The 71,549-nt window shown below is 46.6% G+C and overlaps 1 protein-coding gene across 7 annotated transcripts; it reads left to right on the forward strand.

The window, feature by feature from the left end:
• Positions 1 to 8,536: 8,536 nt before the first annotated feature.
• On the forward strand, positions 8,537 to 42,619 carry STARD8 (StAR related lipid transfer domain containing 8). 7 transcript variants are annotated; one of them, XM_084869481.1, is made up of 14 exons: positions 8,537 to 8,742; positions 28,761 to 28,832; positions 31,368 to 31,449; positions 32,418 to 32,481; positions 34,212 to 35,599; positions 36,241 to 36,414; positions 37,379 to 37,538; positions 38,022 to 38,220; positions 38,505 to 38,715; positions 39,011 to 39,125; positions 39,380 to 39,604; positions 40,546 to 40,763; positions 40,864 to 41,040; positions 41,192 to 42,619. In XM_084869481.1, the coding sequence occupies exons 4-14, from the start codon at positions 32,425 to 32,427 to the stop codon at positions 41,307 to 41,309; spliced, it is 3,042 nt and encodes a 1,013-aa protein (XP_084725607.1). In that variant the 5' UTR covers positions 8,537 to 8,742; positions 28,761 to 28,832; positions 31,368 to 31,449; positions 32,418 to 32,424; the 3' UTR covers positions 41,310 to 42,619. The 7 variants fall into 7 exon arrangements, with proteins under 7 accessions (XP_084725607.1, XP_084725601.1, XP_084725604.1 ...); XM_084869480.1 differs by having other exon boundaries at positions 8,551 to 8,742; positions 38,112 to 38,220; XM_084869476.1 differs by lacking the exon at positions 8,537 to 8,742 and adding an exon at positions 8,772 to 8,957.
• Positions 42,620 to 71,549: the final 28,930 nt, after the last annotated feature.

Below are 71,549 nucleotides of genomic sequence, written 5' to 3' on the forward strand. Positions count from 1 at the left end.
GGCCACACAGAAGGGTCTTCCATTGGCTGTTCATCCTGACTGAGCTGGTCCAGAATGGAGATTGCTGATAAGCCTGAGAATGCAGAGGGAGAGGAATGGGCTTCCCTGGTTTATGATTACGTGGAAGAAAGACAAAAAGAGCAGCATGGCCTAGTGGAAGGTGGAGTAGACAGGAGATCTGTCTCAATTCTGAAATGGAGTCACTGTGTGACCTTGGGCAAGTCCTCTGCCCCTGTGAAGAGTATGTTCATTCAATAAGTTTTTGTGTGAACACCTACTGTGTGCCACTGCCTTGGGGGAAAAGGATGACTGGCATGGAGATCAAGATGTTAATCTTTTATTCCCTTCCAGCACTGACATTAAGTCTAGGAAAAGTGGGTGCAAATCTCTTGCAAATAAGCATGCCTTGATTCACAAACTCCTCTTCCTTTTCCAAGCCAGTCCTTCCCACATGGGGTTGCTTAGCTCTAATCTCATGGCACAAGATATGGAGCTGGTAGAGGGAGGGACTGTGACCTCTACCTGTGTATTCTCTTATCATGATTACCACTGTGTCATAGGATTACTATCTTGTTATAGATGAGGAAATTGAGGCTGAGAAAGGAAAAATGCCCTAGGTCATGCTGTAGTTCATGCAAAGCCACTATTAGAACTTTGTTCCCCTTACTGGCCATCGCCAGAAGTGGAGTGGAAATGACCAGATTTGAGACCTGGCAATTTTCTGTCTTCCTTCATTGTAAACAAAGACAGAACAGGTAATGCAAGTTTGCTTGCGGGGGATGGAGGTTAGGAGTAAGGGAATTTAAGTTATGTAATTTAGGGTCTAGGTCCAGACTTTTTTGTGTGTGTGGTAGATCTCCAGTGTGGATATCTTTGAGAAAAAAACCAAATCTTTATTTACAGACACTGTATTCTGGCATCATGCTCAGCCCCTTTGTATCCTCACAACAGTCCTGCCATGTAGAGATAATTGTTCCCCTTAGATAATTGCTAAGTCATCTGCATTCTTCAGCCTCAGTTTTGCATCTGTAACATGAGAGAGTCTATAAGGCATGCTTCTCATAAAGTTCAGGATATTCTTGGCACTAGAAGGGTTTCAACGTGTCCTTGTTGGAACTCATGTTCCCCTTGCTCTGGTCAGACAGAAACCCTAGTTGGTGATGAGATGTGACTGAGTGCCTAGATAGTGGGAGTCATGTCCCTGTCCTATTTCCTGAGTTCTGCTGCTTCAGCCCTCTCCCTCTTACTGTTGCATAAGATCTTCGGCCATGTTATATGTTTGGTGAGCTTTGAGCCAGAGAGGCAGTGGAAGGGCTGACCAGGGACTAAGAAGACCCTCACGCTCTCACAATGGGGTAGAAGAGTAGGAAGGAGTGGGGTTGGTCTTGAGCCGCCTCTCAATTAGGGGGCCAGGGTAGAAGGGGTCTGTGGGTGACTCCAACCTTGGAGATGAGGCCCCATGGAGGTAGGGAGCCAGATTATAGAAGCCAAATGATTTGAGGCCAGTGTGGGTTAGAGAAGGGGGGGTTACCGCTCAAGGTGGGGGCGTGGAACTTTCTGGTTGCTATGAGGGGCAGGGCAACAGGGCCTTCACTCCCTCAGCCCCGCCCCCCTGTGGCCCTTCCAGGGCTGTTGGCTCAGTCTGGATGCAACCAGGGAGGCGCCAGCGACCCAGCTAGCTGCCTGCAGGCAGAGCCGCCACCAACCTATGGCCGAGGCGCAGGGCTGGGGTCAGCCACAAGGCTTCTTCAGAAGTCCAGGGTCGTGGGCTCTGAGGTCTCCAAGGACTCGATGGGGTGATGGGGTGTGAACGGCACCAGGGGTGACCGGCCCCGCTGGAAACAAGGTGAATGGGGAGGGGAGGACATTGACAGGTCAGGGCTCCGCTGTAATTGGCCTAGAGCTTTGGTGTTGCGGTTCTCTGCTCTGCTAAGTTCCCAGCCCCCCTTAGTCTTTGGTCCCAGTCTTGTTTTCATCTGTTAGTCCTATGTCCCTCCGTTTGTCTCAACCCCACCCCTACCTATCAGTCCCCCCCAACTTTTTTTCAGACCTTCCACCACAACATGCCTGCTTTCTTCTAATTCTTAGCCAGCTCTTGTTCTGTCCTTTTATTCCTACTGTCCTCGCTTTGTTCCTACCTATCTCTCTCTGCCTTCATCCTCCATTCAAAAAGAACATTATTTAATAAACAGTGTGTCCCCATTCCCTTATTTCTTTAGCACTTTCGTTGTCTCTACCTCTGTTGTTGCACTCCCACTCTCCTGTTTGTCTTCCTGTACCACTACATGTCTGTATTTTCACCTCTTCATTCCATTGTTTGTCTGTCTGCCCTATCTTTTTGTCTCCACATTCTTGGGTCTCACTACCTATTGCATAGCTCCCTACACACCCTTCCATTACTCCAATGGTCCCTTACTTCCTAGCCCTGTCCCCTAGTTGCATGATCCAGCCCAGCTACCCTGACAGCACATTTTTGGTCACCTCAAATGGACTAAAACTCTATCCCAAGGCCTGTTTTCACTCAAACAGGTCTCTCAGAGTGCCTAGCACTTTGTCTTTTAAATAAATATGTATTTCTTTGAGGACTTAAAAAAATTTCTAGGCTTTCTGTTCCTTTTCCCCAGTAAATTCTCCCTTGCCCCTGCCCAAATGGCAGGGAGGAAATAGCAAATTGGGTTGGGTTTCTTGACATAGATTTGTCATGGAACATGAACACTCTAAAGGACATTGCTTCTGTGGAGATGCTCAGATCAGACCCTCTGATTATACATATGTGAACATTAAGGCTCAGAGAGGGTGACACTCCAAGCAAGGTCACACAGCATCTCCACAGAAGCAGGGCAGAAGCCAGAATTGCAGTGTCCTGCCCCTGATACAGGAGCCACTTTCCTAGTGTTTTATAGGAGTAGAAAGGGGGAGGGGGAGGGGTCTGTTGATCCAGAGACATAAGGTGCCCAACCTGGAAGCATTGCTGCCCTACCTCTCTCTCTGTCCTCTGGGACCTGACTTAGCTGCCCACCTATCTGTGTTGGTCATTCTCCATTTGGGGCTGCTGTTGCCTCTTCTACTGGTATAGCAGCTCCAGGAAGACAGGGACACCCCAGTTATTGGGCCTTTCTGTCCTGGTCTATAGTCCAGACCCCTCCCTGCCATTGGTGCCTGGGTGCCCATGTTGATAACAGGTTGATACATATGTATAGGGAAGCCCTAGCCCTGGCCCTGGCTGAGAGTTAGATCAGAACTTATTTTAGTGAGTAAATGAGAGAAGGAAGTAGGGAGGGTTGGAGGGAGGGAGGAACATAAGGAGAGTGTGGGTGGAGAATTGTACTTGGAGAAGGGCCCACTGAGATTGAAAAAGAATTCCAAGACCAAGAAGAACCTAGACATTTTGATGAGTGGCCCTCAAGCCTCATCACACATCCCAGGTCCTCTCTGATGTCATCCTGGGGCCTCTGTGGTTGTTTTCAGGGAAAGGAGAAAAGGTGGGTGGGTGTCCAGGGGCCAGCTGTGTCTGCTTGAATTGAGATTGCTAAGTCCTAGAGACCCAAAATCACAAGGTTGGGTTGGGCCAGGCTTTGGGCAGAGCCTGTAAAACTATATGCTCCCTCCATGCCCCCGTAGCCTTCCAGCTTCATGAGCAACATATTTGGTTGAACGTGAGGTTAGGCTGATTGATTTGGGAGCCTGTGTCTTTCCTCTTCTTCCATCTCTTCCTCACCCTCCCAGATTTTGTCTTGGGAGCTCCTTCCCTGGAGGGACATGTGTAAAGGGTTCCAGGCAAGGGGGAAGGATCCTGAATTCTGCTCAGGGACTCTGGGTGTCCATTGCTACAGGGTGAACTGGGGACAGTGCTGGAGGCAGAGGTCAGACCCCCAGTTTTCTAGGCCTGGGTGGCTTCAAGCTCCCTTATTTTTCCTGCCTTTCACCTGAGGCCCCCCCTCCTTTTTTTCTCTCATTTTCCTTTGATTAAGAATCAGAGCCTAGCCAGGAGGGAGCAAGCTTGAAGGCCTAAACTAAATCAGGCAGAGAGGATCTGTTGGGGAAGGGTAGAGAGAGGGTTCCTCTGACCTCAGCTACTTGTATGTGTGCATGGGGAGGGTGTGAGGGTGTTTGTGTTAGAAGTAGGTTTGCCTTTGCTCATTTTCCCTCATTACCCTGTGACCTTCCTCTGAGGTAAGGTGTGGAGGGGGTGGATATCCTGCTTTGGGTGTCTGTGCCACAATTCTCAAGAGCTCTGTCCAGGGTGACCTCACTTATTTGTTTAGGCCAAGGTAGGCAGACCTCCCTGTGGGAAGTGGGGAGGGGTTGTTCCATCTGCCTCCAGCAGAGAACCTCTTGCCCCTTTGAGATGGGCCAGTAAAGCCAGGTCAGGGGCCCAACCTGGGTGTGAAATGGGACCCATCACACTGTCATGGCTTGGTGGGTCTGTTACATGGATGCTGGGAGCCCTCCCATCATCAAGCTGACACTTTGGTGTTTGTTGGGGGAAAGAGGATAGGCTTTTGGGTGTCTGGGGGAAGAGTCAGGGACAGGTACTGTGTGGGCCTTGGTTTTCTGCCTCTAATTTGCCTAGTTCAGGTGCCTGGAGGCCTGATGAGCTATCTCAACACTTTCCTCTCAATGGCTATAGGAGGCAGGTGGAAGGGAATGAGTGTCAAAGCTTAAGGAAGGGGACCCCACAGAACGTATGTGATCCCTGAAACTCTCCTGGCCTGTGCCTAACTCAGCCAATGCTCCAGCTCCCTGCACAGCCAGCCTAGGGCTCCCAGCCCAGCACAGAGCTCCTCCTTCCCTTCCAGGGTCTTTGATGTGTGGGGTGAGCACCATCATGATGGTCCCTGGGCTGAGAAAGAGTCTTGTGCTCCTCTCAGGACCTAGTTTTCTATTCCTCACCTCCACTTAGCAATGCTCACTCAGTGGGCAACACCTGTGTCCCCTTCACCTTTGCAAGCTCCTCTCACTACTTCCTCTCTATCTCCCCACATCTGGCTCTACTCTGGCCACCCCTCTTAATGCAAACCCCCTGCCACAGACATGGCTCCTCAGAATTTCTTTTATGAGCTGTAATTAGCTATCCCACGTTGTAGGTGTCTGATCAATAGCCCCCTTTCATGAGCCTGAGTGTGGGATTCAAACAACCAGGAGGCAAGTTTTACCCTCTCAAGCCTGACTGGTGGGCTTTCAATGAGGCATGCAGGGATGTGTGTGGAAGTGTGAGGTCATGTGCTGGATGGGCCTGTCAGAGTGCAATTCATTTTCCCCTCAGACGTCTTCTCCCCCTTTTTCCTTCCCAGCTGAGTTTCCTGGAATTATTTGCTGCTGCTCCTTTAGCTCCATGGAAAAGAGTAGTGGAAGGGTCTGTTTGGTTCCTTCCCATATTACCCTCAGCCATTTCAGAGTGGGCTAAGAGTCTGCCTGCAACAGTATGTGGAACCCCTATTCCTAGGCAGTGAGGGGTCTAGGGACTGTTCTAATTGCTCAGGCACTTATTAGGACCCAGGTGTCTTGGAGTGAGATTCAGAGTAATAGTATATGGAGTTGCTCTCTGCCACCACCTAGAAGAAAAGGGCTGATTAGCCCGGGAAAAAGCTTGGTTCTGCAACACATTTGGTGCCATCCTGCCAACTGTCACCAATAATATTACATTGTATATATGTATCATATCTTTATCCAATCTTCTCTTGATATGCATAGGTTGCTTTACAGTATACCCTCATATTAATTGTCTCAACTCTGTCTGCTAGGGATTGTTCTCTATCCTCATTTAACAGGTGAAGAGATTGATGGTAGGAGCATATAATGACTTGCCTTGGGTGACACAGCCAGAAAATGGTAGATTTGAGACTAGCACCCAGCTCTCTTACTTCCTGATCCAAGGCTGTCACCATGTCTAACATTTAGAAGCATTTTCTATGTGCCAGGCACCATTTGAAGTTTGATTTAGCCCCATGAATCTGCTTAACAGCTGTGTGAGATCAGGGTTGTGATTACTATCCATACTTTACGGATGAGGAAACTGAGACACTGGAAGATGGAAAGTAATTTTTCCAAGGTCACACAGCTAGTTAGCAGCAGAATTGGGCTTTGTCTGGCTTCAGAGTCTATTATGCTGCCTTTTGCATGACACAGCTGGGCTGTGGTTGTAGTAGAATGAGGGAAGCCCCATGTCTTGGGCATAGAGAAACATGCATGCATGCACACACCCAAGGTTTTTTCACCTGCTCTCAGCCAGCCCTCATGCACTCTACGTTTTCCTGCCTGGTGCTGAGCAGGCATCCAAGACAGCAGCAGAACTATAGGACACACACTCAAGAGCAGGGTCTTGATTTTAAATGAGCTTCTGGCAAGAAAAAATAGAGTTGGAGCTTGTGGAAAAAACTAAAGACTACAGTTTTCTCCAGAGCCACTCAAGATGCAGTCAGCAAAGAAGCTTGTGAAAAGGAACCATTTTCTCCTACATTCCAGGCACGTCACAGAATACCTGTGTTATATACAAGACTCTGGCTTAGGTTGGGAGGTGGTGGTGGCTTGGGGAGCAAGAAATGGTGATGGGATTGAAAGAGATGAGCTATCTTTGTCTTTCCAAAGGGGTTGAATTCACTGTGCCTTTCTGAAGCTTGTGGGGTAAAGGAAAGAGATCAAATAAGACCCAAAGAAATAGCCCAGTCATTTACTCGGGACACTTCAAAATGTCACAATGTGTGTAACAAATATTAGGATTGTAACTTTCTCTGACAATTGTGTGCACTCAAGTCATTCAACAGGTATTTTTATTAAGTACCTACTCTACACCAGACACTGGGAAGCTCTTGTTCTAGTTATTCACAGCAATTGCTCTTTTTGTACATTCTGTACCTTCTGTAGTTTTCTGGTTTGATTGCCTTAAAAAAAGAAAAAAAAAGAAAAGAAAAAAAAAGAACTGGTGTTTCAGAACCCGTCATATCTGATTTAGTCAAATGTATCTACTGAAAGATAAGTTTGGTTTGCTCATTATTCATATGATTGTAATTTCTTCATAGTTATCCCTTCCATATCTTTAGGCATTCATTCGCCTATGAGCAAGCATTACTGAGAAACTGCTGTACGCACTGTGCTTGGTGCCTTGGGGTGGAAGAAATTGGTTCTGACATCGTTTCCTGCCCTTAGGGAAGCTATAAGATCATTGCAGGATGCACACTCTTATATCCTTCTAGCACTTCCCAGAAGCAAGGCTCCAACTCAAAGCCTTAGGGATGCTGACAGATATAACTGCATGGACTCAGAAAGGAAGTCAGCTCCCTTCTCACCCATCATACGGGTTCCTGACTCTGGGTAGGATTTTGTATCCATGAGTGAGTTCTGGTATACAGGCCTCATACACATACAAGATCCACAGGGATGTGACTCACCTTGAACAAAGTGCCACTTGCAGTCTTGCCATTGAGAGGAAAGGAGGGGTACACACTGGAGGTAGCCTTGCTTCATCATTTTTCTTCTGATTCTCATTAGGGCTAGCAGGAGAGGAAGGTAGGAGAATTCAAGTTTGGCTCTGCCATTGCTTCTGGTGACTTTAAGAAAGTTGCTGTCCTAACAATCACTAATTCTTGCTCTCATCTGTGTTGGGTACTCTAGCAAACAAATTACATGAATGCAGCCCCTGCTTTCTTGGTGCCTCTGTTTCATTTCTCCCCTGTTAGATATGGAGAAAATAACCACTATGCAGGTATTGTCCCTGCCATGGATTTACTGGGTAAACTTGAGTGAGTCAATTCTTCTCAGTTTCTGTACTTATAAATGTGGAGGATGGTGGTTGGATGTATAGGCTCTTGGGTACTCCCTTCCCTGGCTAATAGGAGTCCCCAATTCAATAATAAAATCAAGGTTGTGAACTTGTGAGGAAAGGTAAGAGAGAAATCAAATCTTAACACTGTTCCTTAGTGAATTTAAACAGGCTTTCTTGGCACTTGCTGTCACTACTCTTGGGAGCCCTCTCCTGCCATGATTAATGCAGATGCCCCCAGTTTGTACTTGGCTTAGAGAGCTGGGTGTATCGGGAACATTGCAGAATGCTGGAGCCTGGCAAGGAGGGAATGGCAACTTCCTGCTAAAACACCTAACGTCCCAGTTTTCTCTTGGTTGCCTCTACTAATCTGATATCTCATGAAAGTTGTGTTTTCTGAACTACTGGTAAATTATCTTCAGCAAGCTGCTGCCCTGCACGTGGAATAAGTACTTAAATCCACCACAAGGTACCAGACACTTACAGACCTCAATAAATATTAGGCTGTGTCCATGGCCCACTGGCTCCTGCTTCTTCACTTTCAGTCCCTGGCTCTCCGCTAGCGCCCTGACCCCCACCTCCCGCCGCTGGGCCCCCATTGGTGTGACCTGAGGAAGAGGCAGGGGTGAGGGGATTGGAGGAACTGGAAGGCAGAGCCCGCCCACCACAATTTGTACGACTTTCTGAGGAGTCTGGTAGGCCGGACTGCACCCTCATTGGTCGAGGGACCTATACTTGGGCGGGGCGTCCCTACTGCCTTACTCGCTCAAGCTCCCTCCCCACCTGCGAGGAGAGTGGCTTCGGGTTGACAACAGCTAAGCAGCCAAGGCAGCTGCTTCTCTGGCTGGCACCTTTACCCACGCCCGACCCCAGGTTCTGCGCGTGCCCAGGACGGAGCAGTCCCGCCTGCGCTGGATTCCTGCTCGCTGGCACTGGCGACTGTGTCTGGGTCTCGGACCTGAGGCGGTGGACGCGGCCTCCTGGTAGGAGTTGGGGCGCGCGCGACCCACGCAGGGGAAGTGAGCCAAGTCACTTTCACCCCCTGAAATTTGGGCTCGGAGTCGCTGAAATTGGGGGGACCTCCTGAGCCTGCTGGCTGCACTTCTCCCAGGGAATCCCCACGAGTGGGGTGGTGGAAAACGGCTGCCCACCCGTTATTCCAGGGCTGGCCTGTAGCCATCGCTCTGAGATTTCTGAGGTGATTGGAGCTGGGAGGTTGGGGGTGGGGTGGGGGGGATTCTGTCTCTGAACCCGGTCATGCTGCCTCTCCTACCCTCTCCTCTTTCCTCTGTTTTTGAGGGCATTTCCAGGAAGCCCTTGGTAGGGTGATATCAGCTTTCCCTAGGCTCGTGCCTTCCCTTCTGAGAAACGACCTGGACTTTCCTGGTATTAGGGTAGCTGAAGGGATCAAGCGAAAACCATTGGATAAATTGCATCTTTCAGAGCTCATTTTCCGTATGAAGTTCAAAGTGGTTTTGGATTAGAGAAATCCTGAGCCTTTTAGTAGAAGTTTTGGGGATTTCCAAATTAGACAGCCTGGTGTTCTCTTAATTTCTCTCATCTCAAGACTCTTTAAAGTTGAGCACTGAATTATGACTCAGAAAACCGGGGTTCAACCACTAATTCATGTGACCTTGGGAGAGTCATGCAACTTGTATGTGCCACAGTGTTTTCAACTGCAATTCAAGTGGTGCACTGGTTAGATTTTTGGGATCTAAAGGGCCAGTCTCTTCTGCCCTGACATTTTGTAACTTGGTGCACGGGTCCAGGCTCCTAACAGGTAGGTAAAAAGTTGTCTCTGAGATGCTTGTGGTGAGAGGAGTATGCAGATGGAAAGCTTTATGGTAATTATGTAGCTAAGCCAGCTAGAAAGTTAGCTGTGGTGGGGAGAGTGAACAGCCTGACTGAAGGTGAAGAAGGGTAGAGCCAACACAGACCCTCACCCCCACCCCTGCCCCAGAGGTTGGGCTAGAGGGCCCTAGTTTGTCTCCTTCCCATTAGAAACACCCAGGTCTTCAGACCAGAGAAGAGGGTGATGAATCACTCCCAGGGCTATTTTCAAACCCTGACTCCTATTGTTGGCCCTGTTCCCATCCCCACTCTAGAGGTTGCTGTCCCCATCCACTATCTGTCTTATTGCTTTCTGAATTTCCCCTTCACTTTCATCTTCTTGGGATGGAGAAAGACAATTCTAATCTGGGTATTGAAAAGGCAGGCAGCTCAAGGGCACAGAAGGTGGTGGCCGCAGGTGGTTTCTGAGTGGCTGATGGAACAAGTGGGAAGGGTGGGCTGGGATTGATGATGTTGGGAGCAGGGTCCTCTTTCACCTTAAGGGTAAGTCTTTTATATTGCTGGACATTTTGAGATGTTTTTGTTTTGAAGATTTGGCCTTTGTTCAACTGTGTTCTGGCGTTAGGATTTGATATTTTTGCTCCCTGGGCCTCTGTAATTAGGGTCAGAAATCACCATGTGGACAGAGTTTGTTTGGTCTCCCCTATTTGCTTTCTTTCTTACCACTCCTTAAGTGGCTCTTGAATAATTATGCTAACCCTCTCTGTGTGTCTGTGGCTCCCCTCCATAATATATAGAGAAAAGGCTGTTGGGAGATGACATCTGGAGGTGTTTAGAGCAAGAAGAGGGGCTGAAGATGTAAAAGGGGTTATGTACCCTGTGTGCGGGTTGAGGATGAGGCTTCCCTGTTAAAGCACAAACCTTCTGAGTTTGAGCAGAGAAGCAAAGAAAGTGGCACACAGATACCAAACTTTTACCCTCTCTCTTTCTTCCTAAAGTTTTAAAATTTAATTCTTAGGGCTACTGAAAAACAGATGACCCCTGGAGCCTAGGTATAAGGATAGTAGCAGTGACAGGAAAGCAAAAGGGTCCCAAGAGAGGAGTGGTTAGAGTCCCTGATCAGGATGCTATTGCAGCTGCTGGAGCTCTCTGTTGCAGCCATAATAAATTCAGATTCAATGATGGTAAGCTTAACAAAGGCAGGTCTGTGCTTCTACCTTCTGGGGGAAGGTGGAATTAGGAGTCTCTGGCCAAAAGAAGGAGTTGCCTCTGACTTGAATAGAATAGGGAGAACTTTTCCCTTGGGTTCTCAGTTTGGGTAGAATGAGTGTCATAACCTGAGTCTTTGGGAGGCTATTATCAAGTAAAATAGAGATTGGTAATCTCAGAGATGCAATGGTTGTAGGAGGGGAAGTGTAAACTCCTCCACCTTGCAACCTTAAATAGAATAGTTGAACATAGGGTTGGGCACACAGTTGTTGTGTCAAGTGTTTATGAAGGTTCTATTCATCTGTGACTTGGGTTCTTGGTGTGTGTGTGTGTGTGTGTGTGTGTGTGTGTGATGGGTGGGGGTGGTCCTGGTAAACTTGAGTCAGTAGGTTGGAAGCCATAGTCTGAAGTGCTATGTTTGTATTCTGAATATCTTCTTGCCCAGCCCTCCACCTTGGGAACTTGCATGTTGACTGTTGCTGTACCTATTACTTCAACTGACAGGCATGATAGAACTGGATGCTAAGTTCCTTGAGGGTCCAGGTGGTATGCGGCAAAGAACAGGTGATCCAGTCTCTGCCTCTCTGCTTGACCTCTCAGAGTCTTGGTTTTCTCTCCACTTTTTTCCACTTCACTAGATTAACTGAGGTTACCCATAACTACCAAGTGTTGCACAAATGATTAAGTCCAGGCTTATTGCTCAGTCTTTTGAAGAACATAGAATGTAACCCCACCTTCAGAGAATCTTACCATCTAGTTTGGAAGTTAGTAGCATAAATAATACATGATATGTCAGGTCTTTACTTTGGAGAGGGATTTTTAAATTTATTATAAACTAGAGTCCTGGTGCATGGAATTCATACATGGGTGGGGTCCCTAGACCTGGCCAGCGATTAGGGCTGATCATGTTCCCTGCCTCCTCCTTCCTTCACTTCCTGTGTCTGCTGCCACTCACCCCCAGTTCCCCACCCCAGCCCAGGGCCCAGTCCTGATCGGGTGATTGGGACCTGCCAGCTGGGGAAGGGGGGTACCAGGAGGTTGGCTGGCAGGCCCCATTAGCAATTGGGGCGGGTGGGCTGTGGGCAACTCCTGGTGGAGCATCTGCCCCTTGAAGGTTCCATATATATATATATAAATTTCAAACAAACATAAAAGCAGAGATGGTTGTTAGTGTACTAAGACCCCATGTACTCATCACCCAACTTCAATAGCCATTAGCCTGTGGCAAATCCTGCCCTAATTACACCTCCATCTTTCTTGTTATTTTAAAATGAATCCTGGACGCCTTCTCAATTTATCCATAAAAAGTTCAATATGTATCTCTAAAAGAAAAGGACTCAGAAAATACAGTTATGGTACCGCTATCACAACAAAAAGTCTCTTAATCCACCATGTATCCTGGCAGTTTTCATATTTCCAGTTGTTTAGGAAGACATTTTGCCCTGGGAGGCCTGACCAGGGAGCGAGTGCATTTGATTAAGGGAAAGGTGTCTGACAGAGGCAGTGATATTTGAGCTGAACCTTGGAAGAGAGGCTCAGGAAAAGATCGAGCTGGAGGGATTATGGAATGCTAGTCCTCATTTTACAGTGTATCCTTCCTGTCTCTGCGGCTCTAGCTCCGAGGCTTGTGGAGGCTTTTTGTGGAACCTCTGTACCTGGTTCTCTATTGGCAAATGAGAGTTTTCACTCTCTCCCTTGCCTTCCCAGTTCCAGGCCATCAAGAAGCTCAAGGTCAGCAGGCCTGGGAGAATTCCTGGGAAACTGCTCTCCTCCCAGCACCTCCCCTGTGCATGGCCCATGAGGCCAGTTTGGAGCAAAACAGGATGCATTCAGGATGAGCGCCTTTCCCAACTTGTCATCTAATCACCATGGCCCAGCTTGGAGCTTCCTCTCTCATTCATGATAAAACCCCTCACTGTCTCATTTTTCCCTCCCACCCAGCAAGGGTGTGCTGACTTCCTCCATATCCGGGCCAGCCCTCCTCCACCCTCATATGGGGCCTCTCATCCAGGCCTCTCTTTCCACTGCCCCAGAGCATGCTGTGAGAGGGACTGAAAGATCCCACAAGTGCTCTCCTTGTTTGCAGCCTCCTGCTCTTGGGCTGTCCTTGGGAAAGGAGTGGCTCCTTTCCAACAGTCCTGGGGTCCTGCCACAGCTTGGTTAATGATTGAGCCACATAATAACCACCTTGGAAAATCACCTCTTGGGGATGGCCATTAACCAATTCCTTGTCCACCCTTCGCCTTAAAGGGACACTATCCTGAACCCTCACTTTCCCCCAAGGGATCTTTAACAACAAACATTCAGCCAGTGGGAACTTCTGGGGCTAATTAAACTTCTGCCCCACTGTCTACACTTGGGCAAACAGAAGTAGTAATTCACATTGCATCAAGGACACACATTCAGCTTAGGTGATAAGGGAATTGAGTTGATAGGGATTCAGATGGGTGGTGGGGTAAGGTTTTTTTTTTTTGGGGGGGGGGTTGGGCATCAGAGTTATTAGAAACACAACCAGGTGTTTCTAGGAGCAGTTGACACCCTGATCTCAGTTTAAAAGTCTAAAAGGCAAGAAGGATCTACCTTACTTGGGGTGAGGTGGGGCCATATGTGTGTCTGTTTTCATCACAGCTGTGGGTCCTTACACACCAGGCTGGAAGTAATGCTGCCAGCCACACTGCTGTGGTCAGGCTAGAACAGGAGGTCTTCCTCAGAGAGCCTGTATCTTGACAAGCAGCAGGAGTTGGGAAGGATCAAGCTATGTCCCAGGTTCATTTTAGAAAGCTCTAGACCAGGGGTAGGGAACCATTTTTCTGCCAAGGGCCATTTTGATATTTATAACATCATTTGAGGGTCATACAAAATTATCAACTTAAAAATTAGCCTGCTACCTATATTTGGTCAAATATTTAATTAACTTACCCCTAATGCCTTGGCTGGGCCAGACCAAATGATTTCGTGGGCTGGCCCATGAGCAGGACATTCCCTATCCCTGCTCTAGACTACAAGCCATTTACTGCAGTTTCAGTGAGAAAAGGAATCAACGTTTTGTGAACCCTGCAGGCCTCACCATAGAGTCAGGAAACCTGGCTTCTAGGTGTGCATCTCCATAGCTACCTCTCCATCATTGACTTTAGAGAAGACTTTTGCTTTCCCTGGGCCTTAGTGTCTACTAGTACATCTTTAAAATGGGAAGGACAGGTGGCATAGACTTAGTGGTCTCTCAGGCTCCCTTTCAGCTATAAAAGCATGTGTTTCTGGTCAATACCCTTTTCTTATCCACAGGCAAAGGTGAGTTGGTTTCAAATTCTGCCAGGTATAGCCACTAAATATCCTCATCTGGTTGCTAGTTTGGGCTTGCTGAGTCTCATGCTGCCACAGCTTGAGTTTTCCTTGAGCATGGACTTTCTTGCAGTTTGAGCTCTAGCCCCTCCCCATGTTTGTGTCTGTCCCAGCTGGCCACCCTCTGACCCATTCAGTTATAAGTTAATGAGTGACCTGCTTGCTCTGGGTAGTACCAGCCCAAGGTGCTGCTGGGATCCCAGGATTTTGTGGGAACCGGCTGAGGGGTTAGTGAGCTCCAGTCACCTTTACGCTTTCTTCTATGGTGCTCCAGAGGTAAGACACAGAAGTTCCTTTAGAGCGCCTTTAGAGGGCACTCTCCTGAAGCTGGGGTCTCCCTACCAAGTACTTGTGCAGTTCCTGTTCACCTAGGAACTAGGTCTTCAGTACCTAGTAATGAAATGTTTCAAGGCAGTTGCTTTCATCCATGGAATGTCCAAAAGATTTCTTTTATGCTGAACTGAACTCTGTCTTCCTGTGACTTCTACCCCTGGGCCCTGGCTCTGCTCTCTGAGTCCACCTAGACCCTGTCTGCTCTCTTTGACTTTCAGAGTTCCGAGGAAAGAATCCTAGTCAACCTGTGTCTTCTCCAGGCCAAACACCCTCAGCTCTTACACGTGCTCCTCCAGGGACCTGGGACCAGTCCCCCTCCCAGCCTCATTACTGTCCTCTGCACATGCTACTGTTTGTGGACCTTGGGGTGGGAAATGGGGCCTTAGAAGTGCCTCACTCTCCTCTTTATTTCTAGCCTGCATTTTCCCAGAAGAGTTCTGTATGATCTTTTCCTGAACTATAGAATCTTGGGTCTAGGCATCTCCTACAGCTCTCTCTGATTTGTTCATCATTCAGGTCCAGCCAATTCCAATGACTGGGAATCCCTTCAAGGGGACAGTCACCTTCTCATGCCCCCATAGCAGAGGGAAGTCCTGGTGTGAAGAGGTGCCCACCTTGATGAGTTGACTGCAGTGTACTTATTATGTGAGGGCTGTCAGTGTATACTGCTTTCCTGCCACTTGCTTTCGTCTCTTGAGCTGGTGGGGGTGGGAAAAAGAGATATTTTAAGGAGCACTGAAGACAGAAATGAGTATGAGCCATGCCCACAGGGGAACCTAAAAGGGTGAATCAGGCAGGTAGAAACACCAACTCAGCTATTTCTCTTCTAGCAGATAGCATAAATGACAATGATGGATTCTCCCATGTCTTTAATGTTTCCAAGGCACTTTCACTTACATGATCCTATTCTATTCTCAGAGAAGCCCAGTAAGATAGACAGTGTGATCTCCCTAGGGTGACCCTGGATGATCTCTACCTGAAATCCAGGAAGGGGGAAGGGCATAGTCTTCAGGAAGGGAGGACTTGGAACCCAGGTCTCTTGACACTTAGTCTTCCCTGTTTTCTCAAACCACAACCCACAGCAAAGGCAGCTGGGGCTGACTCTGCAGCTTCCCCACCACAGCGGAACCTCTGTCCAGGCTGCAACTCTGTTACCATGGTTGAGAGAGCCACCTCCAGGGGAGGTCGCTGAGGATTTCCTGTTCTTTATCTGGGCTGCGTGGTGTGAAGTGTGATATAGGCACTCGCAGCCAGTTTTTTCTTTTTGATCAAGGCTGGGGAAGGAATAGGAAGCTTGGAAAGCCCTTGTCCCAGACATCTGGCTTGAGTGGCCCCCACCTGAGTAGGACCTTATAAATGGGAAAAACAAAGAGGAGCATGTGGGAAAGGATTCAGAGTGGAGCCAAAGCAAATACATTGAGTTGTACACATGACCTCTGGGTCACGAGAGTGTTGTGGTAAAGAGTGGGTACAACGGTATATGCAACACTGTGTGACATTGGGCAAATTACTTAATGCTTGTGAGCTTCCATTTTGTGAGCTATAACATGGGGATATGTACCTACCTCATGGAGTTGTTCAGTATCAAAGCCAATAGTATAAACAGAATTATTATTGTTGTTTAGTACTACTTTCTGCCACATCAGTTTGCTGTGTTTCTCTTAAATTGGGATTTCCAGTGCTCAAACCTGCCACCTCCTGGGCATTGGCTCTTAACTTTTCTGTCACTTCAGATTCCACCTAGAAAAGCTCTCCCTGGTCATGTTCACCTAAAGGGCTCCCTTCCTCTTGTCTCTTTCACTGGCATTGTGACACTGTATCAGGCTGTAGTCCCAATAAGAACACCAATAACAATAGTGAACTCTTCTAGATTCTTGACACATTGGAAGTTACTTAGCTCCCATGACAAATCTATAAGGTAGATGCTGCTCTTATCATCCCCATTTTACACATGAGGAAACTGAGACAAAGAGAAATGAAATGAAGAACTTGTCCAAGGTTACACAAGTAGGGAGTGATGGAGCTGGGATCAGGACCCAGGCAGACTGACCCCACTACCCACACCCTAGCGACTATGCCATACCTCTTTTCTCCTTTTCCCAAATGCCTGGCCAGGAGGCAAGAGCCGAGATGGAGTCTCTCTTCTGCCCCTGACTACTTAACCAGCGATCACTCACTCCTACCCACCAGCGATCAGTCACTCCTAGGCAGACAGACCCCAGATCTTTGCCTGCCACTCTCCCCAGGTGGATGGAAGGACAAGAAAGAAAACTCGAAGGGCTGCATTTGATGCAGAACTATATTAAGGTGAGAGAGGGTGTGCAGGAGGGAGATGGGGGATGGTTCTGACAGCAGTAACAGGGTCACTAGATTAGTACCCTCCAGCACTGGAGGGTAGAGAGCATGGTGCTGGGTGGCACCAGGGAAGAAGAGGCATTTTAATTAGCTTCCTTGATAACCAGGTTGAATTATTTAGAAGGTATGGGTGGTGGTAAGAGATAAGCAAGAGTTTAGCTGGATTATTTTTTAATACCATCATCTAGTATGGCCCATGCTAGAATTGGCTTTGTGGGTTGGGGATGGCTTTTGTGCAAAATCTGCAGCCCTCCCCACAATGTTTCCACCTCAGGGCCCTTGGGTGCTGTATGCTTCAGGCTGTACCACTTGCCAGCTCCATTGCTTTTGTGCTCATTCTTTGTTATCTTATATCCAAATAAGTTTCAGCTGGAAAGGACATCCCATCTTAACCTCTGGCTCCCTGAGAAGGATGGGCCTGATAGCAGCTCTGGCCAAGTACTCCAGGAGAGTTTGGCTTTTTTCCACCCCAGGTTCCAGATCTTGGTGCCAACATAGGGCCTGGAAACAAGTAGGTGCTCAGGTAATATTAATTGAGTAAATGCACAGCCAAAGGGGAATAGATTTGAGGGGAGATCCTAGGGAAGCTGACATGATAACAGATTAAAAGAAGGGCACTGAGCATTCAGGTGGGTTCCTGGACCCATCTGTAGTCCAATAAAAGCCTTTCATAGTTTCAATTTCCCCACTTGTGCAGTAGGCCTGCTTTGGACAGGGCTGTTGTAGGGACCAAATAAGTTGTGGGATGATCAACTGCTTTCTCCTCTGATGGGAATTTATTTCAGGCTAAGGAGTCATACTGTAAAAATCCTGGTACATATTTTTTGTGTCTATGGCTTAGGCCATTTTTCCTGTTTAATGAGGATTCTAACTTGGTGGCTCTGACTCTGGAGCCAGACTGCCTATATTTGCATCTTGCTTCACCACTTCTTAGCTGCCGATCTTGGACAAGTAATTGTTATCTTTGGACCTCAGTTTTCTCATCTGTCAAATAGATTATCAGAGCGCTTATCTCACAGGGTGGTCATGAAGATTCAATTATATAAACCATATAAAAAGTAGCTAAAGAAATGCCTTGGAGATAATGCTGTTATTATTCTCTCATTTTATACTTGCAAAAAACTCGTGTTGTTGGTACTATGATGATGTCACAATTTTACAGATGAGGACACTGAGGCATGAGAAGTTAAGTCTTGCCCAATACAATTTGGCATATAATAAGCATTCAATTAATATTAGTGTCTATTATTAATTATATATAATTACATTCAGTGTCATAAATATTGTTATCAATAATAAGTGCAGGTATAGCTAAGAAGTAGCAAAGGCAGGACAAAAAGTCATATCTTCAGATTGCTAGCCTATTATTCTTCCCACTATACCCCAAAACCTCTATATTCTTAGGTCTTAGGTAGCCTTAAAAAATAAATTAATTTAAAAAAAAAAAAATATATATATATATATATATATATAATTGATTTCAGAGAGAAAGGGAGATGGAGAGAGAGATAGAAACATCAACAATGAGAGAGAATCATTGATCGGCTGCCTCCCGCACACCGCATACTGGGAACCGAGCCGACAACCTGGGCATGTACTCTTGATGGGGATTGAACTTGGGACCTTTAGTCTGCAGACTGAAGCTCCATCCACCAAGCCAAACTGGCTAGGGCTCTTAGGTAGCCTTTTGGCCACCACTTGGAGTTCTGTTTCCCTTCACCCCACTATGGTCTGAGCTTGAATGTTGTCACCCCTGCCCCCAAGGCCCTAGGCCCTTGCCCTCTCCTTGTGTTCAGCATCATAGCACTCCTTTTATTTGACCACCACAGGGTTCAGGGGAAGGGTTGTGTCCATTGCTTTCAGAGGGAGAATAGGCCTGGGATGAGGAGGCTAAGCCCATTTCCTTTGTGTCAGAAACAGTTTTCTTTGGATCTCAGGGTGGGGACAGGCTCCTTCAAGGCATTTCCTGTCCGGGAGTTTATATTTGGTTTCAGAAAAAGGAAAGGGAAGTAGGCAAGGCAGTGGGATGGAGAAGTGGTGGCACAGGGTCAAAACGGGTGCGCAACAAGACTGCAGGCCAAGAGAGGGAAGCAGGAGGTGGTACATGTGCCTTCTCTCAAGTGAGCTTAAATGTCCTACCGAAGCTTGGGATGGGAAAGCTCAGTCCTCTTTGAGGCCAGAATGTCCCCACCCTCAGGAACAGTTTTGGGGCCTTGGTTCCTGGCCCTGTGGTTACTGCCGTGGGGCAAGGTTCTGTCAGTCACCCAGTGAGCCGAGTTGCAGATGTGTGCTTAGTTCTGTGTTCTTGCTGTGTGGATACCAGAGAAGAGGGTGGAGTCAGAGGCCCACACACCCTGTTTAGTTGGGAAGCAGAATTTCCTGTCTAGATGTTGCCAGAACATTCAGTAGCCCTTACCACACTGCAGTCGGCATTCTGAGACCAATAGAACCCAGTGGAATTGAGCTTTGGTTGAGTCAGAGAGACAGACTCTTGTGCTTTTTTTTTTTTTTTTTTTTTTTTAAATATATTTTATTGATTTTTTACAGAGAGGAAAAAAGAGGGATAGAGAGCTAGAAATATCGATGGGAGAGAAACATCAACCAGCTGTCTCCTGCACACCCCTTACCGGGGATGTGCCCGCAACCAATGTACATGTCCTTGACCGGAATTGAACCTGAGGCCTTTCAGTCCACAGACCAACGCTCTATCTACTGAGCCAAACTGGTTTTGGCTGACTCTTGTGCTTTTGAGAAGATAATGTAAATGTGTTGGGGGCCACTTAATTTAATTGAAGCCGTCATGTGAAGGGATGTTTTGCCTCCATCTTGATGAATAATAGGAGTTTCCATATTCAAGCCAGGATGGGTTCATAGTGTGGAGAACTTCAAGTGCTAGGTAGAAAGCAGTCTGATATATCCATCCTGGGCTGTGGACTGTGGGGAACCTGTTAGGTTGCAGAATAGAAGAGTGGCCAGGTCAGAAATGGACTCTTGGAAGAAAAAGATGGCAGGATGATCTGTTGAAAGGAGAAGTTGGAGCCTAGGAACTTGGAGGACTGATATAATCCAGGCATGAGAACCTAGAGCACCCTTGGACGTGAAAAACTGACCATTTGATGGAAAAGTTGACAGAACTTGGTGACAAAATACATGAGCAGAAAGAGAACAGATCAGTATGACTGGACATTTAAGCTTAGATGTTTGGTGCCTTTGGAAGCAAGAAATCAGAAGAGCTGGCTTAGGAGGGAAAGACAAATTTAGTCTTGGTCCCCAACAAGGACTCTCACTTGATTCTCCCAAAAGAGAATGTGCAGGGGGAGGACATCTCTGCACACTGAGCCAGCCACTACCAATCATATCTACCTCTGCTCCAGGTCTAGATTTTGGTGAATGGTCATTTTTAGATGGGGAAACTGAGGCTTAGACAAAAGATAGTAGTTTTCCCAAGGTTACCCAAGAAGTTCTTAGTGGAACTAAAACCAGAATGTAGTTCTCCTGACCTTCAATCCAATAGTCTTCCATACCACAGTGGAGAACAGTTACCATTGGTCTAATATCTGCCCCAGACTGGTTAGGTTGACATCTCTTGTCTCCAGGTTGGGGACTGAAAGTGATAGAATAGTGCATGGCTTATTAAAAAACCTGTTTTTTCTTGTCACCATGACCTTGTCAGAACACCTGGGACTGTGTTGGAGAAGGATCCCCTGGGGGCAAGAAAGGTAATGGAGAGACTGCTGCAGGACAGGTGGCAGTTTTGACCTTCACTGTCACAGGAAAGCCCTGGGTCAGGCAGGAATTTCAGCTGTCTGCTTTGGCCCTGCTGTATCTAGTGCTAGCCTAGGTGACCACAGGCCTGGCTGACTCTAGACCCAGATTTTCAAGCAGCTCCAGCAAGCCAGAGGTCTGTTTTAGCTACAGGGCTCTTGTTACCCTCCCTTATGACCCTCTCTACAGGTGCACATAGAGCTCAGGCCACAGCTTCATGGGGGGCACAATTGATGGTTCCTTATGTAACTTCCATAATTATAAAAACTTCAAACTAGAACTGCTACCTCTCCCTTGCTAACCCTGCAAGGTGCCCATAGTGTCCAAAGACAGGGGATCTCCAATGAATATTGAGCCCATTCTTTGCCTCACCTCACAGGCCATTCCCAAGGTGGGGTTGAGCTCCCTGGAGGTGCTTAGGCCCCCAGGTAAGGTCTCATACTTCAGGTTTGGAAATAAACATTTTTTGATTGCAAGTATGTCTTGTGCATTGTAGAATTTTAGTAACAACCATGTCCTCTACTCACTAGATGCTAGTTGCATCCCTCCCCAGTTGTGATGATAAAAAATGTCTCCAGATGTTGCCAAAGGTTCCTGGGGGTAATTGTCCCTATTTGGAGAATCTCTGTGGCCTTGTAGCCTTGGGCATGAAATGTTGAGAATAGAGGGATGTTAGAATGGAGAGGCACACATGTGAACCTGCCGCTGGCTGGCAAGAAGATTCAGTGGCTTCCTTTACTTGCTATCCAGTCCCACAGAACTGTACCCTTTTGAGCCTTTTGACACATTGGTGCCTCAGTTGTGACAGGGATACTCTGAAGGGTTGTTTTTGAGGCCCCAGGAGCTGGCATCTAGCTGTAGCTCCATCTGAGATGGGGTCGGCATCGGAACAGGTGTAGTAGGACCCCCAAGTTCTGCCCATCAACCCAACAAGCTGGAGGCCAGGCATTGTCTAGCACTACCAAGCTAGGCCCCTTGAAATACAGCAGCCCTTGATGTGGTGCTCCTCCTGTGAGGTTTGAAATATGGGATGAGATCTATTCTGGTCTTGTCTCCCTTTCTCCCTCTGTTTCCCTCCCTTGTAAGAATCTATTAGAGTTGTGATTCTACTTAAGAGCAGTAGAAGCAGAGAGAGACAAGAATGTACCCAATCTTCCATGGACAGGGTATTGCAGATCACTCTGAATGTGTTTTCCAGGATTTAAAGGGAAAGTCTTGGCAGTCTTGGAATCCATGACAGTTTTTAGCATAGGCCCTTTTGAAGGATGCTTTCCTTTGGTCCCCTAAAGAGAGAAGTGGCATAGCCAAGTTGCAGTATCTCTTCTAGGGTCACTGCCATCCTAGAGGGCCCCTTGTGCAAATTCAAATGAAGCACCATCCAAGGCTTGAGGATGAGTGGGCATGCTGCTTGTGGCCTACGTCTCCTAATGTATCCTTATGGGAGGGTGAAAGGGGCTAGTCACACACACTTGGGGACAAGTGAGTGGAAGCCCTCAGCCAAAAATCCAGCATCTCCTTAAGTAGGTCCCTCTCTAGGAGTTGGGTTGGGCAAAGGAAACAGACCTTGTATCAACCAATAGAAATGATATGAAAAGCTACTTTTCAGGACCTAGCAATTGCCAGGTGCAACATCAGGGCCTGGAGTGGTAGGCAACCCCTCTGCCTATCTTGGGTACCAGCTTGGCCTCACAGAGCCCACCTTGAGAACTTGGGTTTTCACATAGATGTTGGCAATACTGGCTTTTCTTCAGCCCTTTAGAATACTGGCTTTCCTCCTGCACTCACTGAAGGTGGGAGAGGCCATGCTGATAACAGATTTTGTTTTGGAGATAGTCATCCTGCCATATGGGCTATGGAGGAGTTACCTTTCCTGATAAGAAGCTAAGTACTGTAAAGGAAACCAACACATTGGTTGGAAGATGCCTTATGGAGCAGGTCAGCTATTTGAATAGATTACCTTCACAAACACCCACAGACCTACCAGCTCCTGTTCTACCATATGCCTTCACATTACTGCTTATTGCTCTCTCCTGTTCCTATACTCAGCCCTAGAGAGAATAAGGGCCAGTAATTAGAATTGCCTGAGCATGGCCTCTGACTAGAATCTTTCCAGAGACCTATTCTATAGCTTTTTAGCTGGTCACATCTGTTTAGGGTAGTAGTTCTCTATCTTGGTTGCACTTTAGAATCACCTGCAGAGCTCTCAAAAAATAAACAAAACCTGTTCCCAGAGATCCTAATTTATTTGGCCATAACTGGTGCTCAGGCAACTGGCATTTAAAAATCTCACCAGATTAGTATGACTGGAGTGGCTCAGTTGGGTCAAGTGTTGTCCTGTGCACCATAAGGTTGACAGTTCAAGCCCTGGTCAGGGCGAGTACATAAGGCAACTGTATCTCTCTCTTATATAAATGTTTCTCTCACTCCTTCCATCCCTCCATATCTCTAAGCATATCCTCAGGTGAGCACATAAAATAAATAAATAAAGTTTACAATGTTCAGCCTGAGTTGAGAGTTTATTGCTCCAGCTGTAACAAAGACACTTTGATCTGGGCCTTCATGACATCCATCCATTGCTTGTCCTGGGCCCTGGGTCTTGCTTGGTCCCTTGACCTGAGCTGGACTTTGGGTTTGGAGAGGAGCAGATTGAACTAGGGTCTGGGCAGCTCTCTCACAGCCCACTGAGTGACCACAAGGTGTAAGGATACGAGTTTCCCAATAGTGCTGTGAAGAGGGTACAGTTGGTGAGGTGTGGCTTCCCAAAGCTTAGTTGCCCACTGCTTTTGATTTTCCTCCTAGCTTTCTCTCTCACTTCTTTACAACTAATACACAATCAGAATGGAGCCTTTAAGACCATGTGAATACAAAGTTCAAGTAGTTCTAACAAAGAACCCCTTTCTAATGATAGCTTTCATATGGATCCAATACCATATAGAACCTGACCACATCCAGACTAACCAGAAAGGTAGGCAGGAAAGTTATTGTCCCTTACTGTGTAGATTTGAAAATAAAAACTTAGAGAATGAAGAAAGTTGCTTAAGATTACTTTATTTTTATTTTTTAAATATATTTTATTGATTTTTAAAAATATTTTTTATTGATTTTTTACAGAGAGGAAGGGAGAGGGATAGAAAATTAGAAATATCGATGAGAGAGAAGCATCGATCAGCTGCCTCCTGCAAACCCACACTGGGGATGTGCCCGCAACCAAGGTACATGCCCTTGACCAGAATCGAACCCAGGACCCTTCAGTCCGCAGGCCGACGCCCTATCCATTGAGCCAAACCGGTCTTGGCTAGATTACTTTATTTTTTTATTTTTTAAAATATATTTTTATTGATTTTTTATAGAGAGGAAGGGAGAGAGATAGAGAGCTAGAAACGTCGATGAGAAACACCGACCAGCTGCCTCTTGCACACCCCCTACCGGGGATGTGCCCGCAACCAACATACATGCCCCTGACCGGAATCGAACCTGGGACCTTTCAGTCCACAGACCGACGCTCTACCACTGAGCCAAACCGGTTTCGGTGTGGCTAGATTACTTTAATAGCAAGTATGGGAGCGGCTTAATTGGAAAAATCTTTTTCTCCAACTCAGTTATCATGTTGGACATTATTGCATTTCTTCCAGGGGAATATTTCTGCCTTTCTCCTGGGTGCATAAACTCTACCCTCATAGAGCACAGCCCAAGATCAGAAACCTTGCTTTTCTCCTCATTGGATCCTTCTCTGTGCAGAAAAAAAAAGTGCTCTGTGCTAAGAGGAACCCTGGTATGTGGCCTGTGAAAGTCTAGGTTCAGATACCATCATTGACCTTGAAAAGCATCTGCTTCTGCTCAGCGGGTCCTTCTTTGATGCTCCTTTCAGGAGACTTGTGACTGTGGCCCTGGGGCCAGATTTGACTCTAGAGCTCTCTAGTATGCCTTTCCCTCGTTGTTTTTTGGCCCGATTCACCTGGGCTCCTCCACAGGGGGAGAGTTTGGGCTTAAATCTCGATGGAATCCAGCTTGTGCCAACTGATGCCATCCCTGACCAATCCTGGCATATCAACCTAGTCTTGGCCAGAGCACGGCTTGCATGATATAGAGCAGGTGTAGGGAACTTTATTTCTGTGAAGGGCCATTTGGATATTTATAATATCAGTCTCAGGCTATACAAAGTTAACAACTTAAAAATTAGCCTGCTAGCCGAAGCCGGTTTGGCTCAGTGGTAGAGCGTCGGTCTGCGGACTGAAAGGTCCCAGGTTGGATTCCGGTCAAGGGCATGTACCTTGGTTGCGGGCACATCCCCGGTAGGGGGTGTGCAAGAGGCAGCTAGTCGATGTTTCTCTCTCATCGACGTTTCTAGCTCTCTATCTCTCTCCCTTTCTCTCCGTTAAAAATCAATAAAATATATTTTTAAAAAAGAAAATAAAATGCTTCCTTTAGGGATGCGGTCATTTCCTAAAAATAAAAAATTAGCCTGCTATATTTGGCCACACATTTAATTAACTCACCTTAATACCTTGGCAGGGCCAGACCAAATGATTTTTCAGCTCTTATATGGCTTAGGGGCTTGATGTTCTCTACCCCTGATATGGAAACTGAAACTACTGGAATCTGCACATCTGGATACAGGCAGGACCAAGAGCCACATGCAGACATTTCTACACCACTCTTCTCGGCCTGCCCCTTGTCACTCTCCCTGCCAGGCACATAAGGCAGTCCTCAGACTGGGCCACCTGGGTCCCAGCTCCAGATGGATTGATTCTGGGCAGGCTGGGCCAGGTGGAGGGATAAAGGCAAAACACCTTAGCTCAAACCTGACTGCTCATCTGGGAGGGGCCTCAGGGCCTCCCAGCTCTCCTTGGGGTGGTATGGTGTCAGGGAGTCAATGTCCCTGACATCCTATTGGGCAAACTTATTACGTTCTCCAGATTCCTGCCAGGGAGGGCTGCTGGGGTTTCAGGCTAGAGCCCTGCTTTGGACTTCTTGGCTTCTTTGTCTTTTTGAGCTATTGTGAAACTTCTGCCTCATAATCTCACTTTCCTGAGCCATTTGGCTCCAATTCTGACAGTGATATGGATGCTACCATTTTCTAGACCCAGAAGCGAATTCTATGTGGGCCACTTTCTCCCCTTCCCATAATACCATAGAGAAGAGTGATCAGGGTCATAGTCTTAGTAATGACACTTAACACTGTGTGACTTGGAAAAGTTGTCTGGGCCTCAGCATGCTCCACCTTTTTTAAAATACCGATTTGGAGAGTTCCAGCATAGACCAATAGAATCAGCCTTTAGGGATGGGACCTTGGGGAATTGGTATTTTTAAAACTTCTTAGTTGATTATAATGTGTATCCAAGAATGAGAATCCCTGAGCTAAGTGATTTAGGTCAGCCTTCTCAAAATTTAATGTGCTGCAAATCACACGAGGATCTAGTTCAATGGAGATCCAGTTCAGTGAGTGTGGCCTCTGTGTGTTTAATATGCTTCCAGGTGATGCTGCTGCTGCTGCTGGTCCAGGGATCACACTTTGAATAGCAGGGGCTAGAGGGCCCTAAATATGAATGAAACAATTTGGCACTCACCTGAGTGAGCTTATCCCCTTCCCACCAACCCTGGCTAGGGCCACTGCCTAGCATTAGGGGAGCAGGCAGCCCACCACTCTCCCATGGCTCAGGCATATGGTGCAAGATATAGGACTTGATCACTGTCCTCTGCCTCCCCTCCTAGGCTTAGGGAGGAGCACAGGAATAATGGACAGGTGGATGCCTCTCTCCTCCCTTCTCTTCCTTTTTGTTCTGCCTCAAACCATGAGTGACAAGGGGCTATAGTGGACTTCAAGTGTGTGACATGCACTGACTTGGGTGGCCATACCAGACTCATGGCCCTTTATGTGTCACTATTTTCTTCTATGCCCACCTTTCTGGAAACTCAGATCTGGTCCTTCCTTTGGTACCTCCCCTTTGTCTTAATGACAGGAAAGCAGAGCTGGCTGCTGGGAGGGGCTCTGAGGACAGGGAAGGCCCTTCTCCTGGGTGTGTGGCAGGAGTAAGAGACTAGGGGGTGGTTACAGCAGTTGGCTCAGCTGTCCTAGCAGCAAAACCCTGTCACTCAAATGCTCCTTGGGTGGGTGTGAAGTCCCTTCACACTACTCTTACCACATCCCCCATCCTCCAGACTACCACCTGCCTAGAGACCTGGAGCCTTTCCAAGGCCTGCATTGCCCCCTGCTAGAGGGGCTGAAATAGTGCTAGCTGGGAACAAATGCTTTCCAGAATCTCTTGGAGGTCCTGGTTATTCCTATCTCTTTATCACAGGGTAGAGAGTTGCAGTAACAAGAAACATGAACATACACATGGATGCAGGTGGATGCACAGACTAAGGGGCCTGCAGGGGTGTATATTGCAAGTGCATAAGGCCACACCAATCCATATGGATCATGGACCTGAACAAACTTCGATGCTGCTATATGCAGAGGCAGATACCAGGGTGCACGACCAGGTGCACACCCTCTTGAAAATGTACAAGTTGCAACCCCACTCATCCCTTTTTGCCCCCAAAGTCCTCAGGGGCTGCAGAACCTTTTTTTCACCCCCTCATTAGTGTGTGACCTTTGAGGATACTGTTAGTTTTTCTGACCAACTTTCACCTTCCCACACTCTTTTTTTCCTCCTCTACCCACACAGTATATCTGAAATACAATTTTGTACTTTAAATAGTCAGTTCCGGCTGCAAGATTCTCATCCTGGATTCTTTGTGGGAGGGCACTGCAGAGGAGAGAACTTGCTGCCTTGGAAAAACCCCACCAGTCTCTTTGGAGCTCTTTGGTCACAGGTACTAAGAAAATGGAGGAAATGGGGACAGGATTCGTGGCTGGAGCAGCTCTGCTGAGCCAGCAGCCCACCCCATCCTCGATGCCAGGTAGAGATAAATAGCTGCCTGAGCAGTCCCAGGACTTTGCTGCTGGCATTCAGCCTACACTGGGCCAGGAGGGCCTCCTCTGTGGCTGCAGTCCAGCAGCATGTCTGCACTGAGGCTGGCACGGGTGTCCTGCTCAATGCCAGGAACTCCCAGAGCAGAGGCAGGAGGCTGACCCAGCCATTGCCCTCCAAGATACCCACGGGCCAGCACTGTGTCAGCAAGACAGTCAGCACTGGGTTATGCTGCAAATAGACCAGTCTCAGGGGAGAGCTGGAGCAGTACTGGGAGGCTTCTAGGGGAGAAAGAGCTGGAACTTGATGAGTGGTAGAGGAGGAAGAACATTGGGGCAGCCACCATGTCAGAAGAGGGAACCCTGAGCTGGAGTCAGACTGAACTTGGACTCCAGCCCTGAGACTGCTACCCCATCAACTGGGAAACTGTAGATGAGCCCTTCCTTTTTGAGCTAATTTTGAGATCTAAGAAATGGGGATACTAAAAACTTCTTCACAGCTTCTGTGAGTGTGTTCAGTGAGATTTGATTATCAAGGTGCTGGAGAATATTAGGTATAATAAGGGGAAAGAGACTAATGATTGGTGAACATTTCGTCTCCCTAGCTAGACTAGGATGGAAGACTAAATGACCTAGACAGGCCATGGAAGGGGATGGATCCTTGAGCAAGAGGGTTGAAGACACAGCTGTGTTTATTCCTTCCAGCAGTACTCCTTGATCCCAGACAGTCCTGGTGAGGGTTCTGTTCTTCGGCATTAGGGCAGGTAAAGAATGAAGCTCAAGAGCCCTAGCTGGTTTTTATCAATGGTTAGAGCATTGGCCTGCAGGCCAAAGAATCTCCAGTTCAATTCCCAGTCAAGGGAAAGTACCTCGGTTGTAGGCTCCATCCACAGCCTAGGTCAGGGTGAGTGCAAGAGGCAAGCAATCAGTGTGTCTCTCTCACATGGATGTTTCTCTCTCTTTCTTCCCCTTTTATCTCCTTTCAACTCTCTCTAAAAACCAATGGAAAAATATCCTCGGGAAACAATTAAAAAAAAAAAAAAGAATGAGGCTCAATAAAGGAAATTCAAGAAAGGGGTCTCCGAGCATACAGGAATGAGTGGGGCTTGGGGAATAGAGGGTAAATCCTAGCTGGCTGTGACATGAAGCAAATGTGCCAGCTCCTCCAAGCTTCTTTTGCCATTTCTGGATCACCAGAACTAGAGGTGCCTGTCTGCTTGCTGGAAGTGAGGCAGCAGGCAGCACCCATGCTAACCCCATTTCTTTGCCTCATTCTCCCCCTCTGTTCTGTTTTAGAAGCTGAGGCCAAAAAAGCATGTGAATGGCTCCGAGCAACAGGATTTCCTCAGTATGCTCAGTTTTTTGAAGGTAAGGCTCCCCTCCCTTAACCTCCTTATCCCTCCATTTTTTTTTAATGTAAAATGGGGCAAATCAGATACTTTCTCTGACTGCACAAGAAGCTGTGTACCCAGCCCTGTTCCTATAGTTACAATCTCTACATCATCATTTCTACTGGATGGCTCTTATCAGCTCTCACAAGCTCTGCTGTTGCTCATGCATAAAACACCTTGTCATGGCCAGGGGCCACTGCTTTGTGCCATTCTGAGGATGCCAGCTGCATAGATGGAGTGTGGAGGGTGTATCCTGGAAGCCTAGCTCTCACTTCATCTTCCCCATGGTCTCATTTATCTGTTTTCCTCCATATTTCCTTTTTTTCTTTAGCATTGTTCATACTTGCTGTTTCTACTTCCTCTCTTCTTCCCACTCCCTGACTGCACCCTGGCTTCCCCCCATCTCACCAAAAACAGTCATTTTCAAGCTCACCAGTGACTTTCATGTGGTCAAATTCAGTGGTCACTTGCCAGTCCTTACTTAGTCTTTCAAAGGCATTCAGTGTAGTTGGCCATTCACTTCAGCTTCTAGAAACCTTCCTCTCCTGACTATCTCTTTGGCTGCTGCTCTCTACCTCCTTAACTGACTCTGCTTCTGCTGACTGTTGGGTTGTCTCAGGGCCAAAACCACCTTTTCTTTCAACATTTCTTTCTCAAGAGATTCTTGTCCAGGTACCATCTATATTCTGGTAACTTCTAAATGCCTCTCTGCCCAGGCCTCATTCCCAAGCTCCAGATTTATCTGTTCAACTGCCAATCACTATCTCTACCAGATGTTTGCCAGGTGCCTCTGATTTAACAGGTCTCAATCTGAGCTCCCCAGAGCATGGCCACCCACTCAAGCCCCACATTTCGGAATCATCCTGTTCTTCTTTCCCTTTGTCCCTCTTCAGCAAGCCCCTTCTTCCTCCAGAATATTTCTGGAATCAATCCACTTACTACAACCTTCACTGCCACATCAGTGTGACCTAGTGTATCAGTCTCCTTCTTGTACTCCCTGCTCTACTCTGAATGTAAAGCAGCTAAAGACCCTGTGAGCATAGGCCTCACTATGTCACTACTCTTCTCTGACTGTGTCACTCCCAATATACTTAAAATGAAGTTTTCCCAGGTGCTTTATCCTCATTGACAAGACTGAATTAGCCAACGCCCTTTTCTTTACTCCTCTTCACTTTGCTCACCACACACACTCAAGGCTCATTTTAAAGAATATATATTTTATTGATTTTTTTAAAGAGAGGAAGGGAGATAGAGAGTTAGAAACATGGATGAGAGAGAAACATCGATCATCTGCCTCCAGCACACCCCCCACTGGGGATGTGCCTGCAACCAAGGTACATGCCCCTAACCGGAATCAAACCTGGGACCTTTCAGTCCACAGGCTGGCGCTCTATCCACTGAGCCAAACCGGTTTTGGCTCAAGGCTCATTTTTTTATTTAATTAATTTCTTTATTGATTAAGGCATCACATATTTGTCCTCAACCCCCATTCCAATCCCCCACCCCCACCCTGACTCATGCCCCCATCCCCCTATTGTCCTTGACCACTGGTTAGGCTCATATGTGTGCACATAAGTCCTTTGGTTGATCTCTCCCTTTTATCTCATTTTTATCACTCATTCACTCTGGGCCGTTTTCCTCTTTGAAGCCTTATTGTTAGTCTTGCCAGGAACTTTCTACCTGGGCTCTTTGCACAGCTGGCCCTTTTCATTCTTCAGGACTCAACTCAGAAGTCACAGCCCCAGCAGGCCTCTGCAGATCACCTTTTTAGGAATAGCCCCCACTCAACCTGTTTTTACCCCAACGCTTTGGCTGATGTCTTGTAGCATTTATTACTGCATTCTTTTGTTTGTTTCATATATTGTCTCTTGTCCCTAGGATAGTGGGAAACCCATAAAGGCAGGAACCTTCTCTGTCTCATTTGCCGTTGTGTCCCCGGTGTCTAGCCCAAAGTACATGCTCAAAGAATGTTAGGTAATGAATCAATGGGCTGATTTTATCAATAAGGCAGAGAAGTGTGGGATTTTCTGGCTGCTCTCACCTCCTCCCCTTTCCTTCCTTTCTCACCTATCCTCCCTAAACCCCAGGGACTGGGCCCATGCTATGGGTAGCAGTCAAAAGTGTTTCTTCTGTCCCCACTCTCTCTGGTCCCCCAGTTCACCTTGGGTCAGGGAGGAGGTTACCTGTTTGAGCAGCCCAGGATTCAAAGGGAAATGAGGGAGCCCACACTGATTCTTGGCAGCCACTCAGATCTGCTGTCCCCCATGGACCTACCTCACTGACTGATGGGCCCTATCATCCAGCTCTACCTTCCAGGCCTCTCCTTATCCTTTCTGATGATGGCCAACCTGAGCTCCCTGGGCTCTTCCTTTCCTCTAGGAATCCTCCTTCTGCTCTATACTTGCTGGCCTGCCTCCCTGCTTCCCCAGCTTCTCCTTTTCAGCTCAAGGGTCATTGGCAGAATTTCTGACCAACCACCCTCAACTCATCTTGGCTTCTCTCTGCCATACAGAAGGTTCATTTCCCCTGGATATTGGCTCTGTGAAGAAGGACCACGGTTTTCTGGACGAGGACTCTTTGGGGGCCCTGTGCAGGTAGGGGGCTAAGGGACAGACCTAGGAGGCTGGGGCCCAAATTAAGGCTTCCTCATGTAAAAAAATTCCTATTCCCCTAACATAGGAGGAGCCTCAGCTATTAACAAAGCTCATCTACTGCAGTCATCCCACTCATTGTGTCTTCTGGGTCTGTGACACCCTCACCCAACCAGGCATTCTAGCTGGAAAGCCAAGAATAGGCCTTGATTCTTTTCTCCCTTCAGCTAGGTTCCACAGACCATCCTCTGATTTGTCCCCTCTCTACTTACACCAGCTTGGCCCTGGTTTGAGGTCAAGCCATGACTTCTTGGGTCCATCACAGCCTTCTAACTGGCCTTCCTGCTTCCATCTCTGCATTCCCCTCCTTGTAATGGCCCTGTGGCCCAACAGCCACTAGAGTTTGTTTCCAGGAGTAAACTCACTCCTCTGTTTAAAATGTGTCACTGCCTGAAGGGAAAATCCAAAGCTTTTTAGCATGGCACACGAGGCCCTTTGCGATCTGGTTTTGACCAACCTTATCAGCCTCGGTCCCCTTTCATAAAAACCCTGGTTTGTTTACTGTTTCCCCCTCTACCTTGTCCCAAGCTCCTGTTGAATTCCAGGAGAGGAGTCTCTCTGCCTCTTTCCCTCCAATCCCATTTCTGTCTTCCAAGAAGCCTTATCTAATTACAACCTTTCCATTCATGGAAGTTCCTTGTCCTACCCTTTGTGTGACTGCTGTGCCTTCTGTCTACTTTGTTCTTGATCCTTTCACATTTCTGTAGCAGTTTGTTTTCACATCTATAAGCTCTCAAAGAACAGAGGCCATAATCTCCCCAGCATTGTGTCTAGCACTGAAACCTTCACAAAGTTTCATTGGCTAGACATGTGAATTAGTGGATGGCATCTTGGGAGTGTCTTGGTAGGTTGTGCCCTGAAGACTTCGGGGGTTGGGACCCTTGGATGAGCACTGTTTTGTTTCCTTGCAGGAGGCTGATGACCTTGAACAATTGTGCCTCAATGAAACTGGAGGTTCATTTTCAATCCAAGAAGGTGAGTCATGGCAGGAGTGGGGTCTGTGACCTTGTGGCATCATAGGGAACATAAACATACACAAACCACTTTTGAAACTAGGTCCAGTGTCCCCAGAGTCCAGGATGTCCAGATTAATGCCTTGCTCCAGCCTGGGAGTAGGGTGTAGGAGGCTTAATGAGACCTCTGGGTTTTGACAAGCCTAGTCTGGAGGCTGGAATATGAGAACAAGTACCCTGGCCCTTGGCCTCTCCCACCCCCCTCAGCCAATTCTACCTCTTAGGTTTACTAATAACTTGACCTAGAGATGGCCGTTCCTCAAGGAAATCCATCTGCCTCCAATCCCTGCTCTGTGATGACAAAAATTCCTTGACTAGGGGGTAGAAATATAATAATGGGATGGAAAAATCATGGCCTATATAATCTTAAAGACAGGGTCCTTTACTCACACCAAGTCTTTTTTTTTTTTTTTTTATATGAAGGGTCAGGAACATAAGTCCAAAATACTTCCCTATTTGCCCCAGGTAATATTACCATACAGCTGATGGCTGCTAGCATGGCAAGAAAGACATTTTCAGGCATTCTTGGGTTTCTGGTTACCTCACAATTTCTATTTTTTTAAATTATTATTATTATTATTATTATTATTATTATTATTTTACATATATGTCCTTATTCCCCCATTAACCCCCAACCCTCATTCATACCCCCCCCCCCCCGCTGTTGTCTGTGTCCATTGGTTAGGCACAAATGCATGCATGTAAGTCCTTTGGTTGATCTCTCCCTCTTACCCCCACTGCCCCCTACCTTCCCTGAGGTTTGACATTCTGGTTGATGTTTCTCTGCTTCTGGATCTATTTATTTTTTCCATCAGTTTATGTTAATTATATTCTAAAATGAGTGAGATCATGTGATATTTATCTTTCTATGCCTGGCTTATTTCATCACACCAAGTCTTTTCCCTCTGAGACTCATTTCCTCCATCTCTACAGTGAATCTAGTTGAGGGGAGGATTTATAGGTTCCAAAGGCCTTTCTCACTCTGCCAATCTGAGATTGTAGAAACCTTGAGGACTGTTGGTCTGCACATAGTCCTGGAATGTGGACCTGATGACCCCATCCTGCCCTGGGTCAGGCTTTGTGGGTTTCCTCTGGGACTTTCTTTTCCAGAGTCCTTTAGCCAGGTGTATCAGCCAAATTATCAGACCCTTTACCTGAGAAGCAGAAAACCACTGGGACATGGTCCCCACTGACTGACTGCTCAGTGACCTCAGGAAAGTCTCTTCCTCACTCTGGGCTTTAGTTTTCTCACCTTGCAAATTAGAAAATTAGATAATCTAAAATTTCCTCCCAGCTCTGGCATTCTGTGATTCTGATCTGAGACTAGCCCAGACTTGAGAGGTTGTTGAGGACAGGAAATCAAGACTCCTGGATTCTAGCCTGGCTCTGTCACTGACTTCTTAAATGACCTTGGGCAAGTGGTTTCTCATTTGTGGGTCTGGGTTTCACTGTCGGTAAATGGAGAGGGATTAGATTAATTATATTACCTTTACCATCTATCTGAGCTCCATCTAGGACTCCTGGCTTCCTTTGTCTAGCACTCGCAGAGCCAGCTCTCCCTCTAGGACATGTCCTCAGCCAAAGATCAGGGCCCTTTACTGAAAGATCCCCCAAGCATTTGGAGGTAGAGCAGAGCACAAGCAAGGGCTTGTGGTAGACTTCTTTGACCTGACCCTGTGGTGACCTTCCCAGAATGAAGACTCAGAAGAGGAAGAGCAGTGTACCATCAGCAACTCCTGGTCCTTGCAGCGAGAAAGAAAATGCTGGTCTCGCATGGGCTCTTCTGACCTGCTGGCCCCACCGAGCCTTGGACTACCAGTGACCTCCAGCTGTGAGAGTGTCCTCACTGAGCTTAGTGCCACCTCTCTGCCGGCCATCACCGTGAGCCTACCATCCAAGCCAGTGGACCTGCCCTTGCTAGGCTGTGCCCCCAGCCCAAGTGACCAGCCCCTCCTCAGCCCTACCCAGGGCCCAGAGGGTTCCCAGAACAAGGCCAAGAAGCGCCATTCCCGTAGCTTCCTCAAGCACCTCGAGTCTCTGAGACGGAAGGAAAAGGGTGGCAGCCGGCAAGCTGAGCCTGAGCGTAGCCCAGTCACCTCAGAAAAGGCCATTAAAGGTTCCTCTTTCCGGAGCCGCCGTGGCTTTCTCTCAGCTGGGTTCTATAGGGCCAAGAACCAGGCAGACACCTCAGTCAGTGGCAGTGGTGCTGAGACTCAGAGTGGCTGGGAGGTCTGGCCTATGGCCATGCTCCGGCATCCTCAGCGGATACACAGGGGTGACTACCTGGTGCATGTGCCTAGGGACCACAAACCAGGCACATTCCCTCGCTCCCTGTCCATTGAGAGCCTGTCTACTGAAGACGGACACCATCTGGCTGATTGGCAGCTAGGTAGGCGTTGGGGCTGCGAAGGACGCCGGGGCTCCTGTGGCTCCACAGGCAGCCATGCCAGCACCTATGACAACATACCTGAGCTATACCCAGCTGAGCCTATACTGGCTGGGGCTGAGGCCGAAGATGAAGAAGAGGGCAGCGGCAGCTATGCCCATCTAGATGACATCCTCCAGCATGTGTGGGGGCTGCAGCAACGGGTAGAACTTTGGTCTCAGGCCATGTACCCAGACCTGGGGCCTGGAGATAAGGAAGAGAAAGAAGATGAAGAAGAAGAGGCCACTTCATTAGTAGAAATAGCCACAGTTGAGGTAGAAGATCAGCCTGAGGCTCTGGTCCAGGTAGAGGCTCTGGCCCATAAAGAGTCCTCAGCTCTGGGCCAGGTTGATGTCCAGACAGTTGTCCCAGTTCAGGCACCGGAACTCCAGGCACAGACTGAGGCCAAGCCACTTGGCCCAAACCAGGATATTGAGCAGGAGGCGAATTCAAGCAGGGAACCCACTTCTGCCTCTAGCCTATCTGTGGAAGAGCACTCCATTTCTGACACTGTGGCCTCCTCCAGCGAACTGGACAGTAGTGGGAACTCCATGAATGAGGCTGAGGCTTCATGGTCCCCGGTTGGACTCCAGGCATCAGCACCCCGTGAACGACGAGATTCAGGCGTTGGGGCCTCACTTACCAGACCCTGCAGGTGGGAGTTCAGGGTAGGGAAAGGAGCAAGGAGCTCTGCTGTCTCTGTCTCTTCCTTCCTAATTCGTCCCTCCATTTTCAATCCCCCAGCCAATTTCTTGGTTATGGGGTCCAGGGGCAGGCTCTTGGGAGCTGGCTGATTGCCTCTAGGCACCCAGTCACAGGAGGGCAACAACAAGACTACAGGATTCAGAAATCCAGAATGTTAGGTTCAGGACCTGCCACTGCTGTGGTCTTGAGCAAATTCTAGCTTCTCTTTGGGCCTCAGTTTTCCCATATATAAATTGAGGGCATTAAAAGAGATGAGATTTGATCCCTAGCTTTGCCATACTGGGTTTCTCAGAGCAACCTATTCATTGCAGTCCTGGAAAGGTAGGAGCTGGTACTCCTTGATGGCACTAGTGAAGCCTGAGCGCTGCTGCCACTTCCCTGTCAGTGTCTGGGCCACTGGGAAGCCCTGGAAGCTAAGGCTAAGCTTTTTCCACCCTGGGGCCTAGCAGCAATGCTGAAAACGGTCCTATCTCCATGAATTTTCTTTCTTTTGGGAGAAAAAAGGGGCCAGAAGAACACGGCCCATTCTAAGGTTGACCCAACCCCGCTCCTCTGGCTTTCTACCCGCACCCAACCCCTATCCCTTACCAGGAAGCTCCGTTGGCACAGCTTCCAGAACTCTCATCGGCCCAGCCTCAACTCGGAGTCACTGGAGATCAACCGGCAGTTTGCCAGCCAGATCCACCTGCTGCACAAGGGCTCCCTGCTGCGGCTCACAGCATTCATGGAGAAGTACAGTGTGCCCCATAAACAGGGCTGGGGCTGGTGAGTGCTCCTGGTCCATGGTCACGGCTACCTCCCTGCCCCTATTCCAAGGCCCTGGGAGGATCAGCTCCAAAAAGCAGGTGTAGATAGGCAGAGCCTACAGGCCAATGGATGTGCCAGGAGGTTGGAGGAGCCATGGCCTGAGAGGTCACCATTGCTCTGGGTGGCTTGTGTATGTGTGTGTGTGGGAATGGGTGGGTGGGTGCACATAAGATGCATGGCAGTATGTGTGCCATGTGAGAGGAGGGTGGGGGTAGGGGTGGGGAACACGAGGTCCTTGAGTTGTATCCCCTCTAATGCAACATCCATACTACCATCAGTGAGGTTGTCTTAAATTGGAGCTTTGGTTGTCACTCTCTAATCGCCCTTCTGTGGCTCTGTGGTTTGGCATTACCAAATTTTCCTTCCCATCATGATCCTTTCATGTTCTGGTCCTGCCCCTTCTGTAAGGCTTTCACCTGCCACTAGTAAGCAATGCCACTGTACAGGCCAGAAAACCTTCCCTGAATGTGCTATGCTTCTTTCCTTGCCTCTTTGTCATTGTCTACACTTTTCTCTTGGCCTGGAATGCCTTTCCCCCATTTCTTCTCTGGGACAATGCCTGCTTATTTCTCAAGAGCCCGTTGAATTTCTACCCCTCTCTGAAGCCTTCCCTGATCCACTAGGTGCGGTTCCTCTCCTTCATGGGTCTTCCCTTAGTTCTTGGCCCACTACTGGCCGCATGTATTGACACTGCCTATTGATGCATATATTTCTTTAATTGAGATCCAGAGCTCTCTGTGTTCCTCTGTGACTTCCTAGGGCTGGGCCCAGAGAAGGTGTTTAGTGAATGTTGATTATGGAAATGTGGTGTGTTTCTTACCCCACTCACTCCAGCCAGAGCCTCCAAGACTGAAGACAGCTTCCAACTATGTTCTAGCCTACCACATGCCCCTTCCCTGATTTCTGTCACTCCTCCAAATAGGACAGTTCCCAAGTTCATGAAAAGGAACAAAACCCCAGATTATCAGGGCCAGCACGTGTTTGGGGTGCCACCTCTCATCCATGTGCAACGCACAGGCCAGCCACTGCCACAGAGCATCCAGCAAGCCATGCGCTACCTGCGCAGCCAGTGTCTGGACCAGGTGAGCCTCCCAATCTGCAGTCCTCTCCGGGGCAGAGGGTGGGGGAGTGTGGAACTGTGGAGAGATAGCAATGGAGAAGAAGTCCAGAGCAAAGAAATTGGGTTGGGAAGCTGCTTCCCCTCTGGTCAGCCCACCAGAGACCTTTCCTAGCCCCAGGAAGACCAGCAAGGATGGAAACAAAGCTCCCTTCTCTCCAGCTCTGTGCAAGCCTCTTTCTGGCCCAGGCAATGTAATCCCCAACTTCCAAGAGCCTGCCTAAGTCTAGGCCCTCCTTTTCTGACCCATTTCCACTAAAGCCATGTTTCTCCTTGTCGTGAGGCTATAAAAATCATTTTCTTTAGTTTTGCCATTTATTTCCAACCCTGCTCAGCAGGAGGCCTGTTGGGCTTGGAATTTTCTGGGATGGCCTACACTTGTGACTCCTGGCCTCACAGCCCCCCCTCCCCCCGATGTTTCCACCCCTTCCTGACCTGCATGGGCTAGGTGGGCATATTCCGCAAGTCTGGGGTGAAGTCTAGGATCCAGATCCTCCGCCAAATGAATGAGTCCTCTCCCGACAATGTCTGCTATGAGGGCCAGTGTGCCTATGATGTGGCTGACCTGCTGAAGCAGTATTTTCGAGACCTACCTGAGCCTATCTTCACCAGCAAGCTCACGACCACTTTCCTGCAGATCTACCAGCGTGAGTTGCCTGTACCAATCCCCAATAACCTGCCCCATTCTTAACTATCACAGAGTAAACATACTATGTGGAAGGATAGACTAAAGCCCTGAGGAAAGGCAGGGACTTACCTAAGGTTAAACTGTGCATTTGAGCAGAGCTTGATCTAGCACCCAGAGACTTCCCAGTGCCCACCTTTGCCTTCTCTCTCACTAGATTCCCTTGGGACAACTGTTTCCTCTGTGTTCCTAGAAACAGTAGGCTCCAGAGTAATAAGGAAGCCCTTTGCCATTCCTTCCCCACAGTCCTCCCCAAGGATCAGTGGTTGGCAGCAGCGCAAGCTGCCACTTTACTGCTTCCTGATGAGAACCGAGAAGTGCTGCAGACCCTGCTCTATTTCCTAAGTGACATTGCCTCTGCTGAGGAAAACCAGATGACAGCCGGCAACCTGGCAGTGTGTCTGGCACCCTCCATCTTCCACCTCAACATCTCCAAGAAGGATAGCCCCTCACCCAGGTGAAACAGGGTAACATGTGTCCAGGCCAGGCAGGGAGGGTTTGGTCTCCTAATCCCATTGGACTTCAGGCCCTTGATGGCTGACACTGCAGTTCCCAGGCATCATCACAAGGGGTCAGCCTGCCTCCTCAGGGACCTGGGACTGGTTGGATGCAGTAAAGCCGGGCCCTGAAAGACAACAGGTTGTTTTATGCTCTGGACTGGCAATCTGGCTTCCTGGGAACTGGAAACCAGCCTATTAGCCATATTCCATACTCTCCTTATTCCATACTCTCCTCTCATTCCTTCCCTCCAGGATCAAGAGCAAACGCAGCCTAGTTGGTCATCCAGGCTCTAGGGACCTGAGTGATAACATGGCAGCCACCCAGGGATTATCACATATGATCAGTCACTGTAAGAAACTTTTCCAGGTGAGTAACTCCAGGCTATCATGCCTACCTCCCAGACTTGGGGGAACCATCAGGTCCAACCATTATATCCAAGACTGGACACATGCCCCTCAACCTCCTATTTCCAACTCTTCCCTACAAGGTTTCTCCCCTACCTCACTGTAGTAGCCAGGCTGCCCCATCCATGAACATAAATCTGATAGACTCTGGGACTGAAGCTCCTCTGCTGCTTGCTCCTCATGGCTCTAGCCCAGAGAGTGTGTGTGTCCTGCCAGGTACCCCAGGACATGGTGCTGCAATTATGTGGCTCCTACAGCGCAGCTGAGCTCAGACCTCCTGGCCCAGCCCTGGCTGAGCTGCGACAGGCCCAGGCTGCTGGTGTGAATCTGAGCCTCTACATGGAAGAGAGCGTTCAGGAGCTGCTGCGTGATGCTGCTGAGCGCTTCAAGGGCTGGATGAGCGTGCCAGGGCCCCAGGACACGGAACTGGCTTGCAGGAAAGTGAGTACTGCCATGGGGCAAGGAGAGGGCGTGATGCAGACCAGGGGACCAGGGATCCCAAAGAAAAGGGCTGCCCTGTCAGTACTGATGTGCCTTGGCCTGATATGTGGAGAATTTCAGCCAGCAAAGCAAGAACCAAATGAGACTAAGGGATGATTTTACCACAATTACCTTCCCCAAACCCGTCTTCAGACATGTCACTACTTTTAGAGCTTTACCTCCCATCTCACCCTGCACCACAGTCACACTGTACTTCTGCCCCTGATGATGTGCTACCTGAAGTGACCTTCCCCAAGCATTACATTTCCCAAGCCACTGTGATCCCCAATTTGATATGACCATTCCTCCATTCAGAGCCTCCTGTCATGCCCTGGGATGGAAGTGGTTTCTTTCTGTCCCTCTCTTGGACAGCCATGTTCTTTCTCGGATTCTGATTATGAGTAAGACTGCACACCTGAGGTTTGCCATATATAGACCAGGCTCAATGAAACCTCCCTTTCAGGGTTGGGGTGAGAAGCTGTCCCAGTGCCTGGCACATACAAAAGGCTCAGAAAAGGGCAGCTTTTGTTGCTCTCCACTGTCTAATTCGTGGGAACAGTGCTAGGTGTTAAGTTCCTTGAGGACCATCACCATCTTCTCTTCCTGTTTGCTTCCAGAAATTCCAAGCACTGTACCCATTTCCTGGTAGACCCTGGCAGGCCTCAGAGAATGTGTGTCTGTCATCTCTGCACTCTTGAGTAGGTGGAGAATCAGATATCTGGAAAAGAAAGAGAGGACAGGGAACACAGGGATGGCCTGTCTGGGTGTGACAAGGGTTAGCACATTAGCCTTGCAGCCTTCCCTCCTCAGGGTTTGGGGTGAGAGTAGGCCAGGACTGGCGGGTGAATGGGAGTTCTCCAGCCCTGACAGCTGCCTCCTGTCCCTGCTCACTTGGCCTGCAGGCACCAGACGGGCACCCCCTGCGTGTGTGGAAGGCATCCACAGAGGTGGTGGCCCCTCCAGCGGTGGTGCTACACCGTGTTCTGCGGGAACGGGCCCTCTGGGATGAGGACCTGCTGCGAGCCCAGGTCCTGGAAGCCCTGATGCCGGGTGTGGAACTATACCACTATGTCACCGACAGCATGGCACCCCATCCCTGCCGCGACTTCGTGGTGCTTCGGTGAGGGACTCCAGATTCCACCCTGCTGTGCTTAGGGAACAGGGGACATGGGGTAGAAACCAGCTTCAAGAACCTGAATGTACATGTCCCTTCCCCACAGGATGTGGCGTTCTGACCTGCCCCGCGGGGGTTGCTTGCTTGTCTCCCAGTCCCTGGATCCTGAGCAACCTGTGCCAGAGTCTGGGGTGCGGGCCCTGATTCTCACTTCCCAGTACCTCATGGAGCCTTGTGGTTTGGGTCGCTCCCGGCTCACCCATATCTGCTGTGCTGACCTAAGGTACCAGGCCCCCTTTGCCCTGGCACCCTCCTTGCCTCTGCCCCATGCTGTTGAACCTTGACGGTTAGGGCAAGTTCTTTCTTCTTTCCCCCCTGGAAAGGACTCCTGGTAAGAACCCATGGCTCATGCTTATCTGCTTCTATCTCCCCAGGGGCCGGTCTCCAGACTGGTATAACAAAGTCTTTGGGCACCTGTGTGCCATGGAAGTGGCAAAGATCCGGGACTCCTTTCCTGCCCTGCAAGCAGCTGGACCTGAAACAAAGTTGTGAACCTTAGCCTGGTTCCAGAGTGGCACCACCCAGCCTCCTTGGTACCAAAGGAGTAAGGGAGGAATGAGAGAACAGAAGCCCCCAATGCTGCCTCCAGGGGCAGAGCCATTCCCTACACCTACACAATTTCAGTGTCGCATCTCCACTCCACCTCCACCTCCATCCCTGAACTTGTTTTCTGCCCTCCTGAGAGAGAGGATCCAAGAAGACTGCTGCTGCCTTCCAAGCCAGGGAGTCACCAGTCAAACTGAAACCTTACTGGCTGTTCACCTGCAGGGATACAGGGAGAGGGCAGTGTGTGCTCCCAATTCTCTGCCCTTCAGAGAGGCCAGGCCATCCTGTTTGGTACTAGGGTCTCTTTGAGGTTGAGCAGGAGGTTCTGGTCATGCCTCTGGGCCCAAAATTGGCTGTAAACTGGCTTTTCCAAAGAAATTGGATGGGAGTGGATGGGCACAGGGGTAGAGTAGAGGGCAGCCCCAACCACCAATAAGTTTTATTTGTGTAAATACGATGCTGATATTTATGACGCTGATTTAAAGAGTGGTTACTGACGGGCCCCTAGTCAGCAACATGACGATTTGGGATAGCTTGGGACATGAGAGTGAAAGAGGGACTTTCCTTTCTCAGGTCTCAAGAGACCAATGAACCGGTTTCCCCTGGCGTGCGTCCCACATTTGATCTGCCGCTCCATGGGGTCTCAGTGCGGCCTTTGGCCTTGCACTGCCATGTCTGGAGAGTAAACAATCTCAGTCCCACCACACAGACCGAGCAGACGCAGATGGCATCCCTTCTCCTGCTCTTTGTGCCTGTGGTGTGAGGCTGACATAACAACCCCTTCTTCAAGTAGAGACCTGGCTCCAGCTCAGGTGGCCAGCCAACCAAATGGAAGGGCCCAGTGTTATCTCAGCCAGTTAGGGAAAGATTCAAACCTGATCTATCCTACCCATTGGCTGTCTTGGTTCATGTTGAAATTCAAGTGCCATTCAAAGGCCAGTTCATGATTCATTCTTCTTTAGGCTGAATAAAATGAAGTGGGATGGCTCCTAGCCAACGTTGTAATTTTTAAGTCTATTTTACTTGTACCTATAAATACTGTACAGTCATAATATGTATATATATTTGTGTATATGTAGATATGTATATATATACACACATCTATATATACACAGATATGTTCTATCATAAGTGTACCATAATCTATGGTTGGGAGTGAGTTGGGCAGCAGGGCACCTAAGACGAGACAGGGGAGATGGAGAGCAGTAAGCCACATGACCCCCTCATAAAAGCAATAAAGCATTACTGAAGATACACTCTGGCTGTGCGGCTGTCTTTGCTGAGGTGATGGGTTAGGGACTGGGCTTGGTATTAGGGTCAGAGGTTGTGAGCATTACTGGCCTAAGACTAAGGGAGGTCACAGGAGGAATGGGGGCAAGGCCTCGGCTCTTCTCTTTGGGAGGTGATTTGGGGGTTGGAGGCAGGATTCTTAGAAGCCAGGACTTGGGTAGAAGCTGCAGACCCCATCCCCTTTATTGGCCAGGGTCCCCCATCTGAACAGTGCATGAGCATTACCTCAAGAGTCCTGACAGTAGTCATAGATGTTCTGGCTATGCTGTCCATCTTTTCCCTGCTATACACAGCTTGGGCTGAATTACAGAGTGGAGACCCAGCCCCTTGAGGTTGGAGGAAGCTGTTGCATTCACAATCCAGGCTATAAGAGGTCTGAGCCTCCCACCACCACCCCCATGGCAACTCCTGGCCTGGTTCCAGTGGCCAGCAAAGCCCAGGAGACGAGAGGGACCCCCTTATTTTGACTTCCCTGGAGAAATAAACTTGCCTCTCCATGGTTACTATAGCCAGAAAATTTCCAATCTCTAAGGGGCAACAAGAGAGAGTATAGGCTTTGCAGTCAAATCTGTGTTTGCATCCCTGGAGTGCTGTAGAATAGCCTGGATATCTCTCTCTCTCTCTCTCTCTCTCTCCCTCTCTCTCTCTCTCTCTCTCTCTCTCTCTCTCTCTCTCTCTCTCTCCCTCTCTCTCTCTCTCTCCCTCTCTCTCTCTATCTATCTCCCTCCCTCCCTCCCTCCCTCCCTCCCTCCCTCCCTCCCTCCCTCCCTCCCTCCCTCCCTCCCTTCTTCCCTTCCCTTCCTCCATCTCCCCTTCTCTACTTCCTTGTAGGTTTTTTTTTTCCTTTTTTTTTCTGTCACCTCCTTCCATTCTCCTTGTTTAGCTGCCCCTACATACCTTTATTATTTTGTCACTGTTGCTGCCTGGGTGTCTGTTAATGGGTAGTATGAAAATTACTACCCATGTGATTGTTGCAAAGGACAGATAAAGAGTTATGAGGGAAGCTCTTGAAGGATTTGCCCAACCATTCAGTCCTGGACTCTGCTGCTCTGGACCAGCTGCCCAATGTGGTTCCCTTATATCTGGCTCTAGGAGAGGCAGTGCCAAGCAGAGGAGCTTCTCTGTGGTTTAGTGTCATTCCTCCTACATAAAGTAGAGGCTTCCATGCTTGCCTAGCTCTCCCTGGATTACTGTGCAGTCCTTGAATGCACCACCATGGCCAATAGACATGAAAATAGGTATCATGATGATGAGGCTGCCCAGGCCCCTCACTGCCACACACATTGTGAACATCACCCATGGCCATTTCTTTCTAGCCATCAGTCTTATACCTCCACCCACCCTGAGTTGGCCTTTCCCTTTCTCTGGTGCCAGAGAGCTCTCACCCTCAAATTCCCAACACTATTGCCTGTACTTTCTTCTCTTCTACTTCCATTGACCCATGCCTCAAAGAAACCAGGCTGTGGGTGAAGCCCATAATGGGAATTGGACAATCTATCTGCAAGTTTTGATCCATTATTTTCTAGTGCTCTATTTCTGGAATGACTGAGAGTCAATGGTAGACATACCCAGGTTCAGTAATTTAATTATTTTTATTAATTAAATTATTTTATTTAATTCACTTTTTCAGTAGTTCAATAAATTGCCTATATTATTGCATGGCTGTGTGAACTTTAGTGATACATTTACCATTTCTGATTCCTCTTTCCTCGCAGAAGATAATCATTTATATCTTGCAATGAGCTAATGTGAATGTGGCTGCACAGTGCCTAGCAGATAATGGACATGAGTATGTGGTAGTTTCCTTTGCTCTGCTTCCTTCATGCCAGTCAGGCTCTGTGGAGAAGGCTTAGGTCTGCATGGATGGGTGGGTGGGTTGGGTACACATATCATTTCCTGCTTGGCATCAAGGACCTACTCACCCCACCCTTTTGAGACTACCCCAGCTTCAGGTCCCACCATTCTGGACACACCTACCGCCTCAGCAGACTCAAAACATTCCAATGACCTCTTTGTATCCTAACTACTGATTGGCTTTCACTATACTTCCTCCTTGAGAATGTGGCCCTATGGCCACATCTTCCTTCTTGAGCCCACTTTTCTCCAGGCAAGGAACTCTCTTCCCACTTCTTTGACCATAGCTCCTAACTGTCTTTCCTTGACCCTCTCACTCCTCCCTCTGCCCTACCTCTTCCTAAAACATTCCTCCAAGTTATTTCTTACCTTCCTCCTTGGACCACCTTGCTCTTTAGGGACTTTGCTGATATTCATTGTTACACTTGGAGGCCCAAGTCAAAATCATCATCTTCCAATGCACAGTCTGTTTCCTGTTGCCTGCTCTGTCTCAGGTATAACCCCTCTCTCCTTCTCATCTCCACTCACAACCAAATGCATGCATACATACATACATACATCCACCATCCATCCATCCATCCATCCATCCATCCATCCATCCATCCATCCAAACACTCATCCATTCTGCCATTCAGCAAGTAGTTGTGGAATGTCTGCTACATGCCAGACTTTGTTGAGGTGCAGAAAATACAGAAGTAAACAAGACCAACAAGGTTCCACCTTGTTGGGAATATGTCTTTAGTGCACATCCTACTAGATGGGTGAGTGGAGGGAAGTAGATGGTAGACAAATGCACAAGCTAACTTTAGCTATGATAAAGGTGGTGAAGGCAATAAAACAGAGTGAGGTGGTAGTGACTGGGAAGTTACTTCAATAGGGTGGTCAGAGAGGGCCTCTGTGACTATATGAGGGACCATTTAAGCCAAGACCTGAGGGAGCATAAGGAATCAGATACACAAAGATCCATGATGAACAGTCCTGAGCAGAGGACACAGTAAGCAAGTACAATGGCCCTGGCATGAGAACAAAGTTGACATTTTCCCAGATGAGCAGATGGTCAGCATGGCTGGGGTGCAGGGTACAAGGGGATAGTGGTAGGAGATGGGGTTATAAGGGTCAGATCACATGGATAAAAAGGGGAATTAGCTATGACCCATCTATTCTACCTCCACAGCATCTCCTATATCCAGCCTATGTTGGATACAATGCCCCAGTTGATATTGCACACCCTTCTATCTGGATATTAGAAGAGAGTCCCTCATCTCCGTCCTCTCCTCCTGCCCATTTTCACCTATATGTGGTACCAGGTGAATCTTTCTAAAGTCAAGTATCATTTTATGACTTTCTGGCTCAAAAACTGTCCATGCCTCCTCCCCTATTGACTACCAAACTGTGGCATTCAGGACCCCACAATGCAGCCTCATTGTATCCAATAAATTTTCTCCCTTTTCCCTTCCATTCTCTAACAATGTCCCAGACATGCTCCTTTAGTTACCTCTTCCAGGAGTGAATGTGGGACTGCCTTGAACTTGGAGGACCCAGGTTCAAGTTTCAGCTCTGTCAGTTGTTAGCTGTGGCAAGTTACTTAAACTTTTGGGGTTCTAGTTTTCCCATATATAAAATAAGGCTCAGAGAGATGTGTGGATTCCTTATCAATTTAGGTTGATTATCACAAAATGTTATCACCCTCAAACCTTACCAGTCTGGCAACACTCAATTGTGATATATCTACACCACGAAGTCATCCCTGAAACTTCCAGCAAGGTTTGCTCTCTCCCTCCATTAATCTGGGGTTTCTCTGAGTTCATCATAGTGTCCCACTTGGAGAGGTAGAAAAGGCATCTGAAGACACTTAGAGGTGTGTTTAAATCCTGACTTTGCCATTTCTTAGCAGTGTGACCTTGAGCAAACAACTTTGCTCTCTGAGCCTCAGTTCTCTTACTTGTAAAATAGGTATAAGAATGCCTATCTTGCTAGGGTGTTGAGAGAAGCCCATGTATTCCAACACAGTACCCAATAGAGTAATGGCACAAAGGGAGCATCTCATCACTATTTACAGGCATACCACATTTTATTGCTCTTCACAGATAATGGATTTTCATCAACGTTGAGGCAAGACCCTCAACTGACTGATGGCTCAAATGATCGCTATAGTATTATTTATTTATTTATTTATTTATTTATTTATTTATTTATTTTAGAAATAAAGTAGTATTTAAAAAAAAATTCTTTCTGATATCAGTATTTTTAATTAAAGCATATACATTTTTAAGACATAATGCTATTGCATACTTCATAGACTACAACGCAGTGTAAACATAACTTTTATATGGACTAGGAAACCCAAAATTTCACGTGACTAACTTTACTATGATATCACTTTATTACAGCCGTTTGGGGCCAAACCTGCAATATCTCCAAGGTACCTGTATTGTGTTACCTCATTCACTCCAAGCCATTGCTCTAGAAGACCCCCTTATTTGGCTTGCCTCCCCATATCCTCTCTAGCTGTTCACACCCTTCCTTACTCAGTCAGCCTTTCCTAACCAACCCACCCCTGAGCTCTTGAAGCAGTTTTCAAGTGGAGTTTTTTCACATAAAACTACCCTTAAATGTACAAGCCAGTCTCTCCTTGTCTAGGCTGTGACATCAAGGACAGGGACCAGGTGAGTCATCTCTGTGGTCCCATGTCCAGCATAGGATCTGGTCTAGAAGAGCCAGTGTTCAGGGAGCTCAGAGTGTGTGCTGAATGAAGTTAAATATTAGTTTAATCATGGAGACAGGAGAGTATGTGAGGTGGGGGCTATGAATGGGAGAGGACTCTGGAGCTCAAAGGAACCTGGGGAAGGGTGGGTGAGGACAGTATTAAACTCTTCTACTGCCCAGCAGGGAACTCATGAGTACTGAGATCCTACTGTAAACCGGGCACCATGCAATGCATTTTCTCACATATGATATCATTTCAACTTCCAAAGTGCCCTTTGAGGTGCTAGCATCACCTTTTTCTGTATGGAGTTCTGACAGTCCAAGAGACAATGAGACTTGCCCTGAGGTATGCAGCAAATAAGCAGCTGACCTGGGACTTTCCACCAGACTCCCAAGCCCATCTTCTTTCCACTAAAGTCCTATTCAAAGGGAGAGGACACTGTTACCTCCAGCTGGTGGCTTCCATATGTATGTGTGTAAGGGGGAGGAGTAGGGGGCACAGTGGGGAGGGAACCGATAGCAGTACCTGTGAAAGCTGTTGAACAAAGGAGGGAATGCATTTGAGAAAAGCTGTCTGAGTGAAGAAAGTGAGACCAGGAAGGAGTGAAGAGGGGCAAGGCTGCATGCATACCCATTGGTGTAGAGGCTGACCTCCTCTGCTTCCAGCTCACCCCCATGACCTGCTGGAAGTTGGCCTGCTGTGCCCTGCCACTAGGATTGTGGCTATGGTCACCAAGAACCTTAGGTTGATCCTGAGCAGCCACAGCCTCTAAGATAGGCAGATGGAATCTCAAGCCAATGGAGAAGGCCTAGGATGGAACAGAGACCAAGGCCACATCTGGACTTTTGTGGGCCCTAGCTACTTCTTCTGCCTTTGTGGGCTCTTTCTTCATAAACAATATTTAAAAAATATTAAAATATATATTTTGTAACTATATTGGTATGAAAATGAATACTATCCAGGTTGGACTAATCATTATATATTCATTGTTATTATATTCATGTTTTTCTTCTGATGTTAAAATAATTTAAAACATTTTTGTGAACCCTAGGTGCTGGGCCTACTATGCCTAACAATAAGTTGTCCCTGGCAGAGAGAAGGCAGCACAGAGCCTATAAGAAAGTGAAAACATTGCTGCTGGGGAAGGGGAGGAGGTACTGACTGAGGCCCCGGGGAGCTAGATTTCTGTCTCTACACTTACGTGCATCTAGCGCATGCAACCACAGCAGTGCTTCCTACCTCCCTTATTGGAGTGTAGACACTCATTTCCCAATTCCACCTCAGATATGCTTCTTGGTCCAGAGAAGCAAGAAGATTCCTGTTAGGGCTTCTAACTGGATCTTATGGCCTCAGACAAGCTCCTTGATGTCAAAAGAGAGCAATTTATGGCCCAGAACTCCTGACTGGAATGCAGAGACCCCATGCTCCCAGCCTCTTCTCCTCTAAAGGTGGAGGGAAGAGCAGGGCCAAAGTTGGCATACTCCCAACCAGTCTTCCGGGGGAGGGGGGGCAGATGAATCAGTGGCTCCAGCTTGTCCATGCTGTGGGACATGTTGTCCAGGTCACAGAAAAGCACCAGTATAAACAAGTACTGCTTGTGTAGGCAGAGGAAATGGCCATGTCATGGCCTGTGACAGCTTCACGTGAGGGGAAGCAGAGGACATGAGGGAGAGTGAGATGGGGGATGGTGGTAAGAGGGTAGGTTATAAGAAGAGAGACAGTGCGCAGAGCTCAAGGAAAGGAGGAGAAGCTACAGAAATGAAAAGAAATCCCTCTCTAGTGTGGTTGACACTGCTCACCTGCCTGCATTCTCACTAGATTCAAAAGCAGATATAACTTTTATCCCTATTTTAGAGGTTCAGAAACTGAGGTTTGGAGAGGTGAAAGGAGATACTTGGCTAAAATTATACTCAGTTTATGGTGGGACTAGATTTGAACAAATTGGACCTGGTTGACTCAGTCAGTGAGGTGGTGGCTGAGAAGTGAGGGGGTGAGCCATGCAAGAGCGCTTTTTTTCCCCTGGTTTTACATGTTTGGGAAGCCAGTCTGGCTCTGCACCACCTCCAATAAAATATATTATACTTGACTTGTTTCCAAAAGACCCTGAGGTGGGTATCAACATAATAGTGGCTACCGTATTTAGTGCTGACTGTATGCCAAGCACTGTTTAGACACTTCACAAGCCTTTCCTCCTTTAACACTTGTTATGTACCTATCATGCCAGGCACTGTGTTGAGTACTTCACATGCATTAGATCATTCAGTTTCCATGACAATCCTATGATTAATAGCCTCATTTTATGCATGAAAACAACTGAAACCCAGGGAGATAAAGGGAACTACCTGAGGACACAGGGTTAGCAAATGACAGAGCTTGGATTTGTCAGACTCTAAAGACCAAAGAAAGGCTAGGGTTGGGCATTAGACCCAATGAAATAAGCCCAGCAAAGGGAGTGGATCTGAAAAAGGAGCCCAGTTGGAGATAGAGCAACAAATGACTAAGCCTGTTCTTTACCCAAGGGCCTTGAGAAGTGGTTTCCATGTCCATGGAGGAAAGAGAGAAAGCAGGTCTAAGGAGCAGCTGGAAAGATTGGGGTTGGATGTTAGGAAGCCCTTTCTCAATCTGTGGGTCACTAAAATACCCATTTAATTGAGAAACATCTTGCTTGGAGGCAGGGGACTATCCAAAATGACTCCCTGAGGTCTCAAGATTGAACCAAAATTTGGGGAATATATGCAATGATTCATATTGTCTGACAAAGTTCTTTCTCTGGAGACCAACTTGTAGGTCTGGCTGCTTAGAAGACAGGACAGGCTCTACAACAAAGAATTTCCCTACCCAAAATGTCAGTAGTTCCAGGATGAGAAACCCTGGTTTAACTCAAATGCTTCCAGCTGCAATTGGTATTAACTGGCCAAGATGATGTGGCCAAAGTCCATAAATCCAGGATATCAAGGATGAGAAGAGAAGGGAGAAGGAAAGAAGGGTTATAGGGAACTGACTGTATACCCTACAGCCATCCTCCAAGAGCTCTGAAGAAGGGCCCTCACAGCCAGTTCAGCTTAGGTATCCAGGTCGAGATAGATGAGGCAGGCATGTAGCTCAGAGAATTCTTCAGCAGTATCTATGTAGCTGAGAGAATTCTTCAGCAGTATCTATGTAGCTGAGAGAATTCTTCAGCAGTATCTACTGGCAATAAAGTAGATGAACTGAGTATCCTTTAGGGGCTCAATACTCTGCAGGGAGACTCAATGCCTAAGAGTCACTTCACATAGCCACATGGCCGTTTACTAGTACTACACCCAAATAAGCACTGCTCTGCCCTCCAGCTCCTGTGGGCCTCATGAATGCTGCATGGTATTGGCAAGATGAAGATTCTTCTCTATGCTCTTGGGTAATAGAAAAAATATCACAGCTCTCAGAATCAGATACCACGGGGTCTTGTCTCAGTTCTGTTGCTTCTGAATTAGGTGACCCTGAGCAAGACCTGTAAGCTCAACTTTTCTTCGAAGCCCACCAAGTGGAAGTGGAGATATAATCTGGGGAGCAGAACCAGGCTCTGCTCTCCACAGCCCCCACCAATCCCAGAAGATGCACAGCTCTCTGGGAAGAAGCCCCTGTACCTCTCCTGAGTTCAGTTAGGCCTATGCATAAACACACGTGCCTATAGACATATTCATCACACATGCATGCTCATGTATGAACACACAAATTCTCTCTCTCTTTCTCTTTCACACACACACACACACACACACACACACACACACATGCTTGCACATGCATGCACAGTCACAGACACAGACAAAGACACAGACACCAGATTCTTTGCTTCTTGCAAAGAAGACAGGATCAAGACCTTAAAGAAAGTTCAAGGGACTCAGCCCCAGAAAGGTGCCCAGGATGATGTTATTGCTTTCCAGCATCCTGCAAGATGTTGAGCTTCAATAAGGGGGTAAGGCAGGTGGGCCTGCTACCCAGGCTAGAGACCTAGCTCCAAGTTGGGGCACAACTAGAAGTGGGGTTTCCATCTGCCTGTTCCCGACTGCTGTCTTCACCTGGACAACATCCAGGAGAGTTTAACTGAGTTGCCTCCACAATGGGGCTAAGAAGTTTGTGAACACTTGAGGTACAGTCTCCTTCTGAGGGTGGGCCTTACCAGGCCATTGGCCTTGTGCTTTCCTTGTTTGTCCAAACACAGGGGTTGACACAGCAAGTGCTGTGTGGACTGGTTTACTGTTTCACTGTTCACAGGGTGGTCAGGCTGTGTGGCGAAGGTAAAAGAGGGGTTAGTGCCACTCAGGGAAGAGACCAGCACTTGAATTGAGGTTACTGAGAACAGAAAACATACACACACCAGGCTCAAAGGGCACTTACAGCAAGAGAGGAGAAAGGTAGTGCACAAGTTCCAGCCCCTTATGGTGTATTGGTCTCCTATGGACAGCAGATCTGGACCACAGTCAATGTCCCATGTGACTTAGATACCCACTTTGTACTGCAGTGCAGAAAGCTGTGGGTGTTCCTAAGGAACATTGATATGCATGCTTAAGTAGAACAAAGAAGTACACATCAAACCAAGAATAGGGAGATCTTAGGCCCAGCACAATGTTCCAGGGCAATGGCCCTAGGGGCGGGGAGCGGTTGGGAAAGAATGGGGGTATGGAGCGTGTAATACTTAAGGAGACTGCCTTTCTCATTACTCGCAGAGCTTTTTCTCAACTCCCCTCTATCTTCCTTCCATTCCCAGAAGGAAAGCCACTGAGCCACTCCAGGGAAAGGTCCTGAAAGAGCCAGGGAGGGGCACCACCAGGGCCACTAATGACAGATCAGAGTCTGAGGCAAGGGATAGGCTGGGCCTGGGCAGTGAGTGTACTGAAGGGTCCAGGAGGGCTAGCTTGAGTGGAAAAGCAAGTACTGAAGTGTGAATCTGATCTAAGAGAGAAATGCATGGTAAATTCCTAGTTAGCTACGAAAGGCACAGACCTCTTTCTCTGGTGAGTCCTGTGGGAGATACATTTTTTGGGGGGTTCATTTTGCCTTACGTGTTCTTTCTATTGCTTCCTTATGAGAACAGCTTCTCCAAAGGGGCCAGCCAGCTCACCAGTGCCCAGGGTTGCCAGGTGAGCAGGTGAGAGAGTGGGGATGGTTTTATGCAGCAGATTCATTTGCTGGAGACAACTATGGTCCTGGTCTTTAGATCAAGAATGGAGACTAAAGTCTTGGTCATCTTTGTTAAGGAAGGATTTAGTAAGGTCTGGGACAAGGAGAAGTGACATGTCTCTACCGGCCTGACCCATGATCCCTGGGATCAGAGACAAGTAAGACTCCAGGATACAGGGTAATTTATAACTCAGGGCTGAACATGCTTCCTTCTCACCCTACCCAAGGTTGATAGCCAGGGCCAGTAGTCATGGGCTCCAAAGAAAATGCCAAGGCCACCTCAAACCCGTTTCTCTCTGGGCCGACTGCCTATTCTACCAATGGCTATTGGTTCTCTGATAAATGACCCAACCTGTCCTCTCTAGCCCCAAAACTGAGCACTCCCAACTTTTTCTCATCCCCAATGTCTCAGTCCCATCCTTAAGTAACCACCCACCACAGGGTCCATCCAGGAAACCTGACCCTCTCAGCTTTCTCAGTTGATATAAGCCTTTGAAAGCCTTGGGCATAATGGAGTGAATTGAGTTGTCAAAAGGAAGCTGTGAGCAGAAAAAGGGGCTGGGGAGTCTCACAGTGTCCCATGCTCTTTTGCCCCCGAGAAGCCCAGGGCCCAAGTGAAGAAATAGGTCTTTGAATGTTGTCTCTGGCCCCATTGATTATCCCAGGTTTCAAGTTTTTTACCTGGGCCTGCCATAAATTTTATTCCCTCCCTTCCAGCAAAACCCATGGGGCTTTGCCAAGTCAAGTGGACCTGGATTGGGGGCCTGCCCTGAGGAGGGTGAATGGACTTTGCAAAAACTTGGTCTGCCTCTATCTGCCCTGCAGATTATGTTTGTTTGAAGCAACTAGCAATAAATGGCTACTGCATCTTTCCATTGCTTAGACATAAAGAATTGGAATCATCCTTACGTACTCTTTCTTGCATATACCACATGCAATCCAAGTTGGGTTGGTTTTCCTTTCAAAATCCATCCAGAATATTCCCACTCCTTACCACTTCCACTGCTCCCACCCTAGTCCTTGCTAATATCATCTCTCACCTGGATGACTGCTGGAACCTCTGGTTTCCTCCCTGCCTGTACCTTTGCCTCCTTCAACAAACTTTCAACAAAGAAGTCAGAAAGGCCCTCTGTTGCAAACTCTCCAGTAGCTTCACCTGATGGTCTACCAGGTCCTGCCCAACTTTTCCCCTCATCTGACCACATCTCCTACCACTTTCTTCTTATTCCATCTGCACCAGCCACTCTGGCTCCCTCAACCATGTCAAGCATACTCCTGCCTCAGAGTGTTGCTTACACTGTTCATTTCTCCAGATATCTGCATGCCCTGCCCTCTTATCATCTTGGGGTTTCTACTCAAATGTCAGTGAGGCTTTCTGTGACCACCTATTTGAGATGGCAATTTGCACCCTGTTCCTGGCCCAACACTCCCTATGTCATTTTCCTACTTCATCACTAGCTGGCACATTATGTCATTTATGTATTTTCATTTATTATCTGTCCCTCCTCACTCTAGCAGGAGCCCACAAGGGCTGGAATTTTTAGCAAGGCTGGTCTCTGCTGTATCTCCAGCATCAGGACAGTACCTAGAATACACCCAGAAAATAAATGCTGAGTGAATTATCAGTGAAACCCTTCAAATCAAGCTGAAAAACCCTACCCCCCTTAAGTCTGGCTGGTGCTCAGGTGAGAGCAACTTTAACATGGGGCTGTGAGTTCTACAGGACACCTGATACAGGGTCAAGCACTTTGTGGGTGTTTAGTGTTTGTTCTTTTTTTTTTTTTTTTTAAGTAAATCTTTATTGTTCATATTATTACAAATATTCCTCATTTCCCCCCCCTCCTCCATTGCTTCCCTCCACCACGTTCCCACCCCACCCTCTGCCCTTTGCCTACCCCCCATTGTCCTCATTCACAGGTGCACAGTTTATGTTCAGTCTCTTCCCGCACCCCCACTCCCCTTTTCCCCGAGAATCGTCAGTCCACTCACTTTCAATACCTCTGATTCTATTATACTCACCAGTTAATATTGTTCATCAGGTTTTTTTAATTCCGTTGGTTTTTAGATTCACTTGTTGATAGTTATGTATTTATTGTTCATAATTTTTATCTTTATTTTTTTCCTCTTCCTAAAGAACCCCCTTCAGCAATTCATATAATTCTGGTTTGGCAGTGATGAACTCCTTTAGTTTTTTTTTTTTTTTTTTTTTTTTTTTTTTTGTGAAGCTCTTTATCTGGCCTTCGATTCTGAGTGATAGCTTTGTGGGTAGAGTATTTTTGGCTGTAGGTTCTTGCTAGTCATCACCTTGAATATTTCTTGCCATTCCCGTCTGGCCTGCATGGTTTCTGTTGAAAAATCAGCTGACAATCGTATGGGTGCTTCTTTATAGGTAACTACCTGCTTTGCTCTTGCTGCTTTTAATATTCTCTCTTTGTCTTTTGCTCTTGGCATTTTAATTATGATGTGTCTTGGTGTGGTCTTCTTTGGATTTCTTTTGTTTGGGGTTCTGTGCGCTTCCTGGACTTGTAAGTCTATTTCTTTCCCCAGGTGGAGAAAGTTTTCTGTCACTATTTCTTTCAATATGTTTTTGGTATCTTGCTCTCTCTCATCTTCTGGGACCCCCATAATTCTGATGTTGGTTCGCTTGAAGTTGTCCCAGAGGTTTCTTACACTATCTTCAACTTTCTGGATTCTCTTGTCTTCTTGCTTCTGCGGAGCAGTGTCATCTGGCTCTTTGTGTTCCAAATCTTTGACTTGATTCTTGTGATCTTCCAGTCTGTTTTTAGGACTCTGTATATTTTTTTATTTCAGACAATGTATTCTTTATTTCTAGTTGATCCCTTTTCATATCCTCATAGGTCTCCTTTATTTTATCGGCCTTTTCTAGCTCCTGCTGGAGGGGAGAGGAAACTGTGGGGTGAGCCGAGCAGGGCTCTCTGTGAAGGCAGTGAATGTGATGAAGTGGAGAGAGCATTGAACTATGACTGGCCAACTGCCAGGAAGGTGGAAGAGGAGGGCAGCAGGAATGCCTGCCTGTACACAGGCAGAATCTGAATATCCAGCTTGAAAGCCCAAGAACTGGAGTGGTCAGTGACTTGGATGGAGTCCCCAAGGGATTAAAAGGCCAGTGTGGGAATCTGATGGTCCTTTGCTCTGGGCTCCTTCCCCTGGGACTTTCATGGTCTCATGGAACCTACACTCTGATTATAATTCACTTTCTAATCTCTAGCAGAAGAGGACTCAGGCAGCCGGAGAAGACCTGCTGAGACCCACATCTTCCCAAGCACTGCATTTAGCCCCCTCAATAAAATGTGCCCATGGTTTCCCTTCACCTTCAAGACAAACCCTGTACTTCTCAAGCTGAAATTTCAGGCCCTTCACAATCTGCTCTCAGTGTATCTTTCCAGTCTCTTCTCTTACCCTCCCTCCCTCGCCACTGTGGCTGCCACATCAGATTACCTCTTAATTTCTCTCCAATCCATGTTCTTTCTAGCGAGCATTCCTTTGCTCCCACTGTGCTCTGCCTGTTGTTGTGCACTCCTGTACCTGACTTGGCCTGGAGAGCTCATCTTCCTTCATGACAATGTCAGAAAACACCTCCTCTAAGAAGCTTTCTCTGATACTGCCTTCCTCACTTCAGGTCCAACTGCTGAGGCATTCCCTCCTGGTTGCTCCCCTGCCCCATCTTCAGCACTGTATGCAGCAACAGTGCCAGTACTCAGCTAGATTGGAGCCTGAGACAAAGGTAGAATCAGCCATAGACAGCCTTCCTTCATGTACAATGTGGCTATATTGCTTACCAAAATTTCTTGTAGCCATTCTGATTTTTAAAATAGTATGCTAAAATATATCAATATTATGAGCTTTTGCTGACCTCTATAATTCAGCTGGAAGAAAGTACCTCATCCTACTCCAGGCCCTAAAATAGTCTGTTCCTCCTAGCACTGTGGTTGGCTCCCTCACTTCATTCATGTTTCAGCTCAAACATCACCTAAACCCAGAAATGGGCTCACACATATGTATGTGGTCACAATAAAAGCCCTAGCTGTGATTCAGTGGAGGAAAGAGTTATCTTTTCAAGAACAATTGGCTGTAAGTTCTTTTGAAACCCAATTTTAATGTCAAACACTTCCTTATGTGTACATGTCAGCAATGATATTTCAGTTCTGGATGGTGGGCAAATGCTGGTAATGCAGGTCCAACCCTCTCTGGTTTGGTCCTGGGCAACCTGCAGTGATACACAGAAAGAAACTCTCTACAGACTGATTCATATGCCTTTCAGCATAACGATTATTGTTTGTCTCATTTTTGATTCTTATATTTCCAGTAGGACATGATCTTACTCATTTAGGGGAAATGGTGAACAACATAGACTGATGAATAAGAACAGACCCAGAGATAAGGAGCCATGGGTCAGACTGTTGGACCTCAAAGGGAGGGTGGGGATAAAAGGGAAAGATCAACCAAAGGACTTATGTGCACATATAGGAGCCTAACCAATGGTCAAGGACAATAGGGGGGTGGGGGCATGAGTGGGGTGGGGAGTGGGGGATTGGAATGGGGGTTTGAGGACAAATATGTGATTCCTTAATCAATAAAGAAATTAAAAACAAAACAAAACAAAAAAAGCCAGTTAAGAAATGCCAAAGGTACACAGTAATATAAATGAGTTCTTTGACATGAAGAAAAAAAAAGAACAATTGGCCGTCCATATGGTGGGAAGGGAATAATGACCCTTTACTTCTACATTGCATACACAAAACTTCATTGCAGCTGGATCATAGAAATAATTATAGGAGCTAAAATATAACTGCATAAAAATGGGGGAATTGATCATCACTTTCAAATATACAAAAATGTATAAAGGGACGTATATCCACAATATATAAATAACTCCTAGAAATCATGGTTCATAGCAGCTTTATTTATAATATCCAAAATATGGTTCAACACTCATGTTCACCAACAGGAAAATGAATAAAATATGTGGACTATCCATGGAGGTTTACACGGCAATAAACGTGAATGAACTATTGACACATGCAACAACATGCTTGGATCTCATAGACATTATGTTTAGTGAAAAGTCATATAATAGCAACACTAATTGATGGTGATAGATATGCTTAGGAAGATGTGAGCCTCAGTAGAGCTCCTCCCTTTGTGTTGTAAATTGGGAAAGAGGAAATTTCTGCATGTCCTGGACATGATATCTTAATTTGGATGGTGCTGACGTGGTATCAATCAATGTAAGAAGTCATTGAGCAGTACTCTTAGGAGTAGGGCACTTCACAGATATTTCATTTTTTATAAACCAGAGGTAAGACTCTCCACCAGCAAAAAGTTTATGACTCACTGAAGGATCAGATAATGGTTAGCGTTTTTTAACAGCAAAGTATTTTTTAAATTCAGGTATATACATTTTTTAGACATAATGCGATTGCACACTAAATAGACTACAATATATGTAAACATAACTTTTATATGCACTTGGAAACCAGAACATGTGTGTGACTTACTTTATTGAAATATTTGCTTTATTGCAGTGGTCTGGAACTGAGCCTGCAATATCTGCAAGGTATGCCTGTACTTTGTATAAACTATACCAAAAAAAAAAAAGCATAAAAAATCACCTCTTCATCAGGCCATCTGGGACTATCCTGTTGAAAACAGCATGCCCATCACTCTCAGCACATGACCCTGCTTCACTTTTCCTAAAAGTGCTATCATAACTTAACACAATATGTATATATCCACCTCCTTGTACTGGACTCAAAGTCCATTAGGACAGGAACTTTATCTTGTTCAGTGTTTAGAGCAGCACCTGGCACAGAGGAGGAGCTTGATTGATTCTTTGAGAGCCCTGAGCCCACTCAATGCAATATGCTAAGAGTGTGATGACGAAAGGTATACAAGCAAGCACATCAGCTCTGGAACCACATTTGGGCATTTCTTCATTTTTCTATCTCAGTCTCCCCATCTCTGAAATGGACATAATCCCAGTTCCTATGTAATTGCAGCCCCAGAGCAAGTAGCTGAACCCTGCTGTCCCCCTCAGATGGAGCCTGTTGGCTCCTACTGCCTGGGGCTCATACATTCAGGTCACTCCCTGCTCTTCCCCATACCTTCTCCGAGGAGGCTTCTGAGTACCCTCATACCCCTGAAAGGGAAGGGCATATTGTGCAGAGTGTTGTTCCCCAATGACTGCTTTTAAAGTATGTATTTCAGGCAGACCGTCTGCAGTTTAGAAGGCAATTGGTTAAAAGCTCCTGGTTTCCCCTGGCAACAATTTTTCTTTCTCAAAAATGTTCTATGCTTGGTTAAAATGCTCATCTCAGAGCCTGCAGATGCTCTCAGCTTGCTTGGTTTCTAGACACATTCCCCAACTTCCCCCAGGTTGAGGCAGGAGCCCAAAGAGGACAAAGAACTTCCCCTAGTCACATGGCAAACCAGAAGTAGAAGGTAATTGCTCTCTCCCAATCAAGTGCTATTCAAAAATTAATTGATTTCAGAGAGGAAGAGAAGGGAAAGAGAGAAATATCAATGATGAGAGACAATCTTTGATCAACTGCCTCCTGCATGCCCCCCATTGAGCATTGTTCCCTCAATCCAGGCATGTGCTCTAACTGGGAATCAATCCATGAGCTCCTGGTTTATAATCAACACTCAACCACTGAGTCACATTGGCCAGGCTCAAGTGCTCTTTTAAAAAAAATTAATTTCTTTATTGAATAAGGTATCACATATTTGTCCTCAACCCCCCATACCAACCCCCCCTACTCATGCCCCCACTGCCCTATTGTCCTTGACCACTGGTTAGGCTCATATGTATACACATAAGTCCTTGGTTGATCTCTCCCTTTTATCCCCACCCTTCCTTTGAGGTTCAACAGTCTGACCCATGGCTCCTTATCTGGGTTGGACTTGCATTACCACCATTTGCCCACCATCCAAAACTGAAATATCATTGCTGACATGTACACATAAGGAACTGTTTGACATTGAAATTGGGTCTCAAAAGAACTGGTGGCCCAGAAAGAAGCTCACTACAGACTAATTCATATGCCTTTCAGCATAATGATTATTGCTTGTCTCATTTTTGATTCTTTTAAAAAATATATATTTTATTGATTTTTTACAGAGGAAGAGAAAGGGATAGAGAGTTAGAAACATCGATGAGAGAGAGTTATCGATCAGCTGCCTCTTGCACATCCCCTACTGGGGATGGGCCCGCAACCAAGGTACATGCCCTTGACCTGAATCAAACCCGGGACCTTTCAGTCCGCAGGCCCACGCTCTATCCACTGAACCAAACCAGTTTCAGTGTCATTTTTTATTCTTATATGTATATTTCAAGTGCTCTTTTGATTATAACAAGATCTTTCATTCAGTTTCACATCTAATCCCTCTACCCCAAACTCAGGCAGGGCCTCAAATCATAGTGAGTAATTGATTTCCCAGACAGACTCAAAGGCAAACTAGAAGAGCAGCCAAAGCAAAATGGAACTGGCTGTGAGGCCTACCTGGAGCTTGGCTCTTTGCACAGAACCTGGGTTTTCAGAAGACTGAGGGAGCACGTGTGTGTGTGTGTGTGTGTGTGTGTGTGTGTGTGTGTGTGTAGCTGGGCTATCCCTAAGCAGGCTGCAGCTCTCTCCTCTGTCTGTTTCTTGCCCCAATGCTGAAGCCCTAATGGATCCCATTACCCAAGAATTCAGACATGTGCATCTGTTCTGGGTCAAAAGGTTCCCCATACAGTGTTGGAGCTTCTACATACTTCAGGTTTTGGTACACATGAAAATGTGCATCTTTATAAAGATATTCATTCATAAATCTAGTCAACAAATATGTCCCTTGCCCAGGAGAACTTGGGTAGTCCTATCTGCATTTCTACTATTTCTCACCATACTACAGGTTTATGTGATAATTTATAATTTTAAAAATGCTTCCTCATTCATTTTATGCTTTCCTCTTTATAAACCCATTTGAGGTAGACTTAGTGACTTCACTGGTATAAATGGGGTAACTGAAGCTCAAATACCAGAATATACTTTCAGAGGGTCAGAGTTAGTGGCTAAACCAGTATTAGAACCCAGGTTTCCAAACTTCTGGCTCTGTGTGGACTCCACAGCATCAGACCATCTCCTCCAGGCCCAGTCTTCTGCATTCTCTCATGAGAAGTTGTTTCAGTGTTTGAACAGTCCTCACCAACCTGCCTTTTTCTAACTTCTGAGCTCAGTCTCTGCAGCTAGCATGAATTGTCTAGCTCTTCTGATTCTTTTTCCATATAATATCTAGGATTTCAGAGGGTTCCTTTCAAGAGAGGCCCTGGATTTTCACTAAGAATATACATGGAAGAGGTAGGGGGTGGTCAGTGGGGAACCTGAGTGCCAGGGCAGGGAAGAGAAACTGAATGTACAAGTTCTATCTGTATGTCCTTCTCTCTAGCTGGCATTCTAGGGGGGTTCTTAAGGTGCCCTCACCCCCAGAGGATGTTTTTATTCAGAGAAATCAAAATCCCTATGGAATACAATAGTCTCCACCCCAGATGGTATGGTATGATGACTCCAGAATGTTTGCTTCTCAGGAAATGTCAAGGCTCAGCCCACCCTTATAGAAGGAGCTGCCCCACCCAATTTCACAGCTCCGTCAACCTTATAAATGCCACCCACTCTTCAAAGTAACCAGCTCTTTCCCCAAGTAAGATATGACTGCTCCCTCTCCTTTATTGATCTCTAGGTAACCCTGCCCTGAATTTGGACAGAGACCCACATCCTGTTCAACCCAGCCAACCTGACTGCTAGGCACTCAAAGGCTGTGTTCCATATCCTCTTCCTTGGTGCTCACTTCTTTCATTAATTAACTCTGTTTTCACCTTCCCCTCTCCCAACTTTATTCTTTTCCCTTATCTACCTTGTTCTTTACCCCAGGGGGACAGGGGCAACTGATCTCTACAGATTGCATCACCTTGCCTCTTTACCATCTGGTTTCTCATTGGGTTCAGTCAATAGGAGGCACCTACAGGGGATGGGAGGGGAGTAAAGAGAGGTCCAGATATTTCTTCTCTATCTCCTATGTGGCAGCACCTTCTGACAGAACCATCCCTTCTATTGATGACCACTCTCCAATGACTCAGACAGGCAAGCCTCTCATCTTCCCACTGGAGACCATCTTTCTGAGGGCAATGGCTGGAGAAACCACCCCCTCTCTGCTCCTCTGGGGGTGGGGGAGTAAGGCAGAAGGGCAATGAGCAGGTACTTATGATAAAAGGCTTGGAAGAAGACTAGAAAGAGAGGGGTGATGTTCTTCAGGCTGCTGCCATTAAGAGTTGAAGCACAGGGAGAAACAAATCTCTGGTGAAACTTGACTCATTTCTGAGAGTTCTTGACTGCCTGGAGCAAGCTGTACTCTTTTCTCTCTCTTTCCCTTCCTCCCTTTTGCCTTCACCCCCTCCTTGCTTCCTTTCCTCACAACCCCCTTGCTTTTATACAGTCACATATGCACTCACTCACATGGTATTTATCTCTCTCTCTCTCTCTCTCTCTCACACACACACACACACACACACACACACACACTCCTCAACAGCCCTGTTCGAATTACTCTGAAAGCCCAGCTCTTCTTGTCCTTCCCTGGGTATTCCTAGCTGCTTCTCCAGCCTGGGAAAGGAATTTGGGAAGCCAGGCCTGGCTAGGGTCCCACAGTCTCAACTGAGCCCCAGGGCCCTGTCAACTCTTTGTCTCCTGAAGAGTTATGAAGCAGTTATCCCTGAGAGGGAGAAAGAAGAGAAAGAGTTATCAAGCCTTTCCTGCTGTCAGGTGCCTGGCACTTACTATCTGCCACAGGCCTCAGCAGGCAAGGCAAAGTCAAACAGCTGGAAGAGCTGCTGCTGGTCCAGCCACTCCCTGGCCTTCTTCTACCCATCCTGACTTTACTGGGAGAGTTGGAGGTGGGAGATTATTTTTTTTTCATTTAAAAAATTTTGAGTCTCTATTATGTGCTAGGCTCAGGGGGATACAGTAATGAACAAAACAGATATGGCTATTCCCTCTCATAAAGTTTATAGTAGAGGATAAGACAGGCTATGAATATGTCACAAATAATTAATTACAGTGGTTTTCTGTGAGCTCTCTACAGTGGGAAATTAAAGGGCATAATGAGAGAATACATAGGGGGAACTAACCTATCTTGGAAGATAAATTGGTTCTAGGACCAATTTCGTGTGTGTGTGTGTGTGTGTGTGTGTGTGTGTGTGTGTGTTGGGGGGGGGATAAAGGGGAGTAGTCCTTACAGAAATAAGCAATTCCTGGGACAAGTTAACTCAGTTCTGACACCATCTACCAAGAGAGAGAGCAACAGGTCCACATGGTAAGGGCTCAGTTTCACAAACTTGTCTACCCACTTCAGATGCCAGCTACAAGTCCAGGTTATCACCTATGTTTCTGACTACTGGTTAGAGGTACCCATGACTTCCTCTTTGGAAGTCATTAATTTTCTAGAGCAGCTCACAGAACTCAGAGAAACATTTTACTTACTATATCTCCTGGTAAGTTATAAAGGGACATAACTGAGGAACGGCCAGATAAAACTGATACACTGGACAAGGTATATGGGAAGGGGCTTGGAGTTTTAATGCCCACTCTAAGTGCTACTCTCCCAGCACCTGCACATGTGCTCACCAATCTGAAAGCTAGACCTAGTCCTTTTAGTTTTTTATGGAGGCTTCATTACATAGGAATGATTGATGAAATCATTGTCCATTGACCAATTGCTTTAACTTCTAGCCCCTCTCCCTTCCCAGGAATCAGAGTGTGGGACTGAAGGTTCTAACCTTTGTTTGGCTCATTGGATAGAGTGTCAGCCTGTGAACTGAAGAGTCCCAGGTTTGATTCTGATCAGGAGCACATGCTTGGGTTGTGGACTCAATCCCCAGTAGGGGGCATGCAGGAGGCAGCCAATTAATGATTCCCTCTTATAATTGATATTTCTATCTCTCTCTCCATCTCCCTTCCTCCCTGAAATGAATAATAAAAAAAAAAAGATTTAAAAAGCCCTCTAATCACATGATTGGTTCCTCTGTTGACCAGCCCCATTCTTACTGGATCTAACACTGTTCCAAAAGTCACCTCATTAACATAATAAAATACACTTTTATCACGCTCTTCACTTAGGAAATACTAAGTATTTTAGGAGCACTGTACCAGAAAGGGGGATGTAGAAGACCAAGTATATATTTCTTACTAGAGGTCAAGTGTACAAAATTCAAGCACAGGTGGGGTCCCTAGACCTAGCCAGTGATCAGGGGCAATCAGGTTCCCCACCTTCCTGCCTCCCCACCTCCTCCTTCCCTCACCTCCCTTGCACCACCACCATTTGGTTCCCCACCTCCCTGCTTTCTCACCTCCCCACTTCTACTCTGCCCCCCTCCTCCTTCCCTCCCAACCTTCATCCACCACCACTCACCCCCAGTTCCATGTCCCAGCCCAGGGCCCAGCCCTGATCAGGCAATTGGGACCTGTCGGCAGGGAAAGGGACTGGGAGGTTGGCCTGCAGGCCCCATTGGCAATTAGGGCCTGTGGGCAGCTCCTGCATTTAGCATCTGTTCCCTGGTGGTCAGTGCGTGTCACAGCAACCAGTTGTTCTGCTCATTCTGGTCATTCCAGTAGTTATGCCATAATTGTTGCTTAAGCTTTTATATATCTTATATAATAAAAGCCTAATATGCAAATTGACTGAACAGCATAACGACTGGTTGGTGGGGGCCAGGGCCAGCAAGTGGGCAGCACCAGGGCAGCCAAGGCGGGTGCCAGTGGACAGAGAGAGGGGATGACGATTGGGGGAGGGGGTTCAGTGGCAACTGGCAATGGAGGAGGGGTGATGGGGGTGGAACCAGCCACTTGCTAGTCATCACTAACCCCCCATCAGGCAAGACTGCAGCTTAGGCCTGCTCCCCCATGGGATCGGGCCTAAGCCATCAGTTGGACATCCCCAGAGGGCTCCCAGACTATGAGAGGGCACAGGCTGGGCTGAGGGACGCCCCAAAGTGCACGAATTTTCATGCACTGGGCCTCTAGTATAGATTATAAATCACAGTATCACAGAAGGCCAGGGAAGCTTTCCTGAAGAAGTGACAACTAAACTGAGATCTGAGGAATAAATAGGGTTTAATTAGGCAAAGGAGGGGGTTTGTATAGAGAAGGTTGTTTCATACAGTGAAAACAGCATTTCAGAGTGTTTGAGTAGCCCAATGTGGTTAGTGTAATGAGAATAGAAGAGAGTGGTAGGGGTTGACAAGGGAGAGGCAAGCAGAGGTCAGAGCTCACTTGACACTAAGGGTAATAGAAAGTCATTGGAGGGTTTTGTCCATCTTAGAAAGATCATTCTGGTTTCTGTGGGAAGGATAGATTGAAATAATGCAAGAGCCAACTCAAAGAGGCCAATAAGGAAGGTATAGCAGACAGAGTCCACTTAAGAAAATAGAACCTACCCATGTCTTACAAAGAAGGGAAGTTTAACACGGAAACTGGGTAACACAGTGGATAGAAGAGACAGGAAGCCAGACAGTGAATGGTGAGGCAACCCACAGTTTAGCAGCAGCAGGAGGCTGCTGTAGTAACAGTGGGAAGAGGTGGTGTTACTGACAGAAGCTGGCCCAGTGGGATCCAGAACCACAGAGGGTTGCCTGGTGAGAAATGGCGAACAGAAAAGACATCTGTTGCCAGAGCCATCACCCAAGGCATAACTAGAGGTGGAGAGAGACCCACTTTCTCTGGCCTTCTAGTCTTGCGCTAGTGCCTCCAATTGGACAATCCCAACACAGAACAAAGTGGGGGGAAGACCAGAGTCAAAATGAGTCTCAACTGGCAAATGAAAGACACAAAAAGGCTGGTGTTTCTGTCTAGGCAAAGAATTCTGGTGGCTTGATCTAGGTGAACTAAATTATTGCTTGCAACTTTCTATAACCAAACATGACATGTCCGGCAGCCTGTCTCATAGAAATGAGCTTCCCTGAATGTTTGATGCTCAGGGAGGGAGTGCTAGGGTTAGGGTACAGAGTGCAGAGGAGCCTCCTTTTGTAGGCTATCACATTTTCAGGAGACCAAATTCCAGAGCAGAGGTTTCAGGTGCTCAGGCTACTGTTTCCACCAAATCCCCAAAGTACTAATTGTTGCTTTAGACATCAGGAAAATGCCACAATTTTAATTCCTCTCTAGAAGAGTTTATACTATGACTATGCTAATCTAATCTTCTTAGAACAAAGCTCTGAGGGGGAGACAAGATGGCGACCGAACAGACGGACTTGTTCTGACCCCGGTCCCAGAACAGATAAAAGCAGCGTTTGAGTTGCTCAGGGAATGTTGATTGGCAGCTAAGGGGCAGTGGAACTCTCAAGGAAGGTAAGGAAGGGTCCGCTGGACAGGATTTCCTGACCAAGCGGCCAGCACTGCGGTGGCTGCGGCGAGCTCTCCAGGAGGGAAGGCTGCACCATCTTACCAGGAAAGGAGGAGCTACTCTGAGGCCTGGAAAAACCACCGCAGAGGAGACCATCGAGCAGCTGAGAAGCCCCAATCGGCGCAAACGCGTGGATTCAAGGGAGTTCTTCAATCACCCACGGAAAGGTCAGAGTTTGCGGGGATAGCCTGAGGGGTCTGGGTCCACGCTGTGCCGGCAGCAACTGCAGCCGCCCCGCGTGCCCTGCGCCGAGAGGTGCGGAAAGAAGGCTTGGCTGCAGAGAGATTTCTGCCTGGGGAGACCCAGTGCTGGGTCTGGCGTAATCCTCCCCAGAGGCGGGACTCTTTTGAAACGCTAAGGGACTCGGAACAGATTGTTAAGAATCAGGGCAGTCCGACAGGCGCGGACAGGCGGATTCCACAGAAAGGTTGGATTTTGCAGGGATAATGCGGGGTGTCTGTGTCGCGAAAGCGAAAGTGAAAGCAGCAGCTGCAGCAGCCGCAACAGCAGCAGCCACTGGGGCGGCAGAGAAAAAAAAAAAAAAGCGCGCTCTGGGACCCGGGAAATCTGTGTCCACAGAAGCCCCGCACTGTTGGGGCTGGCGTGATTCGAGAGAGTGGACGGGGATCCCCAAGGTTGCTACTAGTGGGGTTCTCTAGGGAGCAACCCATTCTGATCCCACACGAGGGAGAACATAGGAGTTGGAAAGCAGTCTGTTTGTAAGTGCGCCCAGACTCGCCCATCGCGCATCTAGGCTGATTCCCCTGCAACACTTTGCTTCTGATTACAAAGGAGAGATCACCCAGATTGGCTGACCCTAAGACACAGCAGGGGGAAGCTGCTTTTCTGGAAACTGAGAAGCAGAGCAGGGAGAAATCATCCAGGATTCAGCTCCGAGGCAATAAATAAATAAATAAATAAATAAATAAATAAATAAATAAATAAATAAAAATAAGCAAATAAAATAAAAAAACTGGTATTGAGTGCCACAGAAAAAGAAGGCTAGAGCAACCAAAAAGACGGGACATCAATCCACATACACTGCCACCTAGGATCTGGAGTACAAACTGACTGTGTTTATTATTAGTTTTATTTGATCAAAAACCAAGAAACTAAGGAATCGCCACTGAGGTGCAGCAGAACGCAGGGAACTGCAATACGGGCTGGACTAAGAAACGGGCTTGTCAAATAGAATAACAGAAGTGAATGGCCTTCACAACTGCACTTTTTTTTTTTGCTATTTTTTGCATCTTTTACTTAAGAAACACTTTTTTCCCTTTATTCCTCACTAGATTTTAACTTTTTAATTATTACATTTTTAGATTCAATAAGCATTTTTAACACTGCTATTTTAATTTTTTTAAGTGCCATTTTATTTTCTCTTTATTTTACATTGGAATTAGTGTTCTTCATTTTATTTTCATTTTTTCTTTAACATTGTTTAACCCTAACTCAACACGACCTTTACACCATCATTCTCTTTCTACCCCTCTATCCTGTTTATCTTAACCCTTTCCTGCTTTAGATTTTTTTACTCTTTCTGTATCCCCCCCTGCTAAAATTTCTACACTACTTATATATCTAATCTCCAATCCCCAGTGCCAAGTGCATACACACCCCTCTCTGAGCTGTATTAACTAGCAAAAAAATAAAATTGTTTTCCTCACGGTTCTTTCGATGCTGTTTGGGGGAATGATGATTATAATGTATTTTGATGCTTTTTTAGTGAGAGTATTTTGCTTAATCTTTTGATGTTGCTGTTGCTCGGTATGTTCTTATTTGATTGGTTTTTGTTAGTTGTTATTTTATTACTTCTGTTTTTCCTTACTGTGTTGAAAATTAGGGGATGTTGTAGATTGTATTATTCTCCAGGTACTGATGACACCATTTGTTGGGGTTAGTGGTTGTTCAATTGAAATTCTCTCCCCATATATATAGTTTGTTCCCCTTTGCGCTCTCGCGCTCTCTCTCTCTCTCTCTCTCTCTCTCTCTCTCTCTCTCTCTCTCTCTCCTCCCTGTTTCCCAAATTCATTTTGACACTCTTTTTCCTATCTTTTTCTTTTGCTCCCTCCCTCCTCTCTTTTTACTCTTCCTCTTTCTCCCCTATTCCCTAATTTGCCTTTCCCTAGTGGTTACCTTTATTGGAAGTTATTACTATTGCAAACACATTTCTGTTCGGTGCCTTGTGTGTTGTACCTGGTTGTGTTGTATTTTGTGCCTTTAAATCAACGCAGGAGAGATACATCAACACAGGAGAGAGACATCCTGAAGAGAGACCATAGGGAGACAAAGAAACAGCCCACAAATGAAAGAAAAGCAGGCATCACCAGAAAAGGAAGTAAACAAGTTAGAGGCAAGCAACCTACCAGAGAAAGAATTCAGAGTAACGATCTTAAGATGGCTAAAAAGAATGGAAGACAAATTTGATAATATGAGTAAGACCCAAGAGGAAATGAAAGAAAAACCAAGAGGGAATGAAGATGACTCAAGAAGAAATGAAAAATGACATCGCTACTATTAGAACTCAATAGAAAGCATCAAGAGCAGACTAGAAGAAGCAGAGGATCGTATCAGTGAGCTGGAAGACAAGATGGAAAAAAATACTTAATTAGAGCAGCTTCTAGAAAAAAAAATTAAAAAGCAGGAGGAGAGCCTACAGGAGCTTTGGGACAATGCAAAACAAAACAATATTCGAATAATAGGGGTTCCGGAAGGAAAGAAAACTGAGGTAGACATGGAAAACGTATTTCAAGAAATAATGACAGAAAACTTTCCCGAGATAGAGAAGAAAAAACCCACACAAATCCAAGATGCTCACAGAGTCCCAAGCAAAATGGATCCCAGAAGACCGACGCCAAGACATATTATAATTAAATTGGCAAAGACCAACAACAAAGTAAGAATCCTAAAAGCAGCCAGAGAGAGACAGAAAGTTACATATATCGAAACCCCCATCAGACTAACAACTGATTTCTCAACAGAAACTTATCAGGCCTGAAGGGAATGGGATGAAATATACAAAGTCATGCAAAGAAAGGGACTGAATCCAAGAATACTATACCAAGCAAGGCTATCAATCAAAATTGAGGGGGAAATCAGGAGCTTCACAGACAAAAAAAGACTAAAGGAATTTATCTCCACCAAACCAGCAATGCAATAAATGCTAAAGGGTCTACTGTAAAAATAAAGAAATAGGAAGCGAAGAAGGAACACAGGGGTATAGAATAAAAATGGTGTCAAATGAGTACCTATAATTAATAACATTAAATGTAAATGGTTTAAATGCTCCAATTAAAAGACATAGGGTAACAGATTGGATAAGAAAACAAGACCCATACATCTGTTGTCTACAAGAAACCCACCTCAGAAAAAGTGATGCACACAGACTGAGGGTGAAGGGATGGAAAAAGGTTTTCCAGGCAAATGGAAATGAAAAGAAAGCTGGGGTAGCAATACTTATATATAACAAATTAGATCTCAGAGTGAAGGACATAACAAGAGATAATGAAGGCCACTTCATAATACTAAAGGGAGCAATCCAACAAGAAGAAATAACCCTGGTAAATATATATGCACTCAATATGGGAGCACCCAAATACATAAAAAAACTGCTGGAGGACATTAAGGGAGAGATTAATAGCAATACAATCATAGTAGGAGATTTTAATACCCCACTGTCAACCTTCGAAAAATCATCTAAACAAAAAATCAGCAAAAAAATATCAATCCTAAATACTCAATAGACCAGATGGAATTAATTGACATCTTCAGAACATTCCACCCCAAAGTCACAGAATATACATTCTTCTCAAGTGCACATGGGACATTCTCAAAGATAGACCACATTTTGGGACATAGGCAAAGTCTCTTCAAATTCAAGAAGATAGAAATCATATCAAGCATCTTCTCAGACCATAATGGCATAAAACTGGAAATTAACTGCAATAAAAATAATCCAAAGAAATCAAACACATGGAGACTAAACAGCATACTATTAAACAAGGACTGGGTTACCAGAGAAATCAAGGAAGAAATTAAAAACATCCTGGAAACAAATGACAATGAAAATACAACAATCCAAAATCTATGGGACACAGCAAAAGCAGTTTTGAGAGGGAAGTTCATATGCTTACAAGCCTATTGCAAAAAAACTAGAAAAAAGGGTAACAAATTATCTAACTCTACAACTCAAAGAGTTAGAAAAAGAGCAACAAGAAAAGCCCAGTGTAAGTAGAAGGAAGGAAATAACAAAAATCAGAGCACAGATAAACGACATAGAGACCAAAGAAACAATAGATATGATCAACAAAACCAAGAGCTGGTTCTTTGAAAGGATAAACAAGATAGATGGACCTCTAGCCAGGCTAACCAAGAAACAAAGAGAGAGGACCCAAATAAACAAAATCAGAAATGAAAGAGGTGAAATAACAACAGACCCCACCGAAATACAACGGATTGTTACAAAATACTATGAACAACTCTACTCCAACAAACTGAACAACCTGGAGGAAATGGACATATTCCTAGAAAAATACAAACTTCCAAAACTCAATCAGGAAGAATCTAAAAATCTCAATAGACCAGTGACTTGGGAAGAAATTGAAACAGTCATCAAAAATCTTCCAGCAAACAAAAGCCCAGGGCCAGATGGCTTCACAGGAGAGTTTTACCAAACATTCAAGGAAGAACTAAAACCTATCCTCCTCAGACTATACCAAAAAATCCAACAGGAAGGAACACTTCCAAACTCCTTCTTTGAAGCCAGCATCACCCTAATACCAAAACCAGATAAAGACAACTCAATGAAAGAGAATTACAGGCCAATATCCTCATGAACATAGATGCCAAAATCCTCAACAAAATTCTAGCAAATCGACTCCAGAAGAACATCACAAAGATCATACACCATGACCAAGTAGGATTTATTCCAGGAATGCAAGGATGGTACAATATCCGCAAATCAATAAACATGATACATCACATAAACAAATTGAAAGATAAGAATCATATAGTCATATCAATTGATGCAGAAAAAGCATTCGATAAAATCCAACACCCTTTCCTGATAAAAACTCTTAACAAGGTGGGAGTACAAGGACCATACCTGAACATAATAAAAGCTATATATGATAAACCCACAGCCAACATTATACTCAATGGGCAAAAACTAAAACCATTCCCTCTAAGAACAGGAACAAGACAGGGATGCCCACTCTCGCCACTCCTGTTTGACATAGTACTGGAAGTACTAGCCATTATAATTAGACAAGAGGAGGAAATAAAAGGCATCCAAATTGGAAAAGAAGAAGTAAAGTTATCCATATTTGCAGATGACATGATATTGTACATAAAAAACCCAAAAGACTCCATTAAAAAACTAATTGACTTAATAAATGAATTTGGCAATGTAGCAGGATACAAAATTAATGCCAAGAAATCCATAGCATTTCTATACACCAACAGTGAAACTACAGAAACAGAGACTAAAAAAGCAATTCCATTTACCATTGCACCAAAAAAATTAAGATACCTAGGAATAAATTTAACTAAGGAAGTAAAGGACCTATATGCGGAAAACTACACGACACTGAAAAAAGAGATAGAGGAAGATATAAAGAGATGGAAGAACATACCATGTTCATGGATTGGTAGAATCAACATCATCAAAATGTCCATACTTCCTAAAGCAATGTATAGGTTCAATGCACTCCCCATTAAAATACCAAGGA

Source organism: Pipistrellus hanaki (genome assembly GCF_964339955.1).
Source record: "Pipistrellus hanaki genome assembly, chromosome: X".
NCBI lineage: Eukaryota > Metazoa > Chordata > Mammalia > Chiroptera > Vespertilionidae > Pipistrellus > Pipistrellus hanaki.

Coding starts and splice junctions, on each gene's coding strand:
- STARD8 (XM_084869481.1), top strand. CDS start 32,425: ATGACCTTGAACAATTGTGCCTCAATGAAACTGGAGGTTCATTTTCAA. Junction 32,482..34,211: donor TTCATTTTCAATCCAAGAAG/GTGAGTCATGGC, acceptor TGACCTTCCCAG/AATGAAGACTCAGAAGAGGA. Junction 38,716..39,010: donor AAGGATAGCCCCTCACCCAG/GTGAAACAGGGT, acceptor CCTTCCCTCCAG/GATCAAGAGCAAACGCAGCC.